Source organism: Hordeum vulgare, chromosome 2H (genome assembly GCF_904849725.1).
Source record: "Hordeum vulgare subsp. vulgare chromosome 2H, MorexV3_pseudomolecules_assembly, whole genome shotgun sequence".
Lineage (NCBI taxonomy): Eukaryota > Viridiplantae > Streptophyta > Magnoliopsida > Poales > Poaceae > Hordeum > Hordeum vulgare.
The window spans coordinates 451,304,855-451,376,943 of record NC_058519.1 but is presented as its reverse complement, the minus strand read 5'-3'; positions in this window follow the sequence as shown (position 1 = coordinate 451,376,943).

Sequence of the window (72,089 nt, the reverse complement as noted above, 5' to 3'; positions counted from 1 at the left end):
ACAATTTTTTTGGAGGTGGAAGAAGAGGCTGGGAGCTGGAATGAGTGGAGGGGGTGCCTATGGGCCCCACAAGCTTGCACCACGCCACCAGGGGGTGGTGGCGGAGCAAGGGCTTGAGGCCCACTGGTCAGGCCCCCAGGCCAGCTCTCAGGCCCAGAATTTTTCAAAAATTCTAGAAAAAATCATACTAAATTTTCAGGACCATCAGAGAACTTTTATTTTCGAGGTATTTTTTCCGGGACGCTAAAACAGAAAACAGAAAAAGCTACACCAATTCCATCATTTTTCTTCTAAGAAATAGAAAAGGAAAACTCCAAACAGAGGTATGTGACTCTTTGATTCATCCGTCTCATGGTCATCGAAAGAAATCCTTCAATGGGATTGATCAAGTCCTTATGACAAAACCTTCTCGAATCGCAAGAGAGAACGGAGAATTTTCGAATAGCCACTAAGTCACCTCAATGGGGATATGTATCTCCCCAACAAGCAAATCATACTTCATCTTGACATGAGGAATAGGGCATTCAAAGCTCCCAATGAGAATCGATGAAGTCTTTTCGATAGCATTGATGCAATGTACTGGATATCGTTTCTTCGGAAAGTGCACGGTGTGCTCATTACCGTTGACATGGAAAGTGACATTGCCTTTGTTGCAATCTATAACAGCCCCTGCAATGTTTAAAAAGGGTCTTCCGAGGATGATAGCCATGGCATCGTCCTCGGGAATATCCAAGATAACAAAGTCTGTTAAGATAGTGGTATTAGCAACCACAACAGTCACATCCTCGCAAATGTCGATAGGGAAAGCAGTTGATTTGTCGGCCATTTGCACAGCAATTTCAGTGGGTGTCAACTTATCCAACTCAAGTCTACGATAAAGAGAGAGTGGCATAACACTAACACCGGCTCCAAGGTCACATAAGGCAGTTCTTACGTAGTTTCCTTTAATAGAGCAAGGTATAGTGGGCACTCCGGGATCACCAAGTTTCTTAGGAGTTCCACCTTTAAAAGTGTAATTGGCGAGCATGGTGGAGATCTCAAGATCTGGTATCTTCCGTTTATTAGTCATGATATCTTTAATGTACTTGGCATACGGAGACATCTTGAGCATATCAGTTAACCGCATCTGCACAAAGACGGGTATTATCATCTCAACGAAGCGCTCAAAATCCTCATCATCCTTTTTCTTGGATGGCTTTGGAGGAAAGGGCATAGGTCTCTGAACCCATGGCTCTCTTTCTTTACCATGCTTCCTAGCAGTGAAGTCATTCTTGTCATATCTCTTAGGTTGTGGATTATCAGGATTAACCGTAGGTTCAATATCCACATCCTCGTTATTGCTAGGTTGAGCATTATTATGAACATCACTGTCCATATTGTCACCAGGTTCATGTTCATCACCAGATTGTGTTTCTGCATCAGACGCAGAAATATCATTAGGTTCCTCAGGTGTGATAGTATTTGGTGAACTGGCATGCATGTTTCTATCATCCTTCTTCTTCTCCTTAGGATGACTCGGTGTATCAGCATTGGTTTCTTGAGAATCTTGATCAATTCTCTTAGGATGACCTTCAGGATACAAAGGTTCCTGAGTCATTTTTCCTCCTCCAGTAATGACTCTGACAGAGTTGTCATTTAATTCATTGAGCAGGTCATTCTGAGCCTTAAGTACTTGTTCTACCTGAGTAGTAATCATTGAGGTATGTTTACTCAGAAGCTTCAGAGCATTGACATTTTTGTCTACACAAGGACTTAAATGGCTAAGCATACGAGTACTTTGTTCCAAATGTCTGCTAACATAATCATTGAAACTCTGTTGTTTGGCAACAAAGTTGTCAAATTAATCAAAGCATAGGCTAGCAGGTCTATCAAAAGGAATATCGCTCTCATCAAACCTACACAGAGAATTCACTTCTACTACCTGTATTGGGTTATCGAGACCATGGATCTCTTTGATAGGTGGTAGATTTTTGACATCTTCAGATCTAATGCCTTTCTCTTGCATAGATTTCTTGGCTTCTTGCATATCTTCGGGACTGAGGAATAGAATACCTCTTTTCTTAGGAGTTGGCTTAGGAGGTGGTTCGGGAATAGTCCAAGCATTATCGTTGATCAAGAGGTTATTCAGTAGAGTCTCAGCTTGTTCTACAGTTCGTTCCCTAAAAACACAACCAACACAACTATCTAGGTGGTCTCTAGAGGCATCGGTAAGTCCGTTATAGAGGATATCAAGTATCTCGTTCTTCTTAAGAGGGTGATCAGGCAAAGCATTCTGTAGCTGGACGAGCCTCCCCCAAGCTTGTGGAAGACTCTCTTCTTGGAGTTGAGCAAAGTTGTATATTTCCTGCAAGGCAACTTGCTTCTTATGGGCAGGGAAATATTTCTCACAAAAGTAATAGACCATCTCCTGGGGACTACGCACACATCCAGGAGCAAGAGAGGTGAACCAGACTTTAGCATCATCCTTTAGAGAGAAAGGAAACAGCTTAAGGATATAGTAGTGGCGGATCTTCTCCTCATTAGTGAAAAGGTTGGCTATTTCGGAAAGTTTGGCAAGATGGGCTATGACCATCTCAGACTCATAACCATGAAAAGGATCAGATTCGACTAGAGAGATTAACTCAGGGTCGACAGAGAATTCATAATCCTTATCGGTGACAAAGATAGGCGAAGTGGCAAACTTCGGGTCATTTTTCATCCTAGATTCCCGAGATTTTCCCTTCCACTTGAGAAGTAATTTCTCAGCGTCATAGGCATCCTTACACGCAAGAAAATCCTCAGCTATCTCTCCCTCCATAACGTAACCCTCAGGTATATCAGGAAATTCATATCTAGGAGAGCTAGATCTAGCAGGAGCAAAAGCAGGTTCTATCTCGATAGTATCGGCAGTATTAGAAGCATCACGAGCATTGGCAGTAACTCTAGCAATATGAGCATCAAGGAACACTCCTAATGGAATATCAGGCAAAGGAGCATCTCTAGCAGTATCAAGCATAGCATCATCAGGCAAAATAGCATCTCTAGCATCATCAGGCAAAGCAGTATCAAGCATAGCATCTCTAGAAGTATCAGGCATAGTATCATCAAGCATAGTATCAAGCATAGCATCATCATGCATAGTATCAAGCATAGCATCTCTAGTAGTAGTATCATAAGCATCATCAAGCACATGCGACATATCAAGATTTCTAGCAGGAGGTGATGTCGCAAACTTACTCATAACTGAAGGTGAATCAAGTGGAGAGCTAGATGGCAATTCCTTACCTCCCCTCGTAGTTGAGGGCAAGACTTTGGTCTTCGGATCCTTCAGATTCTTCATAGTGATCAACAGATACAAATCCCAAGTAACTCAGAGAATATAGCAATACCTCCCCGGCAACGGCGCCAAAAAAATGTTGATCTGCAATCTCTGGCGTTAGCTAGACGAATGCTTATGACAACAAACCTTCTCCTGCAACGGCACCAGAAGAATGCTGATAGCACTCCCCAGTAATGAAACTAGAAGAATGTTGTTGACGACCCACCAGCGCGTGGGTTCGCAGCAGTTTTCGAGGGTAGAGTATTCGACCCAATTTGTTGGTTTGCACGTCAGGAGGTGAGAGTATACTCTCAAGTATTAGTAGATGAATTTGTCAGATTCAACCGCACCTGAAAGATTAGTATCTGCAAGCACAGTAGTAACAGCAAAGTAATATGATTACAACGGTGTCAGAAACGATCTGTTGATGGCAGACTATTCCTAACGATTGTATCAATGGCGCTTCCGTTGCCGCGTTGACGGAAGTTGTCAATTCCCATCAATGGTCTGGTGAATCAACAGTGTAGCAGGTACTAGCATTGTAACGAGCAATAGCAGTGGCAAGGAACAACAGTTGTGACAGCAGTAGCAAGTAGCAACAGTAGCAAGCGACAATAATAGCAACTGTATCAGCAGAGCAAGGCAAGTAACAACAGTAGCAACAGTAGTAGCAGCAGCAGAGCAAAACAAGTAACAGCAGTAGCAACAGCAGCAGAGCAAGACAAGTAACATCAGTAGCAACAGTAGTAGCAGCAACAGCAGTAGGACAAACTCGTAGGCAATGGGTCGGTGATTTGTTTGGATGATATTCATCATGCAACAGTTATAACACGGAGATATATGTGGCTAGATCCCGTTCGTCAATGTGATGTAGGCATGGATTCCATGTGTCGTCATACGTGCTTAGGGAAAAGAACGTGCATGACATCTATTGTCCATCCCTCCCATGGTAGCAGGGTCCAAAAGGAAACTATGGGATATTAAGGTTCTCCTTTTAATAAAGAACCGGGCCAACGCATTAGCACTTGGTGAACACATGAACTCCTCAAACTATGGTCATCACCAGGAGTGGTTCCGGTTATTGTCACTCCGGGGTTGCCGGATCATAACACATAGTAGGTAACTACAACTTGCAAGATCGGATCTAAAACACACATATATTGGTGACAACATAATAATTTCAGATCTGAAATCATGGCACTCGGGCCCTAGTGACAAGCATTAAGCATGGCAAAGTAGTAGCAACATCAAATCTCAGAATATAGTGGATACTAGGGATCAATCCCCATCAAAACTAACTCGATTACATGATAGATCTCATCCTACTCATCACCGCCCAGCGAGCCTACGAATAGATTACTCACGAACGACGAAGAGCTTCATGGAATTGGAGAGGGAAGAAGGTTGATGATGACGATGGCGACGATTTCCCCTCTCCGGAGCCCAAGACGAACTCCAGATCTGCCCTCCAGATGAAGAACAGGTGGTGGCGGCGCCTCCGTATCGCAAACGCGACGAATACTTCCGAGGTGGAACTTGGCGCAGATATTTTTGATATTTTCCAAAACTGCTCCCCGTAAATTTTCAGGACATTTGGAGAAGTTTGATTTCTGCACAAAAATAACACCAAGGCAATTCTGCTGAAAACAGCGTCAGTCCAGGTTAGTTCCATTCAAATCATGCAAATTATAGTCCAAAACAAGGGCAAAAGAGTTTGGAAAAGTAGATACAATGGAGACGTATCATGCCACTTGGCGATATCATACAAAGCCATGAAGCGACTGAGCGGATTGCTAAGTGGGCCATTGAGCTTGGTCCTCACCACGTGAAGTATATGCCCCGCACATCCATCAAGTCTTAGGCTTTAGTGGATTTTACCAACGACTGGACCGAGTTGCAAATCCCACAAGACAAACCTGATCACACATATTGGACTATCCACTTTGACGGGTTCAGGCAACTGGAAGGCTCGGGGGCTGGTGTGGTACTGACTTCCCTGCAGGGTGACAAGTTTTGCTATGTCCTACGGCTCATGTTTCCATGCCCTAACAATGCAGCAGAGTACGAGGCTTTGCTCCATGGGGTTAGGATCGCCAAAGAGATGAACCTTAGCTAGGTTAGATGCCTGGGTGACTCAGATCTGGTGGCGCAACAAGTTTCCAGAACATGGGATTCTAGGGATCCATTGATGGCAGCTTATAGGCGTGCCGTATCAGATGTGGCGAGTCACTTCCATGGTTATCAAGTTGATCATATTGACCGCCAGGTCAATGAGAGAGCTGGCGCTCTTTCACGACTCGAGTCACAGCGTAAGCCGGTTCCTCCCAATGTATTTTTGGATATCTTGCATAACCCGTCGGTGAAGCTGCCCTCTGAGGAGGATATATCGGTCCCTGACCGGGAATCTCAACTCGTGGCGGCTCTTTGTTCCACTACGGATTGGGCGGTCCCTTAAATGGCTTATGTGGCACGGGGCGAGTTACCTGTTGATGAGTTGTTGGCTCGCCAAATTATCCGGCGATGCAAGTCCATGGTCATACATAAGGGTGAGTTGCACAAACGAAACACTTTTGGAATTTTTCAAAGATGTGTCTCACCTGAAGAGGGACGTGCGATCCTTAATGAGATTCATGCTGGCGACTGTGGTCATCATGCCGGGTCACGATCTTCGGTAACAAAGGCCTTTAGACATGGATTCTATTGGTTGACGGTGCACGCAGATGCTGAGGACATAGTGCGCAGGTGTGATGGGTGTCAGAAATTTGGGCGTCAGATGCATGTGCTGCCTTAACAGTCGCAGATGATCCGAATTACATGGCCTTTTGCAGTTTGGGGGCTCGGCATAGTTGGTCCTTTCAAGATGTCTTCCAACAAAAAGACTCATCTACTAGTGGCGGTTGACAAGTTTACCAAGTGGGTTGAAGCAGAGCCGGTTAGCAGTTGCGATGCAGAAACGACTGTCAAGTTCCTCAAGAAGTTGATATTTCGCTTCGGGTATCCTCATAGTATCATTACTGATAATGGTACTAATTTATCCAAAGGCACCATGCCGGAATTTTGTGAAAAGGAGCACATCCGGCTTGATGTCTCTGCGGTTGCACATCCCCAATCCAATGGACAGGCGGAAAGAGAAAATCAACAAATCTCGCGTGGGATGAAACCTCGATTCATGGTTCCTCTGGAGCGCACTCCGGGTTGCTGGGTTGAGGAGCTTCCTTTAGTACTTTGGAGCATAAGGACTACCCCCAACAGGTCCACTTGTTACACGCCTTTTTTCATGGTCTACAGAGCTGAGGCGGTCTTACCAAGTGACGTAAGGCATGACTCGCCACGAGTTACCGCCTATGTTGAGGAGGATAACGAGCTGACACATCAAGATTCATTGGATCCTTTGGAGGAGGAGCGTGACTTAGCCACAGCACGGTCGGCGATTTACCAGCAAGACCTGCGATGCTAACATAGTCGCAGAGTCAGAAGCACGGTCTTTCAGGAAGGTGACTGGGTGCTTCGATTGATTCAAGATCATACTGGTATGCACAAATTATCACCCCCTTGGGAAGGATCTTTTGTCATCAGCAAAAGTCTTCATAATGCTTCTTACTACATGGTAGACCTTCATCTAGATAGGCCAACGACAGAGGTAGAAACAACCTGACCGTGGAACATTGCCCACTTGCGGCCTTATTATACTTAGATCCATTGGCTCCTTATCATTGTACATAATTTAGTCCTTGTACTCCTTTTTATATATATAGCAATAAAGCCGGCGCCCATGAAATTCGGGGTCTCTGCTATTTCAGCTTCTTGAAAGCATGAGTCTTTATTGTTTCATATGCCGTCCAAGCATGGACGCTATCTGTATCAAAGAGCATAAATCTCCATGTTGCACTTATTTCAAAACTGGATACTAGTAAGCCAAAGAGGACCAAAGTTGCCACGTTGTACGGTTCAAACATGGGCGCCTTATATGATTTTGAGAATTAAGCCGGCTTACTTGGGGGCTACTAGTTCCCAAGTCGTTTTGCAGTAAGAGCGTAAACGCTTCTGCAATCCTATGTCCGACTTTTCCCTAATCATAGGTCACTTGAGGGCTTCTACTCACTGAGTTCAGCCTGAATACCCTCTTGGCTAGCGAAAAATTAATGCATTACAATGGTTATACTGGACTGTATGTTTGTTGACTCTCCCTATGGTCCCATGTACTCTTGGCGAGTCAATCCAGTTTTGGACCCTGAACTTGCCTTGGTTAAAACATGAGGAGTGGTCGCGGCAGCCGACATATGGAAAATAGACAAACCATGGGTACACTGAACCTACTTCACTGAAGTTTGACTCGCGCCTGATCAGCCGGTCTAAACAACTAAGGCTGTTGCAAAGCCTCTCTAGGGTAGCACTAGAGCCTTGCAAGCTCGTCCTACCCTGTCGCGACTCATTGAGCCGGCAAACTTTATGACTACAAAGTATCTTTGGGGGGTACAGTTAGGGTTTTCAAGACTCATGTTACCCGCCGCGTCTCATTGAGCCGGCTCAATATTCTTCTCTGGCCACATGAAGCATCTTTACTTTGATGAATACATAGCAAAACGCCTAGTAAGGCGGCTCTTGTTCTCAAAGGGGTGAGACTTCAGAGTCAATAAAGGTACGGTGCAAAATATTACTGTTTTCATCTCTAACCTATTACATGGCTCAGAAGGCCACAAACTTTTACATGACCCGAATTTGGATCTTCTGGATCGATCTCCATGGGCAGTCTTCAAGGAACACCTTGTTCAAGATGCCTCCGGGTTATCCTGCGTCGATCCTTCGCCGTGTTGGATCTGTAAGTTGCCCATTGTCCAATTGCAATTGGTTAAGGTGTGGAACTCAACCTCTTCGGTCAAGATGGTGGACGGGTCAGCATCAGAGTGAAAAAGGTGCTTACGGGGTTGCAGAGTCAGATATGTGACTTGAAAAGAGGGAGGAGTGACACATTTGTTGTTCTCGACATAAGCCGCCTGATACTTGGCTAAGCCAAGACTGGCTGCAAGTTGAGTTGCCGGTAGGCGAAATTCCTTCACACAACGATGATAGTCCTCTTGAGTGAATTCTGACCCTCGTCTTTATATTCTCGAAACCCGCCAGCTATCTCCTCTGGCTTAATCTCTGGAGCGTAAGCCAAGCATCGTCTAAGGGTTGTAATTACTCATCTCCGGGCGGCTGATTGCTACCTCTTGAGCTTGGGTTGGTTTTTCCCTTGAAGAGGAAAGGGTGATGCAGCACAGCAGCAGTAAGTATTTCCCTCCGTTTGAGAACCAAGGTAACAATCCAGTAAGAGTATCAAGATGAGGCACCAATGTACCTGCTGAAAAACAAACAAACTTGCACCCAACGCTATAAAGGGTTGTGAATCCCTTCACGATTATTTGCAAGGTGAGATCTGAAGGTGAAAAGTGCAACAAAATAACTTTGTGGAAATGGAAATATGAGGTGAAATAGACCCGGGGGCCATAGTGTTCACTAGAGGCTTCTCTCATGGTAGCAAGTATTACGGTGGGTGAACGAATTACTGTCGAGTAATTGATAGAATCGCACACAGTCATGACGATATCTAAGGCAATGATCATACATATAGGCATCACGTCCGAGACAAGTAGACTGATACTTTCTGCATCTACTACTATTACTCCACACATCGACCACTATCCAGCATGCATCTAGTGTATTGAGTTCATAACAAACAGAGTAACGCCTTAAGCAAGATGACATGATGTAGAGGGATAAATTCATGCAATATATATAAACCCCATCTTTTTACCCTTGATGGCAACAACACGATGCGTGCCTCGCTACCCCTTCTATCACTGGGTGAGGACACCGCACGGTATGAACCCAAAACAGAGCACTTATCCCATTGCAAGAATTATAGATCAAGTTGGCCAAACGAAACCCACAACTCGAAGAGAATTACAAGGATACGAAATCATGCATATAAAAGATGAGAGGAGAACCAAATAATATTCATAGATAATCTGATCATAAATCCACAATTAATTGGATCTCGACAAACACATCGCAAAAGAAGGTTACATTGGATAGATCTCCATAAAGATCATGGTGAACTTTGTATTGAAGATCCAAGAGAGAGAAGAAGCCATCTAGCTACTAGCTATGGACCCGAAGGTCTGTGGTGAACTACACACGTATCATCAGAGAGTCAATGGTGTTGATGAAGAAGCCCTCCGTGTCCGAATCCCCCTCCGACAGGGCACCATAACGGTCCCCAGATGGGATCTTGCGGAGACAGAAGCTTGCAGCGGCGGAAAAGTATTTTCGTGGCTCTCTCTGGTGGTTCTGGATTTTTAGGGAATCTATAGGCGAAAGAAGTAGGGAAAAGGAGCCACTTGGGGCCCACAAGCCTGGTAGGCGCCCCCTCAGGCCTCGGCTAGGGGGCTTGTGACCTCCCCTGGCGTCCTTTGCCTTGGTTCTCAAGTTCCCTGCGTATCTTCTGTTATGGAAAAAATCATTCCACATATTTTATTCCGTTTGGACTCCATTTAATATTCTTCTCTGAAAAGGGTAAAGAACATGGAAAAAACAGAAACTGGCACTTGGCACTGAGTTAATAGGTTAGTCCCAAAAAGGATATAAAATAGCATATTCATGCATACAAAACATCCAAAGTTGACAAGATATTAGCATGGAACCATCAAAAATTATAGATACGTTGGAGATGTGTCAAGCATCCCCAAGCTTAACTCCTGCTCGTCCTCGAGTAGCAAAGTGATAAAGACTGAATTTTTGACGTGGAATGCTACCTAACATATTTATCCTTTGTAACTTCTTTCTTGTGGCATGAATGTTCAAATCCGTAAGGTTGAAAACAATAGTTTACTATTGACATGAAAACAATAGTACTTCAAGCATACTAGCAAAGTGATCATGAACTTTTGAAATAACAAGGCCAAATAAAGTTATCCCTACAAAATCATATAGTCTGGCTATGCTCCATCATCCCCACACAACGAATTCAAATCATGCACAACCCCGGTATTGTCCAAGTAATTGTTTTCGCACTCTTACTTTCTCAAACCTTTTCAACTCTCGCGCAATACATGAGCGTGAGCCATGGATATAGCACTATAGGTGGAATAGAGTGTGGTGGAGGTTGCGAGGCAAAAAGGAGGAGATGGTCACATTAACTCGGCATATCAACGGGCTATGGAGATGCCCATCAATAGATATCAATGTGAATGAGTAGGGAGTACCATGCAACGGATGCACTAGAGCTATAAGTGTGTGAAAGCTCAAAAGGAAAACTAGTGGGTGTGCACCCAACTTGCTTGCTCAGGAAGACCTAGGGCGATTTTGAGGAAGCCATCATTGGAATATACAAGCCAAGTTATATAATGAAAATTCCCACTAGTATATGGAGGTGACAAAACGAGAGACTCTCTATCATGAAGAACATGGTGCTATTTTGAAGCACAAGTGTGGAAAAAGATAGTAGCATTGTCCCTTCTCTCTTTTTCTCTTTTTTTGTTTGGGCTCTTAGGCCTCTTTGTTTTTGGTGGGCATCTTAGGCCTCTTCTCTTTTTTTTATTTCCTGACATGGGAAAATACTCTAATAATGATGATCATCACACTTTTATTTACTTACAACTCAACACTTAGAGCAATGATGACTCCATAGGAAATGCCTCCGGTAGTGTACCGGGATGTGCAACGATCTAGCTTAGCGTATGACGTTGAAACATCTTGATAGCTATCTTACGATCATGCAATGGCAATATGAAAGTGACGACACATGTCATGCGACGGAACGGTGGGAGTTGCATGGCAATATATCTCGGAATGGCTATGAAAATGCCATAATAGGTAGGTATGGTGGCCATTTTGAGGAAGGTATATGGTGGGTTTGTGCACCGGCGAAAGTTGCGCGTCACTAGAGAGGCTAGCAATGGTGGACGGTGAAAGTGCATCTATACCATGGACTCACATTAGTCATGAAGAACTCATATACTTATTGCGAAAGTTTTATTAGTAATCGAAACAAAGTGCTAAACGCATACTCCTAGGGGGCGGGTTGGTAGGTGTTAACCATCGCGCGACCCCGACCACAACACAAAGGATGACAAGCAATAAATCAATTATGCTCCGACTTCCTAACATAGCGGTTCACCATACGTGCATGCTACGGGAATCACTAACTTCAACACTAGTATTTCTAGATTCACAACACCCTACTAACATAACTATAATATTACCATATACATATCTCAAAACTAACTGAGAGGAATCAAACTTCTCTTTACTAATGAATGCACTTGAATATGGAAGTTTTTATTATATCCTCTTTGGATGCCTATCAACTTTAGGACTCTTTCATAGCATACGCCAATTACCAAGTTACTTAGAGAGAGCACTCTCAAAAAGATATAAGTGAAGATCGAGAGTTCTTATTTCTTCAAAATATGACACCGCCGTGCTCCAAAAAGATCTAAGTGAAGCACTAGAGCAAAGTTATCTAGCTCAAAAGATATAAGTGAAGCACATGCGAGCTAAATTGCCTAACTCAAAAGATATAAGTGAAGCTCAATGAGTATTCTAGCAAGTTCAAGATGAGTGCCTGTCCCTCTCAAAAAGGTGTGCAGAAAGGATGATTGTGACGAAACAAAAAGAAAAGACTCCTATAATACACGACGCTCCAAGCAAAACACATATCATGTGGTGAATAAAAATATAGCTCAAAGTAACGTTACCGATGGATTGAAGACGAAAGAGGGGATGCCTTCCCGGGGTATTCCCAAGCTTAGGCTTTTTGGTGTCCTTGAATTTGGCTTGGGATGCCTTGGGCATACCGAAGCTTAAGCTCTTTCCACTCTTTATCCCATTGTCCATGAGAACATCACCCAAAACTTGGAAACTTCACAACACAAAGCTTAAACAGAAATTCGTGATATCATTAGCATAACAAACAAACCACCACCCTTTAGGTACTGTAGTAATCTTGATTTCTATTTATATTGATGTTATATTACTGTATTCTCACTTTTCCATGGCTAGTACCCCCCCCCCCCCCGATTCTATCCATAGTTTCATCAAAATAAGAAATCAACCCAACAAAAATAGACCACTCTGTAGCAATCTGTATACTTAGTATACCTATGGTATCCCAAAAATTCTGAAACATTACGAAAATTAGGGAACATTGTATATAAACCAGTAGCAAAAAGAATGAACTCAAAATCTCTTTCTGGATAGGAATGGAAAATAATTTCGTGAGCGCAAAGTTTCTGTCTTTTTCAACACGATCAAACAACCATCACCAAAACTAATCATAAAGGTTCTACTTGGCATAAACACAAAAAGAAACATAAAAAACACAATCATAAAAGAATTATGATGGTGTGGACACAAAAAAACAGAAAGCAAAAAAGGAAAGATAAATTCATTGGGTTGCCTCCCAACAAGCGCTATTATTTAACGCCCTTAGCTAGGCATAAGGCGATAGAATCAAGTGTCGTCATCTTTGGTGCTCAAACCATAAGTAGCCCTAATCATGGATTCATAAGTCAATCTTATTTTTTTCTAGGAAAGTGTTCCATGCCCTTCTTTAATGGAAATTTAAATCGAATATTCCCTTCCTTCGTATCGATGATAGCACCAGTAGTCCTAAGGAAAGGACTACCAAGAATGATGGGACATGTCGGATTGCAATCAATATCAAGCACAATGAAATCTACGGGTACATAGTTCCTATTTGCAATAATAAGAACATCATTGATACTTCCCATAGGTTTCTTAATAGTAGAATCCGCAAGATGCAAATTAAGAGAGCACTCATCAATCTCATTGAAGCCTAGAACGTCACATAAAGACTTTGGAATAGCGGAAACAGTAGCACCCAAATCACACAAAGCATTGCATTCATAGTTTTTAATCTTGATTTTGATAGTAGGTTCCCACTCATCATGAAGTTTTCTAGGAATAGATACTTCCAACTCAAGTTTCTCTTCAAGAGATTCCATCATAGCATCAACGATATGATTGGTAAAGGCCTTATTTTGGCTATAAGCATGTGGAGAGTTTAGCATGGATTGCGTCAAGGAAATACATTCAACAAAAGAGAAACTATCATAATTTAATTCCTTGAAATCCAAAGTAGTAATTTCATCACTACTCAAAGTTTTGATATCCTCTACTCCACTTTCAGTGCCTTTAGAATCAAGATAGATAGACTCCGAATCATTGGGGCATTTTTCAACCAAAGTGGGTTCATATCCAGCCCCATCATCATTAGGATTGACATTAGAAAAGAAGGATTCAATAGGAGTCACACCAAGCACTTTAAGATCTTCGGGATTCTCATCACGAGAACACGCCTTTTTTAGTCATTCATGTCTAGCACGAATTTGGGCGGTTCTTTCTTTACTCTCATTCATGGAAACACGCATAGCTTTCAAAGTTTCATCCATATTAATCTTGGGAGGAGCACGTCTCAATTTCAAAGCATCAATATCAAGAGACATTCTATCAACGGTCCTAGCCAAGTCATCAATTTTGAGCAGTTTTTCTTCTATGGACGCATTGAAAATCTTTTGCAAGTTGATAAACTCTTTAATATTAATCTCAAGATCAGAGGGTAATTTATTGTAATTTCCATGAGCATTGTTGTAGGAATTACCAAAGTTGTTAGAGGGATTACTAGGAAAAGGCCTAGGATTAAAGTTACGTCTATAAGCATTGTTGTTGCCAAAATTATTCCTACCAACAAAATTAACATCCAAGATATCATTGCTATTCTTAATCAAGGAAGATAAAGGCATATCATTTGGATCTAAAGGAGCAGTTTTACTAGCAAACAATTTCATTTACTCATCCATCTTTGCACTCAAAGAGTTAATTTCTGCTATAGCATGCACTTTTTTACTAGTAGGTGATCTTTCAGTGTGCCATTGAGAATAGTTTGTCATGATATTATCTAGGAGTTTTGTGGCTTCTCCTAGTGTGATTTCCATGAAAGTTCCACCGGAGGCGGAATCCAAGATATTTCTAGAAGCAAAATTCAAACCAACATAGAAGACTTGTATAATCATCCAAAGACTCAGGCCATGAGCGGGACAATTTCTAATCATCAATTTCATTCTATCCCAAGATTGTGCAACATGTTCATGATCTAATTGCTTAAAATTCACGATATCATTATGGAGAGAGATAATCTTAGCTGGTGGGAAATAGTTAGAAATATAAGCATCTTTACACTTGTTCCAAGAATCAATACTATTTTTGGGTAAAGATGAAAACCAAGTTTTTGCTTGATCTCGTAATGAGAACGGAAATAGCTTCAATTTAATCTTATCATTATCCACATCTTTCTTCTTTTGCATATCGCATAACTCAATGAAGGTATTAAGATAGGATGCGGCATCTTCACTAGGAAGGCCGGAAAATTGCTCTTTCATAACAAGATTCAGCAAGGCAGCATTGATTTCATATGATTCCGCACTAGTGGCGGGAGCAATCGGATTACTAATAAAATCATTATTATTAGTATTCGAGAAGTCACACAACTTGGTGTTTTCAGTCATGGTGACTTATTAAGCAAACAAGCACACAAGCACACAGAAAGCAAGCGAAAGAAAAGGGCGAACGAAAAAGGCAAATATTTTTGTAAATTTTAATTTTTTCAGAAATGGGGGAGAGGAAAACGAGAGGCAAAAGGCAAATAATGTAAATGAAAGAGATGAGTTTGCGATAGTTACTTGGATAAGCTTCACTTTGAATACTCCCCGACAACGGCGCCAGAAATTGGCACGTTGACGGGAGACTATTCTTGTCTTGATCCTCCCCAGCAACGGCGCCAGAAATTCTTCTTGTTACCTCTTGAGCTTGCGTTGGTTTTTCCCTTGAAGAGGAAAGGGTGATGTAGCACAGCAGCAGTAAGTATTTCCCTCAGTTTGAGAACCAAGGTATCAATCTAGTAGGAGTATCAAGATGAAGCACCAATGTACCTGCGCAAAAACAAACAAAATTGCACCCAACGCTACAAAGGGGTTCTCAATCCCTTCACGGTTATTTGCAAGGTGAAATCTGAAGGTGAAAAGTGTAACAAAGTAACTTTGTGGAACTGGAAATATGAGGTGAAATAGACCCGGGGGCCATAGTGTTCACTAGAGGCTTCTCCCATGATAGCAAGTATTACGGTGGGTGAACGAATTACTGTCGAGCAATTGATAGAATCGCGCAAAGTCATGAAGATATCTAAGGCAATGATCATACATATAGGCATCACGTCCGAGACAAGTAGACCGATACTTTTTGCATCTACTACTATTACTCCACACATCGACCGCTATCCAGCATGCATCTAGTGTATTGAGTTCATAACAAATAGAGTAACGCCTTAAGAAAGATGACATGATGTAGAGGGATAAATTCATGCAATAGATATAAACCCCATCTTTTTACCCTTGATGGCAACAATAGGATGCATGCCTCGCTACCCCTTCTGTCACTGGGTGAGGACACCGCACGGTATGAACCCAAAACCAAGCACTTCTCCCATTGCAAGAATTATAGGTCAAGTTGGCCAAACGAAACCAGCAACTCAAAGAGAATTACAAGGATACAAAATCATGCATATAAGAGATCAGAGGAGACTCAAATAATATTCATAGATAATCTGATCATAAATCCATAATTTATCAGATCTCGACAAACACACTGCAAAAGAAGGTTACATCGGATAGATCTCCATGAAGATCATGGAGAACTTTGTATTGAAGATCCAAGAGAGAGAAGAAGCCATCTAGCTACTAGCTATGGACCCGAAGGTCTGTGGTGAACTACTCACGCATCATCGGAGAGGCAATGGTGTTGATGAAGAAGCCCTCCGTGTCCGAATCCCCCTCCGGCAGGGCACCAGAACGGCCCCCAGATGGGATCTTGCGGAGACAGAAGCTTGAGGCGGCGGAAAAGTATTTTCGTGGCTCTCTCTGGTGGTTCTGGATGTTTTGGGAATTTATAGGCGAAAGAAGTAGGGCAAAGGAGCCATGTGGGGCCCACAAGCCTGTTAGGTGCCCCCCAGGACGCGGCTAGGGCGCTTGTGACCTCCCCCGGTGTCCTTTGCCTTGGTTCTCAAGTTCCCTGCGTATCTTCTGTTACGGAAAAAAATCATTCCACATATGGTATTGCCTTTGGACTCCGTTTAGTGTTCTTCTCTGAAAAGGGTCAAAAACACGGAAAAAACAGAAACTGGCACTTGGCACTGAGTTAATAGGTTAGTCCCAAAAAAGGATATAAAATAGCATATTCATGCATACAAAACATCCAAAGTTGACAAGATAATAGCATGGAACCATCAAAAATTATAGATACGTTGGAGACGTATCATTGATCTTTTTAATTCTTCAATCTACTTTGGCATTGTGGACGAGCACCTCAACATATACTTGATTGTCTTCACGGGCTCCTTATCTCTCATGACAGCTTTAATAGTCATCAAGCCACCAGCATAAAGTTGTTGTGTTAGAGTGTATATTGCGTTTAGCTTCAACACACAATCATCATGGAGATTGGCGGACGGATCGAGGACCTGCAGCAAGGATACACAATCATAAGTTGCCGACGTGTTTTAACATTACCTTACAAATAAGGACATCGGCGGGTACTTACCAAACACAACATTAGCCATTTTGGAGATATGAAGTTTCAGCCCAGTCAGTTCCTGAACGGTGACTTTATTTGTTCTTCGGCTTGTTCGGCCCGTTTCAGCAAGGCGGCTCGTTCAACCTTGGTTTTTTCTTCAAATTCTTTGAGATCCGTTTTCAATTTCTCCATATCCACCGGTGCAAGGTAGAGTTTTTCTTCAACCTCAGCTCGGGCATCTTCTTGCTGTGCTAAGCTTTGTTTCAAGTCGGACACGGTTGCGTCGGCCTGGGTCAACGATTCCTACAAAAATCCAAGTGTTTATGGCAAGTTTCATGCAGATTACAAGCAATATCCCTGACACTTGGGGGGTAATGTATGATTCAATTTTCCATGGCAATAACTTAAACTAAAGACCAGGCTCATCTTCAAAGAAGATGACTCGGCCCTTGGGGGCTACATGTTGAAGCTTTATTACAATTTAAACTAAAGACCCGTCCCATTTTCATAGAAGATGACCCGGCCCTTGGGGGCTACAGGTTCAAGCTTTCTTCTACATTTACACCAAAGACCCGGTTCATCTTCAAGGAGATGACCCGACCCTTGGGGTCTATAGGTTAAGGTTGTCTACAAAGCTTGTCACAAAATTCCGACTCATCATTACAAAGATGACTCGCCTTTTGGAGGGCTGATGGGAGTACATGTAAAGGAGGATGAGAGGTATCATACCTCCTATTTTTTCTTCATCATGTTGACCAGGCTTGTCTCCATGTCACGACTCGCCGCCACGTGACTCGGATAGCCAGAATGTAATTCTTCAAAGTCTAGCTTCTCAATATTGGGAAGCTTCAACTTCGTCATTCCCTTCTCTATAAGGATTGGGGTATCCTTGGACGTATGCTTGGTTAACACTGTGGATGCAGGTTCAGAATAGCCTGTTCCAGTAATAAAGACTTGATCTAGGTCAGGTGTCATGTCTTCAGCCGCTTTTTTAGGGCTTGGAGGGTTGAGATTCTCAGCGGCTTTCTTCTGTGGGCTCGGCGGCTCATCTTGAGTATCAGGGAGATCGTCAAAAGCTTTGGTGTGAGGCTCAGCCGGCTCATCCTAAGCTTTTGGAATGGAAGTACTTATTCCCACCTTCTCAGTCGCCTTGGGGTTAGATGATGACTCGCCAGTCTTTCTCTTTTTGGCTTGAGCCCTACAAGGGTGGTAGTTATGTGGAATTTCAAAGACTGGTGTCCAAAGAACATATTGGCAAGAGGACTTACCCCTGGAGGCGTATTAAAGGAGGAAGAGGTGAAGCAGCTGAGTAAGCCACGAGAATCTGCTGCACAGGAAAGAAGGACATTTAATATAAAATATGCCTCACTCTGGCGCTTGCGACCAACCGTTTTCTCGGGCAAGCTGAACAAGAGATCCTCGGAATAGCTTCGAGTGTGAAGTTTTGGTGTATAACTAGCCTTCTTCCAAAGGAAATCGGGTTCCAGATGAGCATCTCGGTGAGACAGGGGGACTTCTCTATAGACTCGCCTTGCCGTCTTGGGAGAAGAAGAATTTGAGTCAGAAGAAACGGAAATTACCTCGACGTCTTCATCTTGGCTCTCCATGTCATCACCCTATAAACAAAAACAACAACGTTTAAGTACATACTGTGTTGGAATAAGAAGAAGGACAAAAGCATTTACCTCGGAGTGTTCCTCTGTGGCCCAAGACTCGCCCACAACGGATGACTCTACTGTGGCGGCTTTGCCTTTGGTTTTCTTCTTTGGGGCGGTTTTCGTCGGCACCTTCTTGATGGCGGTTTTCGACTTTCGTTTCTGAAAAGACCTCGATGATGCCTAGAGGGGGCGGGGGGGGGGGGGGTGAATAGGCTATTTAAAAACTTCTTCGGATTTGGCTTAAACCTAATGCGGAAATAAACTAAGAGGATACTTGTCAAGCACAAATCCTAAATGCACTAGGCACTGCAACGTGTATAAACAACACGATCTACCAAGATGGACACAATATAGTTACTAACAAGCACAAGTAAGTTACACAAACTTACTTGAGCTATATCACACGACAAGTAGGTGAACGACACAAGATACTAGATCACACTAGCACACGATATATCAAAAGCTGCAAGTGTGAACGTGTGGATATAGAAGGTATGCTTGAATGATTAATCTTGTACAAGAAATAGCCAACACAATATAATGAGCACAAACAATATGCAATGTATGTATGCTCAAGTAACACAAGTAAACCACAAGTAAGGAGTTAGGGTTAAGGATAACCAAGGTCACTAGACAAAGATGTATCCCGATGTTCACTTCCTTGGAGGGAAGCTAGTCACCGTTAGAGAGGTGGATGTTACCACGAAGGCACACCAACGCCACGAAGGCTCACCCTATTCTCCCTTTGAGATAACACCACGAAGGCGTTTCTCAACCACTAGTGGTAAGCCTTTGAGGTGGCTTCCAAACCCTCACAAACTTTTCCGGGGGGTAATCACACGGATTGATTCCTCTTCGAAGAACTCCTACTGCCTAGGAGTCTCCAACCTCCAAGAGTAACAAGATCACGGGGAATGCTCAAAACTTGCTCAAATCTCAAATAGCTTGGGTTGAGAGAAGGAGAGGGAGACGATCTATCTTTTGATTGGAACAACTCTCAAAGGGGCTCAGAAATGCTCTTGGGATCTAAGATTTGGTGTGAGCAAATGTGTGTGAGGTAGAAATGAGTTCTTATGAGGATAAGGCTGTGTTGGGGAACCCTCTCACGAAGTGGGAGGGGGGTATTTATAGTGGGGAGAGAAAAACAACCGTTGGGACACTTTAAGTCACACAGGGGTCGGACATCCGACAGTTCACGGATGTCCGGGCGTCCAAGAGGGGTCGGACGTCCGACAGGGGTCGGACGTCGGACGTCCGACAGGGGTCGAACGTCCGAGGGATGTAAATATATCTGGAACCACTGTGGAGTTGAACAAGGACCGGACGTCCGGAGAAGGCCGGAAGTCCGAGTTATTCACTCAAACTTCTCTGGTGTAAAGCTCCAGATTTCCGAAGCTGGTCGGACGTCCGGCCCTCGGACGTCCGGAGGGAGCCGGAAGTCCGAGTTATAAGGCTCAAGTTTTTCTGGTGCATAGTTCCGGATTTCCGAAGCTGGTAGGACGTCCGGGGGGAGCCGGAAGTCCGAGTTATATGGCTCAAGTTTCTTTGGTGCATAGTTCCGGATTTCCGAAGCTGGTCGGACGTCTGGCCCTCGGACGTCCGTAGGGAGCCGGAAGTCCGAGTTATATGGCTCAAGTTTCTATGGTGCATAGTTCCGGATTTCCGAAGCTGGTCGGACGTCCGGAGGAGGCCGGATGTGCGGGCCTTGGACGTCCGGAGGAGGCCGGATGTCGAGGCACTGGTCCTGTTTTTTGATAACAGCAGAGCAGTGGAGATGTGGTAAGAGGAGAACAATGGATATCTAGTTTGAGCAAGTTCATCACAAAACCTGTGATCCCCTCTTAATAGTGTGGGATCCCTAAAGACTCAAGAATTATAGAAGTGGTACCGATGATCCATACTTGAGTGTATTCTTTTATTCGCTGATCATCACTCCGCACCACTAACGTCAAAGGAACTAATACCTTTGAGTTAGCCCTTTCACTTAAGCTTGATGTTGTTGTTCCTTCTTGGCTGAAGTTGAAAGCAAGACATGATGAAGTCTTCAAGCAGCTCTCCCATACACAATGTGGAAAGCCTAGCTTATGTATTCATCTTCATTTGTCCACCATGTGAACATCCACAAGTATCAAGCATGTAGTGCTCAGGAATGCTTATCTTGATCTTGTTCTTGTTAGCACATGAGCTTGTCCTTACCAACACATGATCATTAACAATAGTTTCAATGATATATTCGTGCTGATCCACTTGAACTTGCACACCAAAATCTTGATGACGATCACCACTTGACGTCATCCTTCATGAGTTGTATGAGATCTTCCTTTTGACGCAAGCCCATGGAAGCACACCTAACCCCCACATAGGAGTCTCACAAAGACCATGGGTTAGTACACAAACACGTAATGGACAATGCTTACCATACCATGGGATCACTTGATCCCTCTCGGTACATCTTATACGCTTTGTGTGTTGATCATCTTGATTTACTCTTTGTCTGAGATCTTGATCAACCTAGTGTCTCTATGACCATTCTTTGGATAATACCTTGAATACCATCTTGGTCATCATACAAACTCCTTGAACCCAACAGATGGACTTCAAGAAGTGCCTATGGACAAATCCTATAAATATAACTTAAGGCAACCATTAGTCCATAGGAATTGTCATCAATTACCAAAACCACATATGGAGATATATGCTCTAACAATCTCCCCCATTTTGGTAATTGAAGACAACCACTTCAAGAGAGTTTATATAAGGAAATAAGCATAACCAAGCGCACACATACAAGGTAATAATGCATGTGTGCAAGATGTAAATGCTTACGCAATAAAAGCAAGACCCTCTAAACATATCCAAAGTAAACTCTCTAAACTTCTCCCCCATTGGCATCGATTGACAAAATGGACGAAAAGTTTAGAAACCCAATATAGTAGGTGGTCCTCCAAAAAGTGTGTACTTCTCAGCAAATGAGTGCAGAAAAATACACAAATACAATGATAAGTAGTTGGAGGAAAACAAACTATATTGAGGGCCAAAGATTGCAAATAAAAGGATCGTATGCCACAAAGACATACAAAGATAGAGGCAAGCAATGAAAAGATTCCAGATTGAACAAACAATCATATGGTCCTTCGAACCACATGAATAGAAGATATTATGATAAAGGCAATAGAGTGTTTTATCAAAAACTAGAGAAGCTCCCCATGATTTGTGCACTAATACGAGATTTTTGTATTTGATACAGGTGCACAAAATAGGATCGTTGCTCCCCCAAAATTAATAAAAACACACAACGAGTGCAAGAAGATAGATGATACAATAAGCATATCAATTGCACAAAACAAATGGTTGAGCAATATGTAAAAGAAGAAACTTAAGAATAGGCTCAACCAAAGTAATGTGTGTGAGTCATGGCAAAGCACTTGAGAAGACTAAGATAAGGATGAGCATTACTCATCAACGTAGTCTTGATGAAATGAGATACAAAGTGCAAGACATATCATTCCCACACACACATACTAGAAAATAGGTTCACAAGCTTACTAATAAACAAAATAAGAACCAACGCTTGTGACAACCCATTGTGAAGCTAGGAAGTAAGAACCTTGTCAAGAGGAGGGATACTAATTGAAATGGAAGAACCCTCATCAAGACAAGCATGAGGAAAAATAATCTTCACGGCCAAAGAGTGCATCAAGATGTAGGAAAATAAGATACGCACTCAAAAAAAATCCTTTCACGAAGCCACCAAAAACTGAAAAAGGAAATGCAACGATGGACGTGAAAGAAAAGAGGATATCAATTAGAGATGTAACTTCTCTCATGTGTAAAAGATTCTAAGTAGAAGACAATCATGATGATATATATCCACAAAGAAGGATGTACACACGAAATGGTTACAAGAAGGAACAAACTAGATATTCAAAAGGAAGTCATAAATATATCAATGAGATCTTTTGCTTGGAAGCATAGCACATGGCCTAATATTTTCTTATTGTTCAATATGAACTTCCAACATACGAACATCAAAGACATCCCAACTAGTAGTAAGACATCATCGTTCGGATGCTTTGAGAAAGCAAACAAGTACTACAAGAACGAATCAAGAGATTCATGCCATGATGCAACCTGGAAAAGAAAAGACAGGTTGGGGCCTTTGCAAGAAAAGAATGCATGAAGTGGATACTTGTTACCAAGACAACATTGGATTGATGTAGTAGATAGTTGTTCTTTGATCATCCTAACTTGGCTCCAATAATCACATGGTCTCAACACCTTCCTTATAGGTGAGCCGAGCATCCAATGCATCTCCAGTTGTTCCTAGAACAGCAAAAACAAACAAAATGGTGCCCAAACTCATTGGGACCAAAGAGTTAGAAAACCAGCAATACATAGGACAAACTCCATATACATATGTGCATATAGATATGAATTTGAATTTCATGCACACTTTAGCCAATTTATGACAAGGTGGAGTTTCCCCTATATATTGGGTCAAAGAAGGAAAGCAAGCAAAAGAAGTTGTATATAGTAGATATGCATGCTCAAGACTCTCAAGAATCAACTCAACACAAAGTTGATAAGTCACCAAAAGACAAGGTATCAAGTGATAATAAGATCTTAAACAAAAAAAGGAACTATCACTTGAAGGATATCAATTAAAAGACACCTCAAGGAATGAGATATCCATTGACACATGCCAAATAAAAGGAAACAAGAAACCAATTGAAGGAAAACAAACACGAGGTATCTAATTTCCAAAAGAGAGCTAGGTTCCAACAAACCAATCCCTCGACAAATTTTCATGATGGCACAAAGCATCATAAAGAGCAAGAGTTGCCTCCCATCAACACACACTTGATGGGGATCAAAAGATTTTATGATGGGTGAATAAAGAGAGTGTTCTAAAGAAAATAGGATAGCTCCCCCAAGGGACGTGCATTATATAGAATTTGCATTTAAATACAAAATGCACACGATGGGATCATCACTTTCTCTATATCTATAAAAACACTAGTCATGTTAAAATAGATCCATAAGAGGCAAGGAAGACAAACGAAACACAAAATCCAATGTAAAGACGATTAGCCATTCCTATCACATGATGGGAATAACAATTGTCAAGGACAAGAAGTATTTTGGAAGTAATACTCATTGGTAGATCACAAATATATCCAAGATCATCTTTACCCATAAAACACAAGCAAATGACACTTGTAGAGCTAACATGCCACCTAGGAACAAGGTAATTTACAATATCAATACTAAGTGGCAACACCTCAAATGTACACATTTTCTAGTTTTGTAATATGCACATAGCATATTACTCCCCCATAATGTGATAAACCAACAATATTAACAAGTGGCAAATTAAAACCAACAAGAGATACTTAATGGACCATATAGAATTTGAATTTCTCACGAGTAAGACATACCACATGGAAACTAGATAATCTTGAAATATCAAAACTAAGTGGTATTCCCCATGTATACACATTTATAGGATTGTGAGGTGTGCAAAGCACATCACTCCCCCACAATGGGATAATCCATTAATCTCTCAGAAGAGACAACAAAAATACAAACAAGATGCTAAAAGGCTCAATACAAGACTCACATGTACATGATATGCAAACCAACATACACATACTCGATTAATCAAGATAAGCAAGTTGGAAGCACAACATATACAAATGCATGCAAGGTACAAAGCCACAACATGCAAAGGGGCAAGCACCTAACAATGTAAACAGTTTAAGTATAAGTTACCGTAAGGAGGCACATTGGATATAAGATAGAAACTCAATAATCCAAATGACTTGGCTTGAGATAATATGAATGATGAAGACCCCTTAATTCTTCATTATATATCCAAGTCTCTAATGTCCTCCATAGTCACCTATTGATCAAGTTTGAGCTTGTTGGTCCCCAACTAAGTTGGGTCCTAAGAGGTTAATCACAATAGGCTTGGCAACCCAAATGGTTCTTTTCTTGACACCATTTTGAGTACCAACAAACTTGGCAAACACATTGCCAACCTTATCCTTCCCAAGGGAATAGATATCATCAATAGTGATTGGGTTGGATAAGTTACCTCTTGTGCAAGACGAAGCGACGTGACCCTTCTCACGACATAAGTAGCAACATCTACCCTTTGCTTTCTTCCCAGTTGATTTCTCACCTCGGGGAGTGTTGGCTTGGGTCTTATTGGGAAGAGGCCTTCCTTCAACTTGTATCTGAATATGTGATTGAGTTTGTGGACGCTTCCCTTGTTGCTTGTGACTTTGAGACTTCGTCTTCAGAGGGCAAGTTCTAACATGGTGCCCTTCAACTTTGCACTTGAAGCAAATGATTTTGGCCGAATTATCGACTTGTTCTCGGCCCCTCTTGTTCTTGTTTGAGTTTACTCCAACATCATTTTTGTCATTCGGAGATGTTTGCTCACACAGGACGTTGTTGAGTGTGGACATCCCTTCATGACACTGTTCCAAGTCTTTCTTCAAAGAAGTGACTTGGGCCTTGAGCTCTTCGATTTCCTCTGCACGGTTAGTATCAATTCAAGTACTAGAGGAAGTGTAAGCTTCAATGTTAGAGCAACAAGGCAAGGAAAGTAATTCATCACACGAGGTAGCAACATTATGAGTAGACGAATTACGAGGACTAGCACATGGAAATATAGTACTTTGACTAGAAGTAGTGCCATTGTCCACATGAGGCTCACTTGATGTTACCTTGGTGATGATAGCCTCATGAGCTAACTTTTGCACATTATGGGATGTTAGAAGATCGGCATGTGAGCTTGTGAGCATTACATGGTTTTCTTCCAACTACCTATAATTGCTAGTTAGTAAATCAAGTTGAGCACGTAGCTCAACATTCTCCTTCAATGTTGATACTTCAAAAGAGATAGGGTTAGATGTACAAGTATCATCAACATTATGAGAGGAGTAAGTAGCGATTAGAGACTTCTCATGAGTAGATTGAAGCTCCTCATAGATCTTAGAGGTTTTGACGAGCTCTCCCTTGACATTCTTGCATTCAAGGAGAAGGACCTCAAAATCCCTTTTAAGTTTATCATGAGTAACTTCAATCTCTCCTTTTGAAGATCTTAAGTCTCTACATGCTTGATGACTCTTCTCAAGTTCATGTTCAAGTTGTTCACTTTTAGCTTGTTCATGATTAAGTGAATCATTACAATTTTCAAAGTAAGCAAGAACATCTTGGAACCTTTGAAGAGCGTTATTTTTAGCTTTATGAAGAATTTTACTGATCACATAGATATTTTCAGTCAAGTCATCATCATCATCCTCATCGCAAATATCATCGTTATTGCACAGGGAAGATGATACCTCATTATTACCTCTTGCCATGAGGCACATGTGAACTGGAGGAGTTGATGACGATTCTTTTGGTGAATCAGATTCTTCATTAGTCAAAAGTACTTCATATTTCTTGATTTCCCCTAAATGATTAGTCATAGAACAACTAGGGAGAATCAAGATATTTTGATCAAGAGGACACGGGAGAGCAGGCATATCACCACAGACATTTGTCGAGGGATCTTTTGGTCAAATGCATGACCTATCAGCACAATAATTTACACTATGTGTGGTGCTAGATATGCTCATGTCCATAGAGGCTATGACATTTTCATCAACATATATTTCTTCACTCACCATGTCATTACCTTGTGAGATTGAAGATGCTGAGGTGTGCAAGCAATCGGATATGGAAGTAGTGGTGGACTCTTTATGATCGAAAAGAGTGAAGATCTCATGCACCAACTCCTTCATCATAATATCGTCTTGATCAAGATTGGACCCACCATATATATCTTCAAGTTTAGTCCAAACTTCATGAGCTAACTTGCAAGTCGAGATAGACTTAAACACTTCAGGACTTATGGTTCGATGAATGGCAAGAAAAGCCTAACAATCAAGATACATTTCATTAGTAGATGAAGATGCATCATCCTTTTTGTCGGCAATCCCTACAAGAACAATTCGTAAAGTATTTGCGGCCATGGCCCGAAAGTGATGAAGCATACAGATTCTCCATAGGGTATAATTTGTGCCATCAAAGTCAAAGGTGCCATTGTGCACTAATCCAATAGTCGACATCGATACTCTCTAGGTCGTGAAACCTAATTAAAGAGAGACCTAGCTCTGATACCAATTGAAAAGACCTCGATGACGCCTAGAGGGGGGGTGAATAGGCTATTTAAAAACTTCTTTGGATTTGGCTTAAACCTAATGCAGAAATAAACTAAGGGATACTTGTCAAGCACACATCCTAAATGCACTAGGCACTACAACGTGTATCAACAACACGATCTACCAAGATGGACACAATATAGTTACTAACAATCACAAGTAAGTTACACAAACTTACTTGAGCTATATCACACGACAAGTAGGTGAATGACACAAGATACTAGATCACACTAGCACACGATATATTAAAAGCTGCAAGTGTGAACGTGTGGATATAGAAGGTATGCTTGAATGATTAATCATGTACAAGAAATAGCCAACACAATATAATGAGCACAAACAATATGCAATGTATGTATGCTCAAGTAACACAAGTAAACCACAAGTAAGGAGTTAGGGTTAAGGACAACCAAGGTCACTGAGACGAAGATGTATCACGATGTTCACTTCCTTGGAGGTAAGCTAGTCACCGTTAGAGAGGTGGATGTTACCACGAAGGCACACCAACGCCACGAAGGCTCACCCTATTCTCCCTCTGAGATAACACCACGAAGGCGTTTCTCAAACACTAGTGGTAAGCCTTTGAGGTGGCTTCCAAACCCTCACAAACTTTTCCGGGGGGTAATCACACAGATTGATTCCTCTCCGAAGAACTCCTACCGCCTAGGAGTCTCCAACCTCCAACAGTAACAAGATCACGGGGAATGCTCAAAACTTGCTCAAATCTCAAATAGCTTGGGTTGAGAGAAGGAGAGGGAGACGATCTATCTTTTGATTGGAACAACTCTCAAAGGGGCTCACAAATGCTCTTGGGATCTAAGATTTGGTGTGAGAAAATGTGTGTGAGGTAGAAATGAGTTCTTATGAGGATAAGGCTGTGTTGGGGCACCCTCTCACGAAGTGGGAGGGGGTATTTATAGTGGGGAGAGAAAAACAACCGTTGGGGACACTTTAAGTCACACAGGGGTCGGACATCCGGCAGTTCACGGATGTCCGGGCGTCCACAAGGGAGAAGGGCTGTAAATATATCTGGAACCACTGTGGAGTTGAACAGGGACTGGCCGTCCGGAGAAGGCCGTAAGTCCGAGTTATTCGACTCAAACTTCTCTGGTGCAAAGCTCCGGATTTCCGAAGCTGGTCGGACGTTCGACCCTCGGACGTCCAGAGGGAGCCGGAAGTCCGAGTTATATGGCTCAAGTTTTTCTGGTGCATAGTTCCGGATTTCCGAAGCTGGCCGGACGTCCGGCCCTCGAACGTCCGGGGGGAGCCGGAAGTCCGAGTTATATGGCTCAAGTTTCTCTGGTGCATAGTTCCGGATTTTCGAAGCTAGTCGGACGTCCGGCCCTCGGACGTCCGGAGGGAGCCGGAAGTCCGAGTTATATGGCTCAAGTTTCTGTGGTGCATAGTTCCGGATTTCCTAAGCTGGTCGGACGTCCGGGCCTCGGATGTCCGGAGGAGGCCGGATGTCCGGGCCACGGACGTCCGGAGGAGACCGGATGTCCGGGCCTCGAACGTCCGGAGGAGGCCGGATGTCCGAGACACTGGTCCTGTTTTCTGATAACAGCAGAGCAGTGGAGATGTGGTAAGAGCAGAACAGTGGATATCTAGTTTGAGCAAGTTCATCACAAAACCTGTGATCCCCTCTTAATAGTGCGGGATCCCTAAAGACTCAAGAATTATAAAAGGGGTACCGATGATCCATACTTGAGTGTATTCTTTTATTCGCTGATCATCACTCCGCACCACTAACGTCAAAGGAACTGATACCTTTGAGTTAGCCCTTTCACTTGAGCTTGATGTTGTTGTTCCTTCTTGGCTCAAGTTGAAAGCAAGACATGATGAAGTCTTCAAGCAGCTCTCCCATACACAATGTGGAAAGCCTAGCTTATGTATTGATCTTCATTTGTCCACCATGTGAACATCCACAAGAATCAAGCATGTAGTGCTCAGGAATGCTTATCCTGATCTTGTCCTTGTTAGCACATGAGCTTGTCCTTATCAACACATGATCATTAACAATAGTTTCAATGATATATTCGTGTTGATCTACTTGAACTTGCACACCACAATCTTGATGACGATCACCACTTGACGTCATCCTTCATGAGTTGTATGAGATCTTCCTTTTGACGCAAGCCCATGGAAGCACACCTAACCCCCACATAGGAGTCTCACAAAGACCATGGGTTAGTACACAAACACGTAATGGACAATGCTTACCATACCATGGGATCACTTGATCCCTCTCGGTACATCTTATACGCTTTGTGTGTTGATCATCTTGATTTACTCTTTGTCTGAGATCTTGATCAACCTAGTGTCTCTATGACCATTCTTTGGATAATACCTTGAATACCATCTTGGTCATCATATAAACTCCTTGAACCCAACAGATGGACTTCAAGAAGTGCCTATGGACAAATCCTATAAATATAACTTAAGGCAACCATTAGTCCATAGGAATTGTCATCAATTACCAAAACCACATATGGGGATATATGCTCTAACAGTTTCCAGAAAGGCAAGTTCTTTTGATTAACATAATTGGAACCCGAGTCACAAACAAGCTCAAAGTTATAAAAAAGCAAGATAGGAGAGTTGAATTAATTTACTTCTCGAGCTGGGTTGGAGAGGTAGAACGGCTTTAAACCAATCTTGGAGCAAGTCTCAAGTGACTCGCCTCATAGTTTCTTCACGATGTTGTCAATGTATTCCTTGTCAAGCATGACGTTGGAGAAGCATTGCGGATGGTTTAAGTCACCGTTGTATTCGCACATTAAGCCGTCCCAGCGGCTCAAAGGCATTATCCGCCAGTCCACCCAGCAGCGGATCAAATAAATGCCGGTAAGGCCATTGGCGTTCAAGGCCCTAAGCTTCGCAAAGACAGGGGAAATTGAAACTTCTTCCTCACGAGTCAGCTTCTTGGGCAGCTTAAAGTCCATAGGCAGACGTTCGTGCCTAAATCCTGGTAAGGGGTTCTGAGTGGTTGGAGCAGTGTTGTGGCAATAAAACCAAGTCTTCCCCCAACCTTTGCGGTGACTGGGTAGAGCAGCCGCCGGGAACCCGCATTCTCGTCGTCTCTGAATGTTGACCCCTCTGAGTTCTAGGCACGGGCTGTCGGCAAACTCAGTTTGGCGGTTCAAGTAGAAGAACTTCCTGAACAAGAGGACGGTAGGCTCCATTTGCAAGTAGGCTTCACAAAATACTTGGAATTGATAGAGGTTGCTGATGGAGTTTGGGCCTAAGTCTTGGGGATGGAGATTAAAAAAGAGCACGGTGTCTGTGAAGAATTTTGAGTCGGGCGGTGTGAATCCCTGCTTGATGTGGTCAGTAAAGACCACCACTTCCCCACTGGCGGGTTGTGGACGTCGCTCTCCTAAGGCGGGTCGCTAGCCGATTGCTTCCTGTGGTGCTAGAGTTCCCACCTTTACAAATTCTTCAAGGACGGTGTCATTGATCTCTGATGGCAACCAATTACTTTTGGAGATGGTGACCATGGCCGCAAACTCAAGAGACAGGGATAGAAATATGCATAAAGGCGATTGGCGGGTCGTAAGGATCTTCAGAGTATTAACTTGCCAACAAGTGGCTGGGGAGACACCTAAACGGACGTTGTCACTCGCCACAACCTAAGGTCGGGTTATATTTTAAAAAGTCCCTTAGAAAGTTTTTTGGATTGGAGACAAACACACTTCCAACGTGATGCCAGAAATTACAGATCTACGAGTGGTTCTAAAAGGAAAAATAATTGACGATTTCAGGAACACTGTACAATCTATGAGCTAGACTTGCGAAGAAAGTAAAGTGAGCAACAGATCTGCTACGGACTACTTGCTAATCTACCGCGGTCCCTTGCTAAAGTACAGGATTCAAGCAAAACCTAAGGGATTAATGGCATGATTAATAGAGGTCTGAAGAACTCCGGCGCCGCCCTAAGAATAGGGGAGATTCGCGAACTGAATCTGCGAAGGAGAAAGACTCACCTGAAGAAATGCAGACAGCAGCGGAGGCAGCCGCGGAGATCTAAGTCGAGGTTGTGCTCGCTCGATCCAGGAGGCGGTGGATCCGAAGCGCGGAGCTCTGCAATGGCAGAGTGTTCGCGGCGCAGGCTCGAGGAAGAAGAAGGAGTAGAGCGACGACATAGACGAAGGCGAGGGACCCCTCCATTCGCGACTATTTAAGGGCCTGAGGCTGGGATTGAAACGACAAGCGCGGGGATCGAGGAGGCGCATTAAAAATTGGAAATGATGACACCTGGATTTTCGGGATGACAGGATAAGTCAAATGATCCATTTAAGATGACGTCATCGAGATCCCTGGAATAATGGGGAAGATGATGTCACTCATAAGTGACCTGGCGATTCAGGCGGAGCGTGGAGATTGGCGGCTTGTCACTCTTTAATAAGAAAGGTCAGAGATCACTTTTGAGTCGCCATGGTTAAGTATGAAGGTTTATTGGCATGAATACATTCAAGTCAATCTGGGGCCTAATGTTGGGGATATTATCCATTGCCTGACCCGCCCTATTGGGCCGAGTGAGGCTCATGGTGACTCAACACTTGTGGCCCGAAGATGGGCTTAGACCCGGAATATGGAAGGCATGAAGTGATCTCCAACGAAGATCCGGCCAAGCCCAAGAGCCCAGATGGTGACTCAGGGCCCAAGAAGAGAAAGGCTCGCCGTGAGAATTCCTTTCTTGAGAGGCACGGTGGCTTAGAGATATGTCAGGTCACGAGTTGTGATATAATTTGGACTCTTGTAAACCTAGGGCCTTGACCTGTATATAAAGGCGGGTCTCTAGGGTTGATAGATTTAAGTTACAATCCATCGAGAGCTAGTTCAGGCGAGTTTCGCACCCTTGTAATCGATTCCACCATCAATATACACAAAGGAGGACGTAGGCTTTTACCTCCATCGGAGGGGCCGAACCTGGGTAAACCCGAGTCTCGCTTCTACTTAACCCCTTTGAGTTGCCACTAAGGTGCGATGGCTCCATATCTAAGTCCTTTCACGAGGACATCTATTGTGACAAAACCATGATAGGAGGTGCAATAAAAACATTCATGAAGATCATTGGATGTTAAACTTTATTCTTTGCAATAGTTGTGCGATATGAAGATAGTGACATGTGAGTTATGTTGATGAGTAATTATGCTTTAGTAAGGATATTTGTGTTAAGGTTTGTTATTCCAGATGCATGCACATGAAGTCAATAATTATGCTATGAAATTACATCCTACTTGTGTTGCATTATTCGGTGTTAGTTACGTTTAATGTTTGCTTATGATGGTTTTTGTTCCTTGGCTCGGTGCTTCTGAATCTATTTGCTAGCCTTCACTTGTACTAAAACAAAAGTCGTGTCAAATGAGTCCATCATACCTACCTATATGCAGTATTTCAGTGCCGTTCTAAGAAAATTTGTATGTGCCAACTAGAATCTTCAAAATAAACTTCTATTTTGTGTGCCTGTACCGCTCATGAAGCGGCAAGGGGTGAATGGTATATTCTATCTTAAATATGTTATTCTCAAGATGAGTGTTTATTTACTTTTCATTGCACAAGAGTATGGTGGTAATAGGGATGCCCAGTCCCGAAATGCAAAGAAATTTATTTTATGTTGCCAAAAAAATAAATTCCTTGGGAAGTGTTGGCATGGACGGTACACGTGGATGCGGCTAGCCATGGAGTGTGAAAGAATGGTGGGAAAAGGAATAAACTTTATTTTCAATTTGGGAACCTCCTATGATTTGTTTAGCATGGGATATATTGGAAACTCTTAGTCGTTTTCGTTGAGAAGAAAAGCATACCACCCAAAATATTTTTGTCACAAAATTTTTCACTTTGAGCTGTGGCACCTCTATAAATCCCTACTCACCTCTGCGAAGGGCCTATCTATTTACTTTATGAAATTTTTATTTTGAATTTGAGTCTCCATCTTCTCTTATAAAGCACCAACTATGGAACACTATTATCATACTTGAGCATTGGATATAGCTAATCTTTGGGTGTGTTGAATGAATGGATCAATGATTGAGCATGATGGGCTAGGGATAGCGTTCTTTAGCGTTGATATTTTGAAAGACTTCGTTGCTTGTTGATATGCTTGAGTATTAAAGTTTTCATGTAAATATAGACTATTGCTTTGAATCATCTACAAGTCCACATGTCCATGCTATAAAGAAAAGAATATGATGAATATGATAGGTAGCATTCCATATCAAAAATTCCTTTTTCAATTGCCACTCTATCATGATGAGTTTTATAAGAAATAGTTGTTGTTATGATGCTAGGAGAAGTGATTGAAATTATCATTGATCAAACTTATGCACTATGCTAGCATCTTCTTTTATCATTTACCTACTCGAGGATGAGTTAGAATTAAGCTTGGGGATGCTGATACGTGTCCAACTTATCGATAATTTATGAAGTATTCATGCCATGTTCTCCTATGTTTACAATAATTTCATATGGTTTTGCTCCACTTTATATGATTTATTTACAACTAACCCAAACTGAAGTTGTTTTCACCAGAACTACTGTGGTGTTGTTTTTTGTGCAGAAATAAAAGTTCTCGGAATTGGATGAAACTTTTTGACGATTTTTTGGAAGAAAAGAGAAATACTGGAGCAAAGGACCACTAGAGGGGGGCCCTGGTGCCCACTAGGCACCATGGTGCGTGAGCCCCCCCCCCCTCGCTCGCCGTGGTACCTAGTGGCCCACTCGTGGCCCATCTTGGCGTGATTCCAATGCCCAAAAATCCTATAAATATAGAAACATCCAGAAATAACACTATTGGAGAAGTTCCGCCGCCACAAGCCTCTATAGCCACGAAAAACCAACCAGGGGCCATTCCGGCACCCTGTCAGAAGGGGAGATCATCTCCGCTGGCCATCTTCATCATCCGACGAAGGCCATGATGAGGAGGGAGTAGTCCACCCTCGGGGTTGAGTGTTTGTACCAGTAGCTATGTGTTTAATCTCTCTCCCCCTCTCGTGTTCTTGAGATGTCATGATCTTGATATGTCACGACCCTTGTTAATATAGTTGGATCATATGGTGTTTGTCCCATGCTATTGTTGTGATGGATTGAATCTTTCACTTTAAGATCTCATTATGTTGGATTGAATATTCAGGTTTGAGAGCACATGGTGTATGTCTTGCATGTGGATACCCGTAGTGACATTGGGGGTATTCAAGTGATTCACATGATATATGTTTTGGTACTCAAGTCGCAGATTCCTGAGGTGACATTGGGGTAATCTATGCATATGAGTTGATGCACGTTTTCATACCATGTTCTCTCATAGAAATCTTGGGGTGCTCTTTGAAGTTCTTTGTGTTGGATTGAATATGAAGAATCTGAAATTATTTGATGCATGTTGTATAATTAGCCCACGAATACTTGAGGTGACATTAGGGTTGATTGATATGTATCAATGGTGTTATTTTAGTACAAACTCTTGAATAGATCAATCAGAAAGGACAACTTGTTATTCTAGTACGAACTCTTGGAAAGATTGATCGGAAAGAATAGCTTTGAGGTGGTTTCGTACCCTACAAACAATTTCTTCTTGTGTTCTCGGCTAGATAGCTACTTTGGAGTGATTCTTTATCACATTTTGAGGGATTTCTATGTGATCCAACTATATTAGCATTGTTGAAAGATTGCATTAGCGAAAGTAGGGACCCTAAGCCTCATTTTCAAGCATTCCAATACCATTTATGCTCACTTTGTTACTTGATACCTTGCTGTTTTTTGTTGTTCCTATTACAAAAATCAATATATATTATCATTACTAGACTTGTATCACCATCCCTTCGCCGAACTAGTGCACCTATACAATTTACCATTGTATTTGGTGTGTTGGGGACACAAGAGACTTTTTATTGGTTGTAGGGTTGTTTGAGAGATACCATCTTTATCCTACGCCTCCCACGGATTGATAAACCTTAGGTCATCCATTTGAGGGAAATTTGCTACTTTCCTACAAAACTCCGTGCTTGGAGGCCCAACACGAGTCTACAAGGACAAGTTGTGCACTAGAGATCATTGTGCTCACTTTCTTTGGATGAGCTAGACTTTAAAGGATTATGGTGAAACTTGTGACAAAGTGCATCTTTATTGTGACAAGAAAGTGCAATTTCAATCTCCAACAACCCGATTCAACACTGCAAGAGGAAGCACAATGATATTCAACATCACTTCATCTGGGATCATATCAAGAATGGGGGGATTGATCTTATTCACCTCAACACTAATGAACAACTTGCAGATATTTTCACGAAGCCATTTGATGAAGCAAGATTTTGCGAGTTAAGGCATGAGCTAAATATCATTTATTCGATCAATGTGGATTGAAGGTAGGCACACCCCACCACTCTCATCATACTATCTTGTTTAGATGTAGGCATGGATTTAGTGGCAATGTTGTTCTCTAAATGAACTTTCCCTCCCCCTATTATGCATAAATAAATCAAGTCTTTCACATTAGTAATTTTTTATGACACTCGATGGGCAGCAGCAAATGCAGAGGAAAATGCAGCAGGAGAGGAGGTTCCAACAATTGCATCTAAATTTAAAGCCATGGCTTATAATTTTTGAAGCCTTACGGGATGATGAATAAGCTCTGGTTCTTTTCGAGATTGTTGAGCCTCCAGGTGACCGAGAAATGGTCATCACTTGCTCGGGCAGTGCTCCATCAGCATCTCCAACCCCACCACCCAGAGTGAAGAGGAACAAGAATTTGATTCAGCACCCTATCCCATTTAGGGAAACCAGGAGCAAGATGGTGAAGCCATCTGGGCACACGAGAAGCAAGTCAAAAATTTGAATTTTGAATGCTAGTCATAAACTTTGAATGTGTAATAGTGTTCTGTTGTCAATTTGTGCTAAGGTTCTATTGTCAATTTGAACTTGAATGTGTAATAATGCTATTTGTATGATGATGTGTAATAATGCTATTTTGAATGTGTAATAATGCAATTTGTATGATGATGTGAATTTTGTCAATTTTGAATGCTAGTGAGGCAAAATTTGTGGTGTGATGGTGCTATGTTTTATTTACCATAATTTGAGGTAAAGTTTCTTTTCCGTAGTGAAACTCGTAGCAATCACAAATGTGTTAGAAATGAGCTCTAAAGCTAGGCTAAATGGCACCATTTGTAATCAATTTTTTTGACCTTGTCTAAACGAGTCAAATATTTTTTAGTAAGAGCTATTCAGTCTATAGAGTGTTAATTTGAAGTCTCAATATTTATAGAATTAGACTTCATATTTTTAAATTTTTATGTTTAAAAATATGCTTCAATAGAAAACCGTAAGAAAAATAGTTAAAATTTTGAAAAAATAAAAACTAAGTTCATATCCTTCTTATGCACTCAAAGATGAAGCTTTGGTGATTTTTCTGATTTTTTGAATTTTTTGTAAACCTAAACCTCTCTCCCTCTCATCCTCGAACTCAATATATCGCTGTACATGATACTTCATTTTTGTGAAGGATTTTTACTCAAATGTTCTAAAACAAAGTTTCTTATTTTTTGTCTAAGCCATGTCACATAACACGACATTATGCGCATGTTTTCCAATTTTCCAATTTTCCAATTAGTTTTGCCCATTTTAAGTTGATTGTGGTGTCTCAATTCAAAAAAAAAATTCATAAAATTATTCGTATACCAAGCTTATATATTTTTTATAGTTACTATGTCTTGTAAAACGACGACCCACGAAGGTTTCATAATTTTTCGATTTTTTAAAATTAGTTACCGTTGGTCAAACCTAAGATAAGCCAGTTGACTGGCCCTAAACCGTGCAGCATCTCTCCAAACCCTAGCACACACTGCAGCCGTCCGATCATACCCTAGCACCAAATTACAGTCGTCTGATACGTTCCTCTAGAAGGAATTCCGTTGGCACACTTATCTCTGTTGGATCCGTTGTCGATTCGCGTTACTCGATCAGTTGGCTATCCGCGTCGTTCGATCGGTTGGCAATCCGCGAGCACCCTCCTTCTCCACGCCAGAGACAGAGCAACCACTCTGCCCACCATAGCCTCCCCTTTCTTCTGCTCCTTCTTCTACCTCGACGAGACCACCACTCATTTGTTTCTTCTTCTCCGGTGACGACAGATGTCCAACTCCACTTCAGCCTCCCACCGCGCCATTGAGACGGTGGATCTCGAAGGAGACCAAGAATGGAAACTATGGGCGTGACTTCGTGAAATGTGAAAGCAAGCGAGAGGGGAAGGTTATGTCTCATGATTTCGCTCTGATTTCTTTCATTCTGGATCTGAATTCTTTTTGATTTTCCTCTGATTTCGTTTCAGATCATGGAGAACTGCAATCATTTTGAATGGATAGATGAATATGTTACGAGGCTTCAATGGGAGGGCTTGCTTGATTTGAAGGGGGGCGCAACACGGGATCTCAATCTTCCATCAGCCATGGAGAATTTTGTCTCTCACAGTGTTACTTCGATAGTGGTGGATGCGGATATGAAGGGGAAATTAAGAAAGATGAAGAAGAATTTGAAGCAAATGATTGAATTGAAGAAGCAGGCCAATCTGATATCTTCAGGATTTTATTTATAGTTGCTCTAGGACTTGCTTACTTGCTGGTCATCTCTCGTTAAGAGATGTTATTACTCTAGTCATCTCTTGATTAAATGCTTAATGTGTGGATCGTATGCTTAATTGTGGTGTAAGCTTAAACTGTCTCTGAATCTCTCAATCATTGAATCTATTTGGACTTGCTTACTCGATCTCTCAATCTCTGTAGGTGTTAGTTTTCGACAGTTTCAGTTTCTTCAAAACCCACCGAGTGCAAGAAAACAAAACGTGATTTGTTAGGCCGAAACTTAAACCAATATTTTGTTGGGCCATGGCAAGGGGACTATGAAACCCCCCAACCCCTAAAGATAAAAGAGACCCACAAAAAATAGTACAAGTGCTGGCTCCATTTTTTTGCTTCATTTATTAGAAATTTATTCTCCAATACAACATTGCAAAAATTAGGCACCAACATTTATTTGATTGCTCTTTCATGCATTATGGTGACCAACATTTCAAAAATTAGGCACCAACATATTTTTGGACAGATTTAATTTTTGTTTGGTATTTTTGTTGTAGATTTTGTATCCTTTTTGACAGATTTGATTATGTTGTTTTTAATAAAACCCACATATAACACAACATGAATAAAAGCTTCATATTTTTTTGCCCTGTCTTTTTTTATCATTTTTTGACAGATTTGATTATGTTGTTTCTAATAAAATTCAAATTTAACACAACATGAATAAAAGCTTCATTTTTTTGCTCTTCTTGCTCTAGCTTTTGTATCCCTTTCCAACAGATTCGATTATGTTGTTTCTAATAAAATCCAAATATAACACAGCATGAATAAAAGCTTCATATTTTTCTTGCTCTTTTTGCTCTAGCTTTTGTATCCTTTTTTGCCAGATTTGATTATGTTGTTTCTAATAAAATCCAAATATAATACAACATGAATAAAAGCCTCATATTTTTTTGCTCTTTTTGCTCTAACTTTTGTATCCTTTTTTGACACATTTGATTATGTTGTTTTTAATAAAATCCAAATATAACACAACATGAATAAAACTTCATATTTTTTTGCTCTTTTTGCTCTAGCTTTTGTATCCTTTTGTGACAGATTTGATTATGTTATTTAAAATAAAATCCAAATATAACACAACATGAATAGAAGCTTCATATTTTTTTTGCTCTTTTTGCTATGCCTTTTGTATCCTTTTTTGACAGATTTCATTATGTTGTTTCCAATAACATCCAATAATAACACAACGTTAAAAAAATCCCTTACTTGCTAGCCAAAAAAATCCAAATATAACAAAAGCATATAGCATAATAGAACATGACATAAACAACAATAAAGATAAGTGCGCCTTAAAGATAAGGGATAAAGGGTACGCCAAGTTCACGGTACAACTTTAAAACGATACAATAATAATAGAAATTAAAAGCCCTAACAAACTAGGGCAACACGAGGGCAACACCATCTTCACGACAAACCGGTCTGCCTTCAGCGCCATCTTCAGTAGTCCTCCTCCATGTCGTACGCACCGATATAGTAGGGGAGGCTGTCCATAGCGTTGAGGGTGGGGAAGATGCTCTCGACATCGGTGAAGATGTTGTAGGTTATGAAGCGATGAACTCGCAGCCAACCAAAACACCTCCCCGAGAAGATACAAAGTGTCAAAGTGGTTGGTGAAGTTTGCGAGCAGCACGGTCAGCGGAGAGGATGCATTCGGACGCATCTCTTCCAGGTGGAACATGACCGGCGAGCCCACTGGGAGGTGGCCAAAGCCCGCACGGAGGAACGCCTGGGCTAACTCCCTAGAACCTCTTGATGACCCACAAGTATGGGGGATCAATCGTAGTCCTTTCGATAAGTAAGAGTGTCGAACCCAACGTGGAGCAGAAGGCTCTGATAAACGGTTTTCAGCAAGGTAATAAATTAGCGGTAACAAGTGATGGTGTGGTGAGGTGAAACGTAGCAGGTGAAAAGTAACAAGTAACAAGTAACAAGTAATAGCAACGGTGTAGCAAAGTGGCTGAAAGTGCGTTATATCGACTAGAGGGGGTGAATAGGAGATTTTTAGAATTTCATCACTCAGGAAATTCCTTTTGAGGAAATTCCTCATTGATGACTAACTTACAGCGGAAACAGTAAAGAATCAGAAGTGCAAAGTTTCACAACAGCAGTTTTTTAGAGTGAGGAATGTGAAAACAGATTGCACTGTGAGCAGGCACGGAGAATACAGATGAGGATTAACTGACGTGAAGAATTTAGGGTTGAGGAAATTCAGAGAAAGTCTTCATCAAATTCTTCAAACAGTAGCAGTGAAAGTCATCAACACATAATACGAGGAAAGTAAGGAGTTGAGGAATTAGAACCTGTTTCTCCGTGAAGACAGTCGTTGATGACCCAGTTCCAACTGTTGTGACAGTCGTACATCTGGTTTGGAGCGGCTTGGTATTGAAACCAAAGGACACACAGTCCCTACCGTGTTCTCCTTGGGCTAAGAACACACAGTCCTCTCCCAACACTCGTGGTAAGTCTTCAGGGCAGACTTCCAAACCCTCACAAACTTGGTCACCCAGTGATCCACAATTGACTGCTGGAAAGCTCTAGACCATGACGCCTAACCATTTGGAGGATGCACAGTCCTCAAAGGTAAAAGGCTTCAGTCCCACACAGGAACAACTTCTTTAGTGATGCTCAATCACTAGGTTTGGTTTGTGGTTTCGGTGTATGGGGTATTTCCTCACTGATGAATTACTCTCGAAGACTCTGAGGAATTGGGTTGCTCTTATGACAAGTGTAAGTTTCTAACGGAGCAGCCAACCAGCTAATGGTTGTGGGGGTGGCTATTTATAGCCTGGGAGCATCCCGACATGATTTGACACTAATGCCCTTAAATAATATGACCGTTGGAGTGGATAAGACCAATGACTTGGCGTGGCTATCGAAACGGTCGGAACCCTCAACTGTGAGAGTCCTCATGTCACTCGTATTCCTCACTTGAGGCTTTGGTAGGATTAGGCTTGGGTTGAGCATCATGAGGAAATTCATTCCAAAGTGTAACTTCGACCCCCTTTAACAGTACGGTGTTCCTATTACTCAAATGCGAAGAAAATAAAACAGAAAGAGTAAATCTTCATGCTTCAAAGTCTTCAAAATGATTTTCTTCAGGACACACCGAATTCCTCGATTTCAGTATCTTCATGAGGAATATCAATTTCATCGCAGATTCCTCGCGGTTCATTTCTTCAGCTTCAGACCAATTTCTTCAACCGAAGATATATATTTTTAGGGGTCGATATTCTTCAAATATCTCAAACTCCTCAATGACTTATAGATCATGTGTACACTCATAATAACCTATAAGTCTTCAAACCACCAAAATCACTAAGGGGCACTAGATGCACTTACAATCTCCCCCTTTTTGGTGGTTGATGACAATTAGGTTAAGTCTTCAACAGGGATCAAAAATATGAAGTGTAAATACTCATTTGAGGAATTTGAAATCAAGATTTAGAGAGACTCCCCCTGAAGATGTGCATATCGTGAGGATTTTGCTTTTCACAGCAAACGCACATTGATGATTTATATCATGGAGATCTCCCCCTGAGTCTTGTAAATCATGCATACATGTAACATATCATATGAAGAAAATGCAAATGCATGATGACAAATGGTATCTGACGAATTCCAGCATGCGTGCATTAAAACTTGAGGAATAAGCATGCGAAGAAAAACGTTGAAAAGCGTCAGAGTACCATCGGGCTTAAGTTACAAATCATTACATAAAAACTTCAGAAGAGCCAAGAGTTTGTAACTTAAATATAGTTCATAAGCCCCAAAAATATCCCGTTTGAAGACTAACTCTCAAGTTTCTCCCCCTTTGTCATCAAGTGACAAAAAGGGACAAACTGAGGACTAACGCCCGTGAAGACTTCACTTCTTGGTGGTTGAGGAAGAGCCGTGACGCTTCTTGGGAGTAGTCTTCTTCCTTGGACCGGTAGCAGTGTCGAGCTGTTCTTCATGAGTTTCAGCAGTGCAGAATGAAGAAAAGGAGCTGTCTTCAAGGTCTGGAACTAGAATGGGCCTGAACTTCTTCTTGGGAGGCCACGACCAGTCAAAGTCTCGCTCAAAGTCCATTTCTTCAAGCTCAGTCCGAGTCTTCAGATGTGCAAGTGTAGCCCAGGTGCGATCAAAAACCTCATGTAGATAGTGATGATTGCGCTTCACAGAGTTCTGTGTTTGAGTGAGGGTTTTCACAATGGCGCCAAACTGGCGTTTGACCCACTTGTGATTGCGATCCACCTTCTGGTGAATACTGAGGAGGAGCTCTCTTGTATTCATCCCTCGAGGAGGAACGGGGCTTGCCGGACGAGTCTCGGTATCATCACATGAAGAATAAGCTGCTGGCTCTCTAAACTGGCCATCAAGGGGCCTACTGCCTTCTTCAATCACTGATTTGCCTTTTCCTTCAATGGGCTCGAAAGTCTTCTTGTTGACCCGGATAGGAGGCATATAACCAACATGGTTTTGGCACTCAGCGAGAAAGTTGATGCATGTCCTTGTCCTGATGAATCTCATGATCCATGGGGCATATATCTTGTGATCAAAAGGACACATAGCATTGTCGGCCAAAGTCCTCAAGAAGAAATCATGGATGTTGATAGGAATACCATGAATGATGTTGAAGAGGATATTCTTCATGAGGCCTACGACATCTTCTTCATCATCATGGCCTTTGATCAGCGCGAGCACACTGCAGAGGATTCTGTAGACAGACCTAGGTGTATACTTGAGCTCGTGGACGATGAATGTTTTTCTCGATGATTTTCCTTCAGCCAAAGGCTTCATGAGGACTTCCATAATCCCATTGGGCACCTCACGCTCACCATAAAGCTTCACAGCCTCCTCTGAGGGAATTGGTATAGGCAGTTCACGGAGGAGCTCAGTAGCAGGAGCCTTATAGTGAGTGTTTTGTGTCATCCAGTCAAACACCCAAGTGTTAATGTCTTCAGGGTTGCCAGAGATGTGAAGAGTGGCATAGAACTGAAGAATGAGCTCGCTGTTCCAGTCAGAGATGTCGGAGCACATTGGCAGTTAACCAGCATCATGGAGTACATTGAGGACTGGCTCTAGGCACGGTATAGCTTCAAGTTCAACGTGAGGAATATGCCTGTGCTGGAATATCTTGTTTCTTCCACACAGCACAGAGGCATAGTAGTTCATCTGTGTCCTAGTCCAAAACTTCAGATGCCTCATTTGAGGCTTGTCATAGGGGTTCTCTCCAATGAAGTACATGTGTTCTTCAAAGAAATTTTCCTTTTGAAACTTTGGACGCTTGGAGAAAGGTTGACGCTGAACTGGCTGAAGATTTTGCTGAGGAACAGGAGGGGAGACAACAATTGCAGTCTCGGGGTTGAGCACGATGAATGCATTGTCTTGGTCAGGTGCATTTTCCTCAGCATTTTCCTCAGGGTGAGGAATTTCAGCAGCTGGGACTTCAGGCTGACGAGATGGCTCTGGCTGGGCGTCAGGCTGAGGGGCTTGCTCTGGCTGTGCATCAAGCTGAGGAATAGTTTCATCTTGCTCAGGTGGAGGAGTTGGGTCAGCCTATTCCTCATCTTGAAGATTTTGCTTAGAGCCTTGAATTTCATCAGCTTGAGGATTTTAAGTTTGTTCTTCCTTAGCTGGCTTGGTGGTAGAGGCATTTTCTTCAGCTGGTGCAGCTGATCCTTGAGCAGTGTCTTTCTGAGGAATGAAGGGCTGAGGACTGTCGTCAATACGAATTTCTTCGTCAGTGTGTTACTCAGCGGCAACATCCTTCATTTCCTCATCTGCCCCTTTCGCTTGATCATCAAGGATGACCATTCCATAAGAAGGAGCGACATTTAGGGGCACAGGGTCCAGAGGAGCAGTTTCTTCAAGTGCTTTGAGGTGCTTGGCCTCTGTTTCTTCTTCTGCTGAGGAGGCCTTTCTCTTTTTGGCTTCCTTCTCCGCAGCCCTGGTTTTCTTCACGTCTGATGTAGACGGAGTCATCTTCTTCACATTTGAAGCTTTTGGTGAAGGGGTTATCTCGACAGATTCTTCAGCTGGTTTTGAGGAACCAGCTGGAACAGAGTCATCAGCTTGCTTTGATGAAGCAGCTGGGTCAGGGGCAGTCTCATCAGCTGCAGCAGATTCATCAGCTGGAGCTTCCATGATGATTTCTTCAATAGCCGGTACATCTGCACGGCTTTCTTGGTGGATTTCCTCAGCTTGAGGAGATTCATCTGCTGGCTCCTCAATCAAGGGCTGGGAAGTTGGTGCTAGAGGTGCAGCCTTCTTGTTGTAATCATCAACAACTTTAGTGGCCAGCTTGATGAAATTGCTCTTGAGACTCTTACGATATGACAGCTTGGAGTACTTGTGAGTCAAATTCTTTAGCTCTGCCTGTGTGGACACCAGTGCATCGGGCATCAAGATGAGGAGGTTCTGCTTGAGGAATTTCTCCTTTTTAAGCTTTGCAACCTTGGCCTGCTTGGCCTGCTGTTCTTTCCACTTGGCTTCATTGATGAAAGTGGCCACCATGTGGCTGATGCCAGGGGGAAGTTTCAAATCTTCAAGATGAGTGTTTGGGTCCTCATACCATATGTTGATGTAGTCTAGGAGGACCTTGGGGTCCATGGCCAGAGGAATGGTGCTTCCTAATGCCTGAGCTACTCTCTCGTGCTTGTTTCTGATTATGGCTTGCAAGGTTTGATCATCATACTCATCACTGCCCTCTAATGCAGACGGGACGGTGATGATTTTGCTGGGGCTCGGCAGAGTTGCTCTTTCAGCAGACACCTGAGTCTTCACCAGAGGTGGTGAAGACTTTGTCTCCGAGCTGGTTGCAGCCGGGAGTGAGGAGCTGGAGGTGGCGGTCATTGGCTTCATGACAGGCTTCAGTACTGGTGTTTCTTGAGGCTTTGGTGGTGGTGCTTAGGGTTTTGGAGCTGAGGGTTTTGTGACTGATGCCTAAGCAGACTTCTCTTGAGGCTTTGGAGCCCTTGGCTTTGATGGCACAGACTGCGGTTGAGGAATTGCTGAACCAGAGGTCTCAGCGGCAGAGGAAGTAGCTGCAGCTGAGGATTCATTGAATTTCCTCACTGCAGCATCTGCCTGCTTCTTGAGCTTAGCCAGATGCTTTTGCTTCTCATCTGGATAGTCATCAAGGGTCTTGAGGCTTGAGGGATGTGCTACTTGATGAGACTCAAGTGGGGCCCTTTTGCGAGGGGGCTTCAGAGCGAATTTCTTCGCATACTTGGCAGTCACAAACCTGTATTCTTTCCATTCCTTCGCCCATCGGCATTCTATCTTCTGCAGCCGTATCTTTCTCTTGGCCATTGTCTCATTTTCATCAGGTGTGCAATAGTCCAAGTAAATATCCTCAGGGATATCCGCAGCTGTGTTTTGCTCAAGTTTCTTTCCTCCCTTCTGTTTTCTGTCATCCTCCATTTTCTTCAGCTGAGGATTTTGCTGATGAGATTGAACTCTCGAGGATTCTGATGTGACTTGAAGATTTTCTTCAAGAAACGCTGCAAATGAGTTAATGTGATGAGAACCGAGAGATTCATCAGCTGACATGTGTGTACCTGTGAACAGAGTATAGTTGCGAGGAATTTGGAGAGGTCATATGCATTCTCAGATTTGAAGAAAATGAAATAGTTTGACAGTTGAGGAATTTAACCAGTGGTTGAGGAATTTGCCTAAGCCTATTGTTCTTGGGTTCCAGAGTTGTACGGATCCGAAAATTTGCACAATTGAGGAATCTCGTGAAATTCTTAGATGCTTAGTATAGTTCATCAATGATGTGGTGATAGGCAGTGTTTGAGGAATCAAGTGCTTATTGATTCTTGAGGAAAAACAAATTTCACATAGAAGATGTAAAATTGTAGATCTAACTTGCGGTAAAAATGGGATTTTATTTACCCTTGAAGGAGCACACGAAGAACACAGAGAAGTTGTGTAGAGAGGCTCTTCGGTCGCGTGTCCAATGCGTCCTAACCCGGCGACAGAGGACGTCTACGGCGGCGGCGGATGAAGATGGTCCGACTCCGGCGTGGTTCCGGCGACGGAGAAGTCGAGGCAGTGAAGCTCTTCCTCACCGGCGACGAGACTACCAGCGATGGCGCTTGGGTTAGGTGGTGTTTGCTGTAGCAGGAGAGCGATGGAGCGAAGATGAGTTTGCCGAGGGGGATAGGGACATATTTATAGCCAGACAGTTACTGTTGGTGCGAAGATTTTAGACCAAACAGCCCCTGCCTCTACGTCTCTGCAGGACACGTTTAGTTCCCGAACAAGGCGGTGGAGATCGTGGTTATCCGGTCGTGGGAAGTGGGGTTCAGTTATTGTGCATTAAAGAAACAATTTTTGAAGATTTGAGGATTTTCGTTACAAAATCATCAGCTGACAAGGACGCAGTGAGGATTTTGAACACAGTTTCAAGTAGAACGCATATGAAGAATTGAATAGACTGGATGAGTATAGCATAGAGGGAAAGTAGGGTCCGATCAAATTCACTTAGAAGAAATATCAACTTGAAGAAATAGCTATAAGTGAATGTTGTTGAGGACTTGAAATCACAGTCTATCTACTCAAATGAAAGTCATCAAGTGTTTTTGAAGATTTTGTGATAAATCGTCACAGTGAAGAACAACTGCTTTGAAGAAAAACACATTTTGAGGAAATGGAACATCTGAAGAAAATCAACTTGAGGAATTTCACATTGGGCGGTGGCGTGACCCACCATATAAGAATGTTGATTACAGACGCCGCGTACAATTGTCGTAGGGCCCTGAGAATCATTTTCTTCGTTGATTTCTTCACATTCAGAGTGACATTCTTCATCAGTTGAAGAAAATCGATTCATCATGTGTTGCACATCTAAGTCATCAATTTTGCATAAGTGTTAGGATGTGTGCATGTTTTTACAAAACATTTGAAGATTCTAAGATATTTAGCTCACACCGCAACTTGCAAAACCTTTTCTCATCCAAGGGCTTAGTGAAGATATCTGCCAGTTGATCATCAGTCTTCACATGGTCGATGAGGATATTGCCCTTCAGGACATGGTCCCGAAGAAAATGATGACGAATCTGGATGTGCTTGGTCTTCGAGTGTTGTACTGGGTTGTATGCAATCTTGATTGCACTCTCATTGTCGTAGTAGAGAGGCACATTCTTCATGTTGATGTCGTAGTCCTTGAGGGTTTGCTTCATCCATAGTAACTGAGCACAGCATGAACCATCAGCAATGTACTCAGCTTCGGCAGTGGAGAGTGATACGCAGTTCTGCTTCTTTGAGGACCAGCAAACTAGTGATCTTCCGAGGAAATGGCATGTGCCAGAAGTTGCCTTACGATCCACACGGTCACTAGCATAGTCAGAATCAGAATACCCTACCAGATGAAGATTTGAGCCCTTGGGATACCATAATCCTAGTGTTGGTGTGTGAGCTAAGTATCGAAGAATATGCTTCACAGCCTTATGGTGTGATTCCATCGGTTTTGCTTGAAAACGTGCACACATGCAAACACTAAGCATTATATCTGGCCTAGATGCACATAGATACAATAAAGAGCCAATCATAGAGAGATATACCTGCTGATCGAAATCTTTACCATTTTCATCAGTGCCGAGGTGGCCGTTGGTAGGCATTGGAGTCTTGGCACCTTTGCATTCATGCATGTCGAATTTCCTCAGAACATCCTTGAGGTATTTCTCCAGTGATATGAAGATTCCATTGCTTTGTTGACGAATTTGAAGACCTAAGAAGAATTTCAGCTCCCCCATCATGGACATCTGATATTCTTCACTCATCATGTAAGCAAATTCATCACTGTATCGTTTGTTAGTACAGCCAAATATGATACCATCGACATATATTTGACACACCAATAGCTCATTATCATAGGATTTAGTGAAAAGAGTTGGATCGAGTGAAACAGGTTTGAAGCCTTTCTTCATGAGGAATTCCTTCAGTGTATCATACCATGCCCGAGGGGCTTGCTTGAGACGATAGAGCCTTTTTGAGTCTAAAGACTTTGTCTGGATTCTTTGGATCCTCAAAACCTGGGGGCTGAGCAACATATACTTCTTCCTCAAGCTTACCATTGAGGAATGCACTTTTCACATCCATTTGATATAACATGATGTTATGATGATTAGCATAAGCAAGTAGTATTCGAATAGCTTCAAGTCTAGCAACAGGTGCAAAAGTTTCATCGAAATATATTCCTTCAACCTGGGTGTAGCCTTGGGCTACAAGTCGTGCCTTGTTCCTCACCACTTGACAGTCCTCATCTTGCTTGTTTCGGAAAATCCACTTGGTGCTGATGATGTTGTGCTTGCGAGGATCTGGTCGTTTGACGAGCTCCCATACATCATTCAGCTTGAATTGAAGAAGTTCGTCTTGCATAGCTTGGATCCACTCCGGTTCCAGAAAAGCCTCAGCAACTTTTGAGGGTTCTGTGATGGATACAAAGGAAAAAATGCCCACAAAAGTTAACTAAGTGTGAAGATTTTGAGCGTGTGAGAGGACCTGGCGCGTTGATGTCGTTGAGGATTTTGTCAAGTTCTACTTCATTTGCAATCCTCGAATGAGCTGGTTGAGGATTTCGTCTGGGCTGAGGAAGTGGTTCTGGTCCAATTTCCTCAGGAGCATCTTCTTGATTTTCATCAGTGATGGGGATCGTTTCTTCACCAATTTCCTCAGTGGGGACAATGTCTTCAGTAGGTTTGAGCTTTATTGCTTCCTCAGGAGACAACTTATCTGGATCAGAAGGCAATTGCTCAATTTGCGAGCCATTAGTTTCATCGAACCGCACATCTACAGTCTCAACAACTTTGTTGTGATAGTTGTTGAAGACTCTGTACGTGTGCGAGTCCTTTCCATAACCGAGCATAAAACCTTCATGTGCCTTAGGTGCAAATTTTGAGCTATGGTGAGGATCTCTAATCCAACATTTTGCACCGAAGACTTTGAAATAACTTACATTGGGTTTCTTATCAGTGAGGAGTTCATATGAGGTTTTCTTGAGGAATTTGTGAAGATATACCCTGTTGATGATATGGCATGCAGTGTCGATTGCTTCAGGCCAAAAGGGACGAGGAGTGTGATATTCTTCAAGCATAGTTCTTGCCATTTCAACCAGAGTCATGTTCTTCCTTTCGACGACACCATTCTGCTGAGGAGTATAAGGAGCAGATAATTCATGAGTAATACCAAGTTCATCAAGATAATCATCAAGACCAGTGTTTTTGAACTCGGTTCCATTATCACTCTTGATATGTTTGATCTTGATGCCAAAGTTCGTCGAGGCCCTTGAAGAAAATCGTTTGAAGATTTCCTGCACTTCAGTTTTATACACTATGATATGCACCCATGTATATCTGGAATAATCATCAACTATGACGAAGCCATATAAAGATGCTGCATTGGTTAGTGTGGCATAGTGAGTAGGTCCAAATAGATCCATATGAAGCAATTCGAATGGACGTGTAGTGGTCATGATAGTCTTCGAGGGATGCTTGGATCTGGTCATTTTCCCAGATTCACAAGCACCGCAGAGATGATCCTTGAGGAATTTGACTGATTCGATGCCGATGACATGCTTCTTCTTCGCGAGCGTGTACAAATTCCTCATGCCTGCATGACCTAGTCTTCGGTGCCACAACCATCCTTCTGAGGTTTTTGCTCGTAAGCAAGTGGCTGGTTGAGGACCGGTAGAGAAATCAACAATGTACAAATCCCCTCTTCTTACACCTTCGAAAACTTTGGATCTGTCAGATTCCATGATGACTACACATCTATATATACCAAAGATAACAATCATATCAAGATCACAAAGCATCGAGACAGACATGAGGTTAAAACCAAGGGATTCAACAAGCATCACTTTGTCCATATGCCTATCCTTGGAAATACCCACTTTGCCGAGTCCCAATACCTTGCTTTTACCTTTGTCAGCATTTTTGATTTGCTTCAGAGGTGATGGAGTTAGTGGCATATTCATCAGTAAGCTTTTATCACCAGTCATGTGATGTGTGCAGCCACTATCAAGAACCCAGTCAGTATTCTTGGGTTTGTCATCCTGCAGATGAATTAGTACATCTTACCATCTCATATGCTTCAGATTTGAAGAATATGATATCAATTTCATCAGATAAGAATTTCATCACAACAGAAATATAAGGACGTGTGAAATATTTCTATTTCATTAATCATTAGCTTGCGTCCTATCAAGCATTTCCTCAGGTCTCCAGCAAATTCTTCAGATGATGATTTTCATCTGGAGACCTGACTTGCAGAAGTGATTAGTTCGATTTCTTCACCACCCACATCTGAAGGGGTGGCAAAGCATTCATCATCCTGTGAGCACCATATGAGAAAGGTGGCATTGAAGCTAATGCACTTCTCTTAACAGTAGGGTGTTAAAGTACTCATATGAATATGCAGAGAATTGGTTTGAGGATTTATGAACATAATGATTTGAAGAGTAGCGCTCATATTCATATTCCTTGTAATTTCCCTGCATGTTAGACGCATTAGCACGGGTACGAGCATAATTTTGACCAGTTGAGGATTTTAATCCTCTTGAAGACTTTGGTCCTCCTGAGGAATTTGATCTCGGGTTCAGATTCTTCAGTGGTGGTGTCATGAGGACATTCACCTGAAGATTTTCAAGACAGCTTTTGGGAACCCAGATTTTCCTCAAGGGAGGTCCATTCCTGCAGTTAGTTCCAACATATCGAGCAAATACTTCACCACATTGATTTTTGAACAGTTTATAGTTGGAGTCAAATGACTCATCTGATTAATAGGATAATTCACATGAAAAGCCAGTTAGATTAGATGGATCAAAAGGAGGCCCAGTAGCAGCAACCCATGAGGTTTTGGGATACTGCTCAGGTTTCCAATAAGATCCATCAACATTTAATTTCCTCTCAAAGGCAATTCCTTCTTTCCTCGGGTTCCTGTCAAGATCTGCTTTTTGAGCACATCACAAAGGGTTTGATTTCCTTTGAGGCTTTTGTATATGCCTGTCACATACAATTCCTTCAACCCTGCATTTTCATCAGTAACATTTGTGTTTTCCTCAAGTGAGGAAATAGACACAACAGGTGCAGTTGAAGAATTTGTAGCAATAGTAGCATTTGATGATTCTGGTGAGGAATTAGCAGTTTCGTGTTCAATGCATTTAAGACATGGAGGAATGAATTCAACTTGACCAACGCTGATCTGTTGAGTTAGTAATGAATCATTTTCCATACGAAGATCATCATGAGACATCCTCAGCTTCTCAAGATCAAGCTTCCTTTGAAGAAATTCATAGGAAAGCTTGTCATGATCAGTGAGGAGTGTATCATAACGATCCTGAAGATTATCAAATCTAGACTGAAGACTTTTCACATCTTCAGTGAGGATTTGGGTAAGGTTCATTTCATAATTCAACAGATCATCACTTTTATCTAGCAGTTTTTGAAGCTTTTCCAGGGCAGTTTGTTGTTTAGTGGCAATGATAGCAAGTTTACTGTAACTGGGTTTTTTATAATCATCAGGTTCACAGTCACTTGAATCAGAGGAGGAGGCATTATTTGGTACCTTTGAACCTTTTGCCATGAAGCAATAGGTTGGAGCGAAGTCATCAGCATAGTCATTAGTGTGGATAATGCAATCATTTTCTTCAAGATTGAAGATTGACTTGCTAACGAAAGTGGTTGCCAGTGCAAGACTAGCCTGTACGGATTCTGAGTCTTCATCAGAACCCTCTTCTTCATCACCTTCCTCTGATTCTGCCTCTGAGTCCATTTCCTTGCCAATAAGTGCCCGAGCCTTTCTGAAACTAGTCTTCTTGTGCGATGAGGGCTTTGAAGATGAGGATTTTGAAGATTTCTTCTTCTTCTTCGAGTCATCAGAACTGTCATCCTTGTATTTCTTCTTCTTTGATTCCTTTCCCCAACGGGGACTATCATCAATGTAATGACCTGATTTCTTGCACTTGTGGCAGGTTCGTTTCTTGTAGTCCTCAGATGAAGATTCTGATTTCCTCATGTCTCTTCTTGAAGATTACCGAACTGGCCACGTCGTGTAAATCTCTGGAATTTCCTCACGAGCATTGCAAGCTCCTGTCCAAATTCTTCAGGGTCACCAATGATGTCATCTGTGTCTTCTTCTTCAGATGAGGAAATTGCTCTAGCCTTCAGTGCACGTGGTCTGGAATAGCTTGGTCCATATAGATCTTTCTTTTCTTCTAGCTGGAATTCATGAGTATTTAGCCTTTCGAGTATATCAGCTGGATCAAGCATCTTGTAGTCTGGTCTTTCTTGAATCATCAGAACTAAAGTATCAAATGAAGAATCCAAAGATCTCAGCAGTTTCTTCACAACTTCGTGATCAGTGATGTCTCGAGCTCCCAGTGCTTGCAGTTCATTTGATATGTCAGTGAGGCGATCAAAGGTGTCTTGGCAGCTTTCATTGTCATGTCTCTTGAAGCGATTGAATAGATTGCGAAGAATATCAACACGAGAGTCACGCTGGGTTGATACTCCTTCATTTACCTTGCACAGCTCTCCCATATCAGTGTTGCAGAGCCCAAAGAACTTACTCTTCCAAACTGGCATGGGCTCAGATGGCCACAGATGATATTCTTCACTTGAGAATCGAGTTGCTTGAATTTCTTCACATCAGCAGCAGAGACACTAGCAGAGATGATGGGGACGCCATGTTCCACAATATACCAGAGATCATTATCAATAGCTTGTAGATGCATTTGCATTTTGTTCTTCCAGAAGGGAAAGTTCTTTACTTCGAAGGTAGGACATGCTGCAGTCACCTTAAACATGCCTGCAGTCGACAGAACTAAAACTCCAGGTGGTTAAACCAAAATCACACAGAACAAGGGAGTACCTTGCTCCGATACCAATTGAAAGTGCGTTATATCGACTAGAGGGGGTGAATAGGAGATTTTTAGAATTTCATCACTGAGGAAATTCCTTTTGAGGAAATTCCTCACTGATGACTAACTTACAACGGAAACAGTAAAGAATCAGAAGTGCAAAGTTTCACAACAGCAGTTTCTTAGAGTGAGGAATGTGAAAACAGATTGCACTGTGAGCAGGCACGCAGAATACAGATGAGGATTAACTGACGTGAAGAATTTGGGGTTGAGGAAATTCAAAGAAAGTCTTCATCAAATTCTTCAAACAGTAGCAGTGAAAGTCATCAACACATAATACGAGGAAAGTAAGGAGTTGAGGAATTAGAACCCGTTTCTGAGTGAAGACAATCGTTGATGACCCAGTTCCAACTGTTGTGACAGTCGTACATCTGGTTTGGAGCGACTTGGTATTGAAACCAAAGGACACACAGTACCGGGACACATAGTCCCTACCGTGTTCTCCTTGGGCTAAGAACACACAGTCATCGCCAACACTCGTGGTAAGTCTTCAGGGCAGACTTCCAAACCCTCACAAACTTGGTCACCCGACGATCCACAATTGACTGCTGGAAAGCTCTAGACCATGACGCCTAACCGTCTGGAGGATGCACAGTCCTCAAAGGTAAAAGGCTTCAGTCCCACACAGGAACAACTTCTTTAGTGATGCTCAATCACTAGGTTTGGTTTGTGGTTTCGGTGTATGGGGTATTTCCTCACTGATGAATTACTCTCGAAGACTCTGAGGAATTGGGTTGCTCTTATGACAAGTGTAAGTTTCTAACGGAGCAGCCAACCAGCTAATGGTTGTGGGGGTGGCTATTTATAGCCTGGGAGCATCCCGACATGATTTGACACTAATGCCCTTAAATAATATGACCGTTGGAGTGGATAAGACCAATGACTTGGCGTGGCTGTCGAAACGGTCGGAACCCTCAACTGTGAGAGTCCTCATGTCACTCGTATTCCTCACTTGAGGCTTTGGTAGGATTAGGCTTGGGTTGAGCATCATGAGGAAATTCATTCCAAAGTGTAACTTCGACCCCCTTTAACAGTACGGTGTTCCTATTACTCAAATGCGAAGAAAATAAAACATAAAGAGTAAATCTTCATGCTTCAAAGTCTTCAAAATGATTTTCTTGAGGACACACCGAATTCCTCGATTTCAGTATCTTCATGAGGAATATCAATTTCATCGCAGATTCCTCGCGATTCATTTCTTCAGCTTCAGACCAATTTCTTCAACCGAAGATATATATTTTTAGGGGTCGATATTCTTCGAATATCTCAAACTCCTCAATGACTTATAGATCCTGTGTACACTCATAAACACATTAGATACTTAAGCTATAAGTCTTCAAACCACCAAAATCACTAAGGGGCACTAGATGCAGTTACAGTGGCCCAATCCCTTTTGTAGCAAGGGACAAGCCTGAACAAAGTCTTATAGGAAGTAAAGCGCTCCCGAGGACACATGGGAATTTCTGTCATGCTAGTTTCATCATGTTCATATGATTCGCGTTCGTTACTTTGATAGTTTGATATGTGGGTGGACCGGCGCTTGGGTACTGCCCTTACTTGGACAAGCATCCCACTTATGATTAACCCCTATCGCAAGCATCCCCAACTACAAAAGAAGAATTAAGACAACGTCTAACCATAGCATTAAACTAGTGGATCCAAATCAGCCCCTTACGAAGCAACGCATAGACTGGGGTTTAAGCTTATGTCACTCTAGCAACCCATCATCTACTTACTACTCCCCAATGCCTTCCTCTAGGCCCAAATATGGTGAAGTGTTCTGTAGTCGATGTTCACATAAAACCACTAGAGGAAAAGACAACATACAACATGTAAAAATACCGAACGAATACCAAATTCACATGAATATTAATAGCAAGACTTATCCCATGTCCTCAGGAAAAAAAGTAACTACTCACAAAGCATGGATATATTCATGACCAGAGAAGTAATGAATATCATAATGTATATGAACATATAATCTTCCACCAAGTAAACCAACTAGCATCAACTACAAAGAGTAATCAACACTACTAGCAACCTTACGGGTACCAATCGGCGTCGCGAGACGACGATTGGTTACAAGAGATAGACTAGGGTTTGGATAGGAGATGGTGTTGATGAAGATGTTGATGGAGATGACTCCCCTCCGACGAGAGGAGTGTTGGTGATGACGATGGCGACGATTTCCCCCTCCGGGAGGGAAGTTTCCCTAGCAGGATCGTCCTGCCGGAGCTCTAGATTGGTTCTGCTCAAGTTTCGCCTCGTGGCGGTGGCACCTCCTCGAAAAAGCTCCGCCTTGATTTTTTTTCCCGGACGAAACCCTTCATATAGCAGAAGAGGGGGGCCAGTGGGCCACCAGGGTGCCTACAAGCCCTGTAGCCGCGACCAGGGGGGCAGGCCGCGGCTACCAGGCTTGTCGGCCCCTGGCAGCTCCCTTCTGGCACTTCTTTCTCCTAGTATTTTTTATATATTCCCAAAAAAATCCACGTTGATTTTCAGGGCATTTGGAGTTGCGCAGAATAGAGGACTCAGACTTGCTCCTTTTCCAGTCCAGAATTCCAGCTGCCGGTATTCTCCCTCTTCAAATAAATCTTGCAAAATAAGAGAGAAAGGGCATAAGTATGGTACCACAAAGTACAATAATAGTCCATAAAGCGATAAATATCAACATGAAAGCATGATACAAAATGGACGTATCAACTCCCCCAAGCTTAGACCTCGCTTGTCCTCAAGCGAAAAGCAAGATCCATAAACATGTCCACATGTTTAGGGATGAAGGTGTCGATAAAACATAATACGGACATGAGGGCATCATGATCACACATAGAACAGCAATAAGTCATAAAGATTCTTATGGGAAAGTAACAATTCCTTCACAAAGCAAAGTATGAATCAAAAACCTTACCGAGAAGTAGCCAACAACAGTCCATAGTCATTGAAGCAATTGCAATTTATCATAACATCAGAAAGAGTCAAATAAGAGCTTGTAAAGCAAATCCACATACTCAATCATCTCTTTTGTTTTCCACATTTGCTACAACTCACGTGGTACTCATGGTATCAAAGTTTCAGTTGGACACAGAGAAAGATAGGGGCTTATAATTTTGCCTCCCAACCATTTACCTCAAGGGTAAAGTCAACAATAATAAAGCATAAGTACTCATCTCCAAGTTGATATATGAATATAGAACTTTCCCTAGCATATGACATTCACCAAGATGAAGACGGAATAGGGAATTGGTGTTGATCACCATGACTTTCACAATGACAAAAGTAAAGGTACAAGATAGGCCCTTCGCAGAGGGAAGCAGAGGTTGTCATGCGCTCTTAAGGTTTGGATATACGACCTCTTAGTGTAAAGGAACGTCACTTTATATTGCCCCCTGTGATAAAGAACTTTATTATGCAGTATGTCGCTTTTATGTCTTCCTCATCACAGGTTCGTACAAAGCTTATTTTCCACACACTAATAAATCATACATACTTTAGATAGCAACTTTTTATTGCTTGCACCGATGACAACTTACTTGAAGGATCTTACGCAATCCATAGGTAGGTATGGTGGACTCTCAAGGCAAAACTGGGTTGAAGGTTTATGGATGCACAAGTAGTATTTCTACTTAGTACGGAAGTTTTGGCTAATATGAGGTGGAAGCAATCGTCACATGCTAAGGGATCTCTAGACATATAACATTGTTTGGAACCAAGCAAACACAATTCATTATGTTGTCTTCCTTGTCCAACATCTACTTCTAAGCATGTAATATTTTGGTGAGTGCTCACAATTATAGAAAGTGTCTAAGATGATATATTTATATGTGAACCTCTCTTTCCTTATTACTTCTTATTAATTGCAACAACGACTGGGGTCTATGTTGGTCTATTCTCAACAAGTTTCAATCATCATACTTGTTATATGTGAAGCTATCACTTTCCATAAGATCATCTCATGATCTTTCATGCTATCGTTCTTTTCATACTTTTGATCACGGCACAAAAGAAAGCCCTTGACTAAGATACTCTTTATTATATAGCTCGCAAACTCGAATACATCGGGGGAGACACAAGGCAAAAGACTCAAACTAAACACTAAAGACTTATCCCACTAAGAGAAGAAATAAAAACTGAAAAGGAAAGAACTAAAAAAAGGTAAAAGCAAAAGATATAAAGGTGATACGATACCAGGGTAACTCCCCCAAGCTTGGCACAAGCCAAGGGAGTTGCCCATACCAATGCTTAGTTGTCTTCCTTTGGTGGTGATAGTGGTGGAGTCTTTGCCTTTGATTCCAGGAGAGCTATCAGTCTTTGATTTATACCTTGGAGATCTGCGACATGATTCTCCAGCAAAACAACTTCACGAGAAAGGGAAATATTGCTAGCACGAGTTGTTTCACAAAACCTCAAGAGTTCAATCAAGGATGGAGACAGCATGTGGAGGAAGGGTTGGAGAAAATACACTCCTTCAACGTCTTCAATGTTGAATATAGGTTGAACTTCCTCCCTAGCTTGGGTTTTCTCCTTAGCTTTGTCCCTGGCTTCCGTGACTTCTACTATTTTCAGATCAGCATCTACTTCTTCATGAACTTGAGGGAGATTATTCTCCCCAACAGATTCCTGAGACATCTTTGCTCTAAATCTGCGGCAGACAACATGCTCGAAACGAAAACAGAGGAAAACTGCGTGATACGAAGATCAAAACCCTCGGGCGTATATATAATGATTTTTTCTAGACCAGAAGGAGTGCTCCGCAAGAAAAAGGAGTCCGGGAGGCACACGAGGTGCCCACAAGCCCTGTAGCCGCGGCCAGGGGGAAGGCCGCGGCTACCAAGCTTGTGGCCGCCTCGTGCGCTCTCCGGACTGCTTTTTATTTTTCTATTTTCCCATAAATTCCAAAACGGAGAAAATTTCCTACTGGAAAAGTTTTGGAGTCCAATTACTTACCAAAACACATACCTCTTCGTTTTCAGAGTCTGAAACAGGCTGATAAACATCCCTTATGTACTCCTCTGGAGTTATGATATTGATGATATTGGTCTCAACATTTATGGGAGTACCAGAGATATAATGCTTGATTCTTTGCCCATTTACCACTCTCGGAAAATTACCTTCCGTGTTGTTGATTTTGATGGCACCGGAACGATATACTTCCTCGACAACGTAGGGACCTTCCCATTTAGAGAGAAGCTTGCGTGCGAAGAATCTTAAGCGAGAATTGTATAGCGGGACATAATCACCTACATTGAACTCACGTTTTTGTATTCTTTTATCGTTCCATCTCTTAACCTTTTCCTTCAACAACTTGGCATTCTCATATGCCTAGGCCCTCCATTCATCTAATGAGCTGATATCAAACAACCGCTTCTCATCGGCAAGTTTGAAATCGAAGTTGAGCTCTTGATTGCCCAATAAGCTTTGTGTTCTAGCTCAAGAGGTAAATGACAGGCCTTACCATAAACCATTTTATACGGCGACATGCCCATGGGATTCTTATAAGCAGTCCTATAAGCCCATAGTGCATCGTCAAGTTTGCTAGACCAATTCTTTCAAGATCTATTGACAGTCTTTTGTAAGATCAATTTGATCTCCCTATTACTCAACTCCACTTGACCACTAGACTGAAGATGATAAGGAGATGCAACTCTATGGTTGACATCATACTTAGCGAGCATCTTGCGGAAAACACCATGAATGAAGTGTGAACCGCCATCAGTCATCAGATATCAAGGGACTCCAAATCTTGGGAAAATGACTTCTTTAAGCATCTTAATAGAGGTGTGGTGATCAGCATTTCTAGTGGGGATAGCTTCTACCCACTTAGTGATGTAATCAACAGCAACTAAGATGTGAGTATACCCATTGGAACTCGGGAAGGGTCCCATATAATCAAAGCCCCAGACATCAAATGGTTCAATGACAAGTGAATAGTTCATGGGCATTTCCTGAAGTTTACTGATGTTCCCTATTCTTTGGCATTCGTCACAAGACAATAAAAACTTACGGGCATCCTTGAAGAGAGTGGCCCAATAGAAACCTGATTGCAATACCTTATGAGAAGTTCTATCTCCAGCATGGTGTCCTCCGTAGGCTTCGGAATGACACTTCTGCAGGATCTGTCCCTGTTCATGTTCAGGCACACAACGTCTAATAACACCATATACTCCTTCCTTATAAAGGTGAGGACCATCCCAAAAGTAGTGTCTCAAATCAAAGAAGAATTTCTTCTTTTGCTCGTAGGTGAAACTGGGTGGTATGTATTTGGCTATGATATAGTTTGCGTAACCAGCATACCACGGTGCACTATGTGAAGTGCGGATGACATTCATTTGCTCATCGAGAAAGTTGTCATCAATAGGTCATGGGTCATCAAGGATATTTTCTAGCCTAGACAAGCTATCTGCTACAGGGTTATCAGCACCCTTTCGGTCAACAATGTGCAAATCAAATTCCTGTAGCAGGAGAACCCATCTGATTAGCCTAGGTTTAGCGTCCATCTTCTCCATAAGGTATTTAATAGCAGCATGATCAGAGTGAATAATGACTTTGGAGTCAACTATATAAGATCTGAACTTTTCACATGCAAACACGACTGCTAAAAATTCCTTCTCCGTAGTGGCATAATTTCTTTGGGCACTGTCTAGAGTTTTACTAGCGTAGTGAATGACATTCAACTTCTTGTCAACTCTTTGTCCTAGAACAACACCAACAACATAATCACTAGCATCGCACATGATTTCAAAGGGCAAGTTCCAATCAGGTGGTTGAACAATAGGTGCGGTTATCAAGGCCTTCTTAAGTATTTCGAAAGCTTCCTCACAATCCTCATCAAAAACAAAAGGAACATCCTTCTACAAGAGGTTGGTAAGAGGCCTAGAAATATTAGAGAAGTCTTTAATGAACCTTCTATAGAAACCAGCATCACCTAGCAAACTTCGTATACCTCTGATATCTGTGGGGCAAGGCATTTTCTCAATTGCATCAACCTTAGCCTTATCAACTTCAATGCCTTTCTCACAGATTTTGTGTCCTAAGACGATGCCTTCATTAATCATGAAGTGGCACTTCTCCCAGTTCAAGACGAGGTTGGTATCTTTGCATCTTTGTAAGACTCGATCAAGGTTGCTGAGGCAATCGTCAAAGGAAGAACTGTAAACGGAGAAATCATCCATGAAAACCTCAACAATCGTTTCACAAAAGTCAGAGAATATTGCCATCATACATCTTTGAAAGGTGGCAGGTGCATTTCATAAGCCAAAAGGCATACGTCTATAAGCAAAGGTACCAAAGGGGCAGGTGAAAGTGGTTTTCTCTTGATCAGATTGTGCAACAGGTATTTGCGAGAAACCTGAATAACCGTCTAGAAAGCAGAAGTGTGTGTGTTTAGATAGCCTTTCTAGCATTTGGTCGATAAACGGCAAAGGATAATGGTCTTTCCTGGTTGCCTTGTTCAGTTTCCGGAAGTCTATCACCATCCTATAGCCAGTAATAATCCTTTGTGGGATTAGTTCATTCTTATCATTAGCAATGACTGTGATACCTCCCTTCTTAGGTACGCAATGTACTGGACTTACCCAATCACTATGAGCAACAGGATAAATGATTCCTGCTTCCAGAAGCTTTAATATTTCCTTTCTCGCGACCTCTTTCATCCTAGGATTTAATCTCCATTGATGATCAGCAACTAGCTTACAATCAGGATCGGTTTTAATCTTGTGCTGACATAGAGTGGGACTAATACCCTTAAGATCATCAAGAGTATATCCAATAGCAGCACGGTGCTTCCTCAAAGTTTTTAATAGCTTCTTCTCTTCGTGATTCGACAGGTGAGCACTAATAATAACTTGATATATCTCCTTCTCATCAAGATAGGCATACTTAAGTGTATCTGGTAACTGTTTTAGCTCGAACACAGGATCACCCTTTGGTGGGGGAGGATACCCAAGCAGTTCAACATGCAGATTATTCTTAAGAATAGGATATTGTTCTAAAACAATTTTATCTATCTCATCTCTTTCATCCATATGCATATCATTTTCATGCTCAAGCAGATATTGCTCTAAAGGATCCGTAGGAGGTACGACAATAGAGGCAAGAGCAATGATTTCATCCCTACCAGACGACTCTTTTTCATGGGGTTGTCTTCCAAACTTGGAGAAGTTAAATTCATGAGACACACCCTCGAAACTAACAGTGACAGTCTGTTTAATGCAATCAATATGAGTATTGACAGTGTTGAGAAAGGGTCTACCAAATATGATGGGACAAAAGCTATCTTGTGCAGTAGCAAGGACGAGGAAATCAGTAGGATACTTCGTCTTACCACACAGGACTTCTACGTCTCTCACAATTCCCACAGGGCAGATAGTGTCTCTATTAGCTAGCATAATAGTGACATCAATGGGTTCTAACTCAGCAAGTGAAATCTCATCTTTGATTTCATCATATAGGGACCGGGGTATTGCACTAACACTAGCACCCATATCACATAAACCTGTTGGGTAACGTAGCATAAATTCAAAAAAATTCCTACGCATATTCAGATATTCCTATGGAGAGACCAACAACGAGAGAGGGGTAAGAGCAAATTCATACCTTTGAAGATTGCTAAGCGGAAGCGTTGCTAGAACGCGGTTGATGGAGTCATACTCGCGGCGATTCAGATCGCGGTGTGATTCCGATCTAGTGCCGAACTACGGCACCTCCGCGTTCAACACACGTGCAGCCCGGTGACGTCTCCTGCACCCTGATCCAGCAAGGAGGAGGGAGAGGTTGGGGAAGATCTCCGGCAGCACGACGGCGTGGTGTCGATGGAGAGAAGAGGTCTCCCGGCAGGGCTTCGCCAAGCACCGGCAGAGAGGAGGAGAAAGAAGGGCAGGGCTGCGCCGAGAGAGAGAGAAAACTGTGTCTCCAAAAGCCCAAAAGTGCCCACTATATATAGGGGGGGGGGAGGGGCTGCGCCCCCTTGAGGGTTTCCCTCTCCTGGGAGGGGCGGCAGCCCTAGATGGGGGGAGGTGCGGCGGCCAAGGGGGGAGGAGGGGTGGCGCACCCTTCTGGTGGGCCTTAGGACCACCTGCGCTAGGGTTCCCCCCTCTCCCTTCTTCTTGCGCCATGGGCTGAGTGGGGGCGCACTAGCCCACCTAGGGGCTTGTTCCCTCCCGCACTTGGCCCATCTAGCCTCCCGGGGTCGTTGCCCCTTCCGGTGGACCCCCGGGGCCACCTCCGGTGGTCCCGGTGGTCCCCGTACGTTACCGGTGACGCCCGAAACACTTTCGGTGTCCGAAACCATCCGTCCTATATATCAATCTTTACCTCCGGACCATTCCGGAGCTCCTCGTGATGTCCGGGATCTCATCCGGGACTCCGAACAACTTTCGATAACCTCTTATAACAATTCCCTATAACCCTAGCGTCATCGAACCTTAAGTGTGTAGACCCTACGGGTTCGGGAGACAGGTAGACATGACCGAGACACCTCTCTGACCAATAACCATCAGCGGGGTCTGGATACCGATGGTGGCTCCCACTTGCTCCACGATGATCTCATCGGATGAACCATGATTTCAAGGATTCAATCAATCCCGTATACAATTCCCTTTGTCTGTCGGTATAGAACTTGCCAGAGATTCGATCGTCGGTATACCTATACCTTGTTCAATCTCGTTACTGGTAAGTCTCTTTACTCGTTCCGTAGCACGTCATCGTGTGACTAACTCCTTAGTCATGTTGAGCTCATGATGATGTTCTACCGAGTGGGCCCAGAGACACCTCTCCGTCACACGGAGTGACAAATCCCGATCTCGATTCGTACCAACCCAACAGACACTTTCGGAGATACCCGTAGTGCACCTTTATAGTCACCCAGTTACGTTGTGACGTTTGATACACCCAAAGCACTCCTACGGTATCCGGGAGTTGCACAATCTCATGGTCGAAGGAAAAGATACTTGACATTAGAAAAGCTTTAGCATACGAACAATACGATCTAGTGCTACACTTAGGATTGGGTCTTGTCCATCACATCATTCTCCCAATGATGTGATACCATTATCAATGACATCCAATGCCCATAATCAGGGAACCATGATCATCTATTGACTAACGAGCTAGCCAACTAGAGGCTTGCTAGGGACACATTGTGATCTATTTATTCACACATGTATTACTGTTTCCTGTTAATACAATTATAGCATGAACAATAGACGATTATCATGAACAAGGAAATATGATAACAACCATTTTATTATTGCCTCTAGGGCATATTTCCAACAGTCTCCCACTTGCACTAGAGTCAATAATCTAGTTACGTTGTCATGTATCGAACACCCATAGCATTATGGTGTTGATCATGTTTTGCTCGTGGAAGAGGTTTAGTCAACGGGTCTGCAACATTCAGATCCGTGTGTACTTTACAAATCTCTATTACTCCACTCTGGACATGGGCCTGGATGGAGTTGTAGTGGCGTTTGATGTGCTTCGTCTTCCGGTGAAACCTGGACTCCTTGGCTATGGCAATAGCCCCAGTGTTATCATAGAAGAGTGTCATTGGACCTGACGCGCTTGGAACCACTCCAAGGTCAGTGATGAGCTCCTTCATCCAAATTCCTTCATGAGCTGCTTCTGAAGCAGCTATGTACTCCGCTTCACATGTAGATGCTGCCACGACTTCTTGCTTGCTGCTGCACCAGCTCACTGCCCCACCATTCAAAACATATACGTATCCGGTCTGTGACTTAGAGTCATCCAGATCTGTGTCGAAGCTAGCGTCGACGTAACCCTTTACGATGAGCTCTTCGTCACCTCCATAAACGAGAAGCATTTCCTTAGTCCTTTTCAGGTACTTAAGGATATTCTTGACCGCTGTCCAGTGTTCCATACCGGGATCACTTTGGTACCTCCCTACCAAACTTATGGCAAGGTTTATATCAGGTCTGGTACACAACATGGCATACATAAGAGAGCCTACGGCTGAAGGTAGGGGACAGAACTCATCTTCTCTCTATTTGTTGCCGTGGTCGGCGACTGAGTCTTACTCAATCTCATACCTTGCAAAACTGGCAAGAACCCTTTCTTTGAGTTTTCCATATTGAACTTCTTCAATATCTTGTCAAGGTATGTACTTTGCGAAAGACCTATGAGGCGGCTCGATATATCTCTATAGATCTTAATGCCTAATATGTATGCAGCTTCTCCAAGGTCCTTCATTGAAAGTCTTGTTCAAATAGGCCTTTATGCTCTCCAACATCTCTATATTATTCCCCATCAATAATATGTCATCCACGTACAGTATGAGAAAAGCTACAGAGCTCCCACTCACTTTCTTGTACAGACAGGCTTCTCCGTAAACCTGTATGAACCCAAATGCTTTAATCACCTCATTAAACCGAATGTTCCAACTCCGAGATGCTTGCACCAGCCCATAGATGGAGCGTTGGAGCTTGCACACTTTGTTAGCACCCTTAGGGTCGACAAAACCTTCTGGTTGCATCATATACAACTCTTCCTTAAGTTTCCCGTTAAGGAACGTTGTTTTGACGTCCATTTGCCAAATTTCATAATCATAAAAGGCGGCAATTGCTAACATGATTCGGACTGATTTCAGCTTCACTACGGGAGAGAAAGTCTCTTCGTAGTCAATTCCTTGAATTTGTCAGAAAACCTTTGCGACAAGTCGAGCTTTATAAACAGTTACATTACCGTTTGCATCAGTCTTCTTCTTGAAGATCCATTTATTTTCTATGGCTCGCCGGTCATCGGGAAAGTCCACCAAAGTCCATACTTTGTTCTCATACATGGATCCTATCTTGGATTTCATAGCTTCAAGCCATTTGTTGGAATCTGGGCCCGCCATCGCTTCTTCATAGTTCGAAGGTTCACCGTTGTCTAACAACATGATTTACATTACAGGGTTGCCGTACCACTCTGGTGCGGAGCGTACCCTTGTGGACCTTCGCGGCTCAGTAGTAACTTGATCTGAAGCTTCATGATCATTATCATTAACTTCCTCTTCAGTTGGTGTAGGCGCCATAGGAACAACTTCCCGCGCTGCGCTACTATACTGTTCGAGAGGGGGTGTAATTACCTCATCATGTTCTACCTTCCTCCCACTTACTTATTTCGAGAGAAACTCTTTCTCTAGAAAGGATCCGTTCTTGGCAACAAAGGTTTACCTTCGGATCTAAGATAGAAGGTATACCCAATAGTTTCCTTAGGGTATCCTATGAATACGCATTTCTCCGCTTTGGGTTCGAGCTTTTCTGGTTGAAGTTTCTTCAATAAGCATCGCAGCCCCAAACTTTAAGAAACGACAACTTAGGTTTCTTGCCAAACCATAGTTCATACGGTGTCGTCTCAACGGATTTAGACGATGCCCTATTTAAAGTGAATGTTGTCGTTTCTAATGTGTATCCCCAAAATGATAGCGGTAAGTCGGTAAGAGACATAATAGATCGTACCATATCTAATAAAGTGCGACTACGACGTTCAGACACTCCGTTGTGTTGCGGTGTGCTAGGCGGCGTTAGTTGTGAACCGATTCCACACTTCCTTAGGTGTGTGCCAAACTCGTGACTCAAATATTCTCCTCCACGATCAGATCGTAGACACTTAATTTTTCTGTCACGTTGATTCTCGACCTCACTCTGAAATTCCTTGAACTTTTCAAATGTCTCAGATTTGTGCTTCATCAAGTAGATATACCCATACCTACTCAAATCATCGATGAGAGTGAGAACATAACGATAGCCACCGCGAGCTTCAACGTTCATTGGACCACACACATCAGTATGTATTATTTCCAATAAGTCAGTTGTTCTCTCCATTATTCCTGAGAATGGAGTCTTAGTCATCTTGCCCATGAGGCACGGTTCACATGTGTCAAATGATTCAAAGTCAAGAGACTCTAATAGTCCATCAGTATGGAGCTTCTTCATGCGCTTAACGCCGATATGACCAAGGCGGCAGTGCCACAAGTATGTGGGACTATCATTATCAACTTTACATCTTTTGGTACTCACACTATGAATATGCGTAACATCACGATCGAGATTCATCAAGAATAAACCATTCACCGGTGGAGCATGACCATAAAACATATCACTCGTATAAATAGAACAACCATTATTCTCTGACTTAAATGAGTAGCCGTCTCGCATTAAGAAAGACCCTGATACAATGTTCATGCTTAAATCTAGTACTAAATAACAATTATTAAGGTTTAAAACTAATCCCGACGGTAGATGTAGAGGTAGTGTGCCGACGGCGATCACATCGACCTTGGAGCCATTCCCGACGCGCATCGTCACCTCGTCCTTGGCCAGTATCCGCTTATTCTGCAGGTCCTGCTTTGAGTTGTAAATGTGAGGAACAACACCGGTATCAAATACCCACGAGCTACTACGAGCGTTGGTAAGGTACACATCAATAACATGTATATCACATATACATTTAACGTTGCCGGCCTTCTTGTCCGCTAAGTATTTGGGGCAGTTCCGCTTCCAGAGACCCTTTCCCTTGCAATAGAAGCACCCAGTCTCAGGCTTGGGTCCATTCTTTTTCTTCTTCCCGGCATCTGGCTTACCGGGCGCGGCAACGGCTTTGCCGTCTTTCTTGAAGTTCTTCTTACCCTTGCCCTTCTTGAAACTAGTGGTCTTGTTGACCATCAAAACTTGATGCTCTTTCTTGATTTCTACTTCTGCGGACTTGAGCATCGAGTACAACTCGGGAATGGTCTTCTCCATCCCTTGCATGTTGTAGTTCAGCACAAAACCTTTGTAGCTTGGTGGGAGAGACTGGAGGATTCTATCAATTCTAGCATCATCCGGAAGTTCGACTCCAAGTGAAGTCAGACGACCGTGTAACCTAGACATTTTGAGTATGTGCTCACTGACAGAACTGTTCTCCTCCATCTTACAGCTAAAGAACTTGTCAGAGACTTCATATCTCTCGACATGGGCATGAGCTTGAAAAACTAGCTTCAGCTCTTGGAACATCTCATATGCACCATGTTGCTCAAAACGCCTTTGGAGCCTCGTTTCTAAACTGTATAACATGCCACACCTAACCAGAGAGTAGTCATCACTCCACGTTTGCCAGACGTTCAGAATGTCCTGGGCTGCTGCGGGAGCAGGAGGGTCGCCTAGCGGCGCATCAAGGACATAAGCCTTTTTAACTGCTTCAAGGATGAGCTTCAAGTTGCGAACCCAGTCCGCATAGTTGCTACCATCATCTTTCAGCTTGTTTTTCTCTAGGAATGTGTTGAAATTGAGGTTGACGTTGGCCATCTACAGTATTTATAAAGACAACTTTTAGACTAAGTTCATGACAATTAAGTTCATTTAATCAAATTAAGTATGAACTCCCACTTAAAGCGACATCCCTCTAGTCATCTAAGTGATACATGATCCATGTTGACTAACCCGTGTCCGATCATCACGTGAGACGGACTAGTCACCATGGTGAGCAACTTCATGTTGATCGTATTTAACCATACGACTCATGTTCGACCTTTCAGTCTCTTGTATTCGAGGTCATGTCTGTACATGCTAAGCTCGTCGAGTCAACCTAGGTGTTTCGCGTGTGTGAATCTGGCTTACACCCGTTGTATGCGAACGTTAGAATCTATCACACCCGATCATCACGTGGTGCTTCGAGACAACGATCCTTCGCAACGGTGCACACTTAGGGGAATACGTTCTCGAAATTTTAAGAGGGATCATCTTATTATGCTACCATCGTTCTAAGCAATAAGATGAAAAACATGATAAACATCACAATGCAATCATATAGTGACATGATATGGCCATTATCATCTTTGCTCTTTCGATCTCCATCTTCAGGCATCGCATGATCATCATCGTCACCAGTGTGACACCATGATCTCCATCATCGCGTCTCCGTGAAGTCGTCACACCAACTACTACTATCACTACTACTATAGCTAACCGTTAGCAATGAAGTAAAAGTAGTAAGCACATGGCGTTGCATCTCATACAATAAATTAAGACAACTCCTATGGCTCCTGCCGGTTGTCATACTCATAGGCATGCAAGTCGTGAAACCTATTACAATAACATGATCATCTCATACATCATACATGCAACATCACAACTTTGGCCATATCACATCACATGCCAAACCCCTGCAAAAACAAGTTAGACGTCCTCTAATTGTTGTTGCAAGTTTTACGTGGCTGATTTGGGTTTCCAACAAGAACGCCTTCTTACCTATGTGACAGCCACAACGATGATATGCCAAAGCTATTTACCCTTCGTAAGGACCCTTTTCATCAAATCCAATCCGACTAGAGTGGGAGAGACAGACACCCGCTAGCCACCTTTATGCATGGTGTGCATGTCTGTCGGTGGAACCAGTCTCACGTAAGCGTACGTGTAATGTCGGTCCGGGCCGCTTCATTCCACAATACCGCCGGAAAAGAATAATACTAGTAGCGGCAAGCAATTGACAAATCATTGCCCACAACCTTTTGTGTTCTACTCGTGCATAGAATCTACGCATAGAAAACCTGGCTCGGATGCCATTGTTGGGTAACGTAGCATAAATTCAAAAAAAAATCCTACGCATATTCAGATCTTCCTATGGAGAGACCAACAACGAGAGAGGGGTAAGAGCATATTCATACCTTTGAAGATCCCTAAGCGGAAGCGTTGCTAGAATGCGGCTGATGGAGTCGTACTCGCGGCGATTCAGATCGCGGTGTGATTCCGATCTAGTGTCGAACTACGGCACCTCCGCGTTCAACACACGTGCAGCCCGGTGACGTATCCCGCACCTTGATCCAGCAAGGAGGAGGGAGAGGTTGGGGAAGATCTCCGGCAGCACGACGGCGTGGTGTCGATGGAGAGACGAGGTCTCTTGGCAGGGCTTCGCCAAGCACCGGCAGAGAGGAGGAGAAAGAAGGGTAGGGCTGCGCCGAGAGAGAGAGAGAGAAAACTGTGTCTCCAAAAGCCCAAAAGTTCCCACTATATATAGGGGGAGGGAGGGGCTGCCCCCCCTTGAGGGTTTCCCTCTACTGGGAGGGGCGGCAGCCCTAGATGGGGGGAGGTGCGGCGGCCAAGGGGGGAGGCGGGGTGGCGCACCCTTCTGGTGGGCCTTAGGCCCACCTGCGCTAGGGTTCCCCCCCTCTCCCTTCTTCTTGCGCCATGGGCTGAGTGGGGGGACGCACGAGCCCACCTAGGGGCTGGTTCCCTCCCGCACTTGGCCCATCTAGCCTCCCGGGGTCGTTGCCCCTTCCGGTGGACCCCCGGGGCCACCTCCGGTGGTCCCGGTGGTCCCCGTACGTTACCGGTGACGCCCGAAACACTTCCGATGTCTGAAACCATCCGTCCTATATATCAATCTTTACCTCTGGACCATTTCGGAGCTCCTCGTGTCGTCCGGGATCTCATCCGGGACTCCGAACAACTTTCGATAACCTCGTATAACAATTCCCTATAACCCTAGCGTCATCGAACCTTAAGTGTGTAGACCCTACGGGTTCGGGAGACAGGTAGACATGACCGAGACACCTCTCTGGCCAATAACCATCAGCGGGGTCTGGATACCCATGGTGGCTGCCACTTGCTCAACGATGATCTCATCGGATGAACCACGATGTCAAGGATTCAATCAATCCAGTATACAATTCCCTTTGTCTGTCGGTATAGAACTTGCCCGAGATTCAATCGTCGGTACACCTATACCTTGTTCAATCTCGTTACCGGTAAGTCTCTTTAATCGTTCCGTAGAACGTCATCATGTGACTAACTCCTTAGTCACACTGAGCTCATGATGATGTTCTACCGAGTGGGCCCAGAGATACCTCCCCGTCACACGGAGTGACAAATCCCGATCTCGATTCGTACCAACCCAACAGACACTTTCGGAGATACCCGTAGTGCACCTTTATAGTCACCCAGTTACGTTGTGACGTTTCATACACCCAAAGCACTCCTACGGTATCCGGGAGTTGCACAATCTCACGGTCGAAGGAAAAGATACTTGACATTAGAAAAGCTTTAGCATACGAACAATACGATCTTGTGCTACGCTTAGGATTGGGTCTTGTCCATCACATTATTCTCCCAATGATGTGATCCCGTTATCAATGACATCCAATGCCCATGATCAGGAAACCATGATCATCTATTGACTAACGAGCTAGCCAACTAGAGGCTTGCTAGGGACACATTGTGATCTATTTATTCACACATGTATTACTGTTTCATGTTAATACAATTATAGCATGAACAATAGACGATTATCATGAACATGGAAATATGATAACAACCATTTTATTATTTCCTCTAGGGCATATTTCCAACAAAACCATGATAATTGTGATCTCCTATCTTGACAGAAACAACGGGCAGGACAACTACAGGTCCGTATTTGTCTTTCGCGTGAGGTTTAGCAATTCTAGCGGAGTCCTCACAGAATATGATAACATGTCCGTCTATGTCTTCGGCTAAGAGATCTTTGATAATAGCAACACTAGGTTCAACTCTAATTTCCTCATGGGGTGCAAGTGGTCTAATGTAACCCCTACGTATCACAGTTGGAGCTTTAGAATAATCCTTTTTCCTAGCTGGGTAAGGTGGTTTCTCAGTGTAGGCACAAGGAACAATAGGATCATTATAGGCAATGACATTCTCTTCAACTAGATTGGGTTTAACTATGTTGACTTCTACAGGAGGATGATACTTAAACCACTTCTCTTTGGGAAGATCAATATGAGCAGAAAAAGATTCACATAGAGAAGCTACTATCTCAGAGTCAAGTCCATACTTAGAGCTAAAGTCACAAAAAGTATTTGTCTCAACAAAGGATTTAACGCAATCAAACTCGAAATTCATACCTGACTCCTTACCTTCTTCAAGCTCCCAATCTTCAGAGTTACGTTTGATTCTTTCCAATAAATTCCACTTGTGGTCAATATCCTTCTTCATAAAAGAACCGGTACAAGAAGTGTCGAGCATGGTACGATCTTCATGAGAAAGCCGAGCATAAAAGTTTTGAGTCATAATTTCTCTCGAGAGCTCATGATTGGGGCATGAATATAGCATTGATTTAAGCCTCCCCCAAGCTTGAGCTATGCTTTCCCTGTCATGAGGCCAAAATTTATAAATATAATTCCGATCACGATGTACTAAATGCATAGGATAATTTTTTTGATGAAATTCCAATTTCAACCGATTGTAGTCCCATGATCCAGTATCATCACATAGCCTATACCATGTCAACGCCTTATCCTTCAAAGATTAAGGAAAGACTTTCTTCTTTACCTCATCCTCGGGAAAACCTGCAAGCTTAAATAAACCACAAACTTCATCTACATAGATTAGATGCAAGTCTGGATGTGATGATCCATCTCCTGTAAAAGGATTAGCCAGCAGTTTCTCAAGCATGCCCGAAGGAATTTCATAAAATATATTTTCAGTACGTACCTTAGGTTGAGGAGCAACTCCTCATGCTTCCGTTCGTGGTGAAGATACCCCGAACAAATTCCTCAAAGGAACAGTTTCCATAGTGACAAGTGACAATAAATTTCAGCACAGTATATAAATGTTTCCTTACCAAATTCCACTTACCAAAGGCGCTTGCCTCCCCGGCAACGGCGCCAGAAAAGAGTCTTAATGACCCACAAGTATAGGGGATCAATCGTAGTCCTTTTTATAAGTAAGAGTGTCGAACCCAACGAGGAGCAGAAGGCTCTGATAAATGGTTTTCAGCACGGTAATAACTGCAAGCACTGAAATTAGCGGTAACAAGTGATGGTGTGGTGAGGTGAAACGTAGCAGGTGAGAAGTAACAAGTAACAAGTAACAAGTAATAGCAACGGTGCAGAAAAGTGGCTCAATCCCTTTTGTAGCAAGGGACAAGCCTGAACAAAGTCTTATAGGAAGTAAAGCGCTCCCGAGGACACATGGGAATTTCTGTCATGCTAGTTTGATCATGTTCATATGATTCGTGTTCGTTACTTTGATAGTTTGATATGTGGGTGGACCGGCGCTTGGGTACTGCCCTTACTTGGACAAGCATCCCACTTATGATTAACCCCTCTCGCAAGCATCCGAAACTACAAAAGAAGAATTAAGACAACGTCTAACCATAGCATTAAACTAGTGGATCCAAATCAGCCCCTTACAAAGCAACGCATAGACTGGGGTTTAAGCTTCTGTCACTCTAGCAACCCATCATCTACTTACTACTCCCCAATGCCTTCATCTAGGCCCAAATATGGTGAAGTGTTATGTAGTCGACATTCACATAACACCACTAGAGGAAAAGACAACATACAACATCTTAAAATACCGAATGAATACCAAATTCACATGACTATTAATAGCAAGACTTATCCCATGTCCTAAGGAACAAAAGTAACTAGTCACAAAGCTTGGATGTATTCATGACCAGAGAAGTAATGAATATCATAATGGATCTGAACATATAATCTTCCACCAAGTAAACAAACTAGCATCAACTACAAAGAGTAATCAACACTACTAGCAACCTTACGGGTACCAATCAGCGTCGCGAGATGGCGATTGGTTACAAGAGATAGACTAGGGTTTGGATAGGAGATGGTGCTGATGAAGATGTTGATGGAGATGACTCCCCTCCGACGAGAGGAATGTTGGTGATGACGATGGCGGCGATTTCCCCCTCCGGGAGGGAAGTTTCCCCAGCAGGATCGTCCTACCGGAGCTCTAGATTGGTTCTGCTCAAGTTCCGCCTCGTGGCGGCGGCGCCTCCTCAAAAAAGCTC